The following is a 72,089-nucleotide window of genomic DNA, read 5'->3' on the forward strand; positions in this document are numbered from 1 at the left end:
AATTATATAAATTATATTAATATATTTTTTGTATTTATTTTCAGGTTTTGTGAAGAAATTATTTGGTAGTATATATAATATAGGGGCCCACTTTATTTTGTACTCCCTAAAGAATGACAGTGTAGAAGATTGTATCAATTGCGTTGAATAAACTTGTATAGAATAATATGAGACCCACTTTATTTTGTTAGTCAATCAATCGGCCCCACTTTCTCTTTTGTACTCAGTTAAGAATGCCAGTGTAGAAGATTGTATTAATTCCGTTGAATAAACTTGTATAGAATAACATGGGCTCCATTTTTTTTGTTAGTGAATCATATCAATTATTAATATTTAGCATGGCTCACCACTATAGTCAATCAATTGGGCGGAAAAACATTCAGAATTTCTTATTCTTTTAGTTTAGTGGCGATGAAGTTAAGCTTAATGGATTGAACTAAGAGTTAATTTTAGTTTAATTGAAATAAGGTTAAACTAAGCTAGAAGTATAAGGTTAAAGTTGCTTGGAATTGGGAGAACGGTCCACTTAAGCATGACTCCAACTTATTTGTATATTGAGCCATGAGTAGTTTGAATAATTGTCATTCTATAATAACTACCAAAAACGAATGTTAAAAAAAAAAAAAAAAAGACAAAGCATGTAATGTTAAGTTCAGTTGCATACATCACCTCACTTTTATAAATGGAATAAACTTTTTATTTGTTTCTAAATATTTTATTCTTGTCTCATCTATATTAATTGATCGTTTTAAATATTTGTGTAGCTTAAATTGAGATGTTCTTATTGGACAACAGAGTAACCTAGCCTTCCTAGAAGTTAGTTATAAGAATTAGTTAGGCTAGCTGTCAGATTGTTATAGAAGTTGTTACTATGTTGTTATAAGTCGGTTTATCTGATGTATCTCTCAGTATATAAGGAGAACTTCTCGCATTGTAAAACACACAACATATCATAATACAATTGAATCATTTACTCTCAATCATCTCTCTACAAAGTTTTCTCTCTAATTCTTCATACTCACATACAATCTTCATCTTCTCAACCATAGAAGAATTACAAATTCTTCATGGTATCAGAGCAGGATCTTCTTGATTGTGTTTCTGCATAATATTTTTTTTTGATTTCTTTTCCGTTGCATAATACAAATACAATTAGTTCATTATAATTTTTTTTTTAGTTTACATAAAATCTTGCAAATATAAATCATAAACATGCCTGAAAACGTAGCAGTCAATGCAATTGGTATTGATGATCCACATTACATTCATCCATCAGACATTCCTGGTGTAAAGTTGGTTGGAATCATCTTTTAAGGTTCTGGTTATGGCAACTGGAGGAGGTCTATGCTCATCGCTTTTTCAACAAAGAACAAAACAGGCTTTATCGATGGGTCTATTCCTAAACCAGCAGCAAATTCTTTCCAAGAATTGGCAGCGCTGCAATGACATTGTTTTCTAGTCTTTGCTCCAACCTACTTACAAAATTATGTTTGTCCTTTAAATAAAAACTGTAATGCTACCATTTCTAGTCTTTGCTGTCACACTCTTACATCTCTTTGTGAGGATCAATCTGTTGCTTGTGTTTCTATTGTTACTAATCCCACATCAAGTGTGGGTTTCTCTGTTCCTATCAAGGAACCCAGAAGTTATGAAGAAGCTGCTCAGTTCCTTGAGTGGCAATAAGCTATTCAAGCTGAGTTTAATGCTTTAAGCATTAATAATACTTGGACTGTGATGCCATTACTCTCTGGCAAGAAATCTATTTCCTGTAAATGGGTATTTAAAGTCAAACAAAAATCAGATGGAAGTATTGAAAGGTATAAGGCTCGATTAGTTGTCAAGGGTTATACTCAGAGAGAAGGAATTGATTACACTGAGACATTTTCTCCTGTTGTCAAAATGACAACAATCAGAAGTCTCATTGCTGTTGCCACTAAGAAAGGTTGGGACATGACTCAACTGGATGTTAATAATGCATTCTTATATGGTGAGCTTGATGAAGAGGTATATATATGAAGGTGCCACCTGAGTTAGAAGTTCAAGGCAAGAACATGGTATGTAAGTTAGAGAAATCTTTATATGGATTAAGGCAATGGAATGCCAAGTTATGTACAACACTCAGGTCTAGGGGTTATAAACAGTCTTTGAATGATTACTCCTTGTTCTCCAAGAAGGCATATGGGAAGGTAGTGTTCTTGGCTATATATGTAAATGACATCTTACTCACTGGAGACAATTCAGAAGAAATACAATCCCTCAAGCAGTTCTTAGATTCCTCATTTAGAATCAAAGATATCCTTGGCATGGAATTCATTCATGTTCCCAATGGGATAGTTGTTACCCAAAGAAAGTTTGCAAAAGAACTTTTTACATATTTTGGAGAAGAAAATTGGAAGCCAGTCACATGTCTTCTTGATAACTCCATCAAATTATATTCAGACACTGCAAACCTTATGGACAACCCTGCTCAATACAGGACTTTGGTTGGAAAACTAAATTTTCGGACTAACACCAGGCCAGATATAGCATTTTCTGTCCAACTATTAAGCTAGTTTATGGCATTTCCCAGAACTCATCATTGGGATGCAGCTTTACATGTTTTGAAGTATATTGCAAAGGATCCATCTTTGGGAGTTCTATTGAATAATAACCAATCTTTCATGCTGGAAGGTTATTGTGATGCGGATTTGGCAGCATGCCCAAATACCAGGAGGTCAGTTAGTGGATTTGTTATCTTCTTAGGAGGGAGCCTCATCTCCTGGAAGTCAAATAAACAACAAAATGTTCCTTTATCTTCTGCTGAAGCAGAAAACTGGTCTTTGAGAAGAGTCACTGCTGAGCTTGCTTGGCTTAGCAGGTTGCTTACTAAATAAGGAGTACCTGACATTAATCCAATACCAGTAAAATGTGATAGCCAAGCTGCTATTCACATAGCTAAAAACCCAGTTTTTCACGAACGCACCAAACACATTAATTTGGATTGCCATTTAGTAAGAGAAAAGTTGAAAGATGGTTTGATTACTTTGTCCTACATTCCTACTTTACAACAGCCTGCAGACTTATTTACCAAGTCCCTCAATGGTGCTCAACATCATACATTGCACAGCAAGTTGGGCCTGTTGAAGACAACCTCCAACTTGAGGGGGGATGTTGGACAACAGAGTAACCTAGCCTTCCTAGAAGTTAGTTATTTGAATTAGTTAGGCTAGCTGTCAGGTTGTTATAGAAGTTGTTACTAGGTTGTTATAAGTCGGTTTATCTGATGTATCTCTCAGTATATAAGGAGAACTTCTCTCATTGTAAAACACACAACATATCATAATACAATTGAATCATTTACTCTCAATCATCTCTCTACAAAGTTTTCTCTCTAATTCTTCATACTCACCTACAATCTTCATCTTCTCAACCATGGAAGAATTACAAAGTCTTCAGTTCTAAACAACAAGAGTCGTGTACTCTCTTTGCCTTCTCCAACAAACTATCTTTAGGTTTCATGATTTGGATTTATTTTTATGTTGGCAATTCAATTACTGTTAAGATTATAGAGGGGAGATTGCATAAAGGAATTGTATTGATTGATAATAATGTTGTATCTTACATGAAATATGGTGAGCTATTTATAATAGCTCATATCTTTATTAAACCCTAACCCTAATTAGACAAACCCTAATGTTAGCCGGCCCAAATGGGCCTAATATCCTAATACCCTCCCGCAATCGTAAAGTCAGTACGTAGTACGAACTTTACGATTGGAGAAATACAAGATAATCATAATTAAAAAAAAAAACTCCATCTCTCATAATTAAAAAAACTCCATCTCCTCGTCATAATTCTTCGTTTTTCTTCGTCTTCATCAAACTTCTTCATCTTCGCATCACAAGGTAGGTATGAGAAACGAGTATAAGACTCGCTAGAAATTTTTTGCGAACAAGAACGTTAATTTTTCGGACTTGTCGAAAGTATGAGTTAATTTGCAGGAACCCTAATCGAACCTGACAAATATCAATAAAACGGAAAATTATCCGTCAATTTCAAGATCTGGAGAACGTTAGGCTTTTCGAACTCCAAATAAATCAATTTAGGTACCACCTTGAACAAATTTTGAAGAATTTTAATTAAAATTTCAAAGAATGAAGAATATTTGCTCCATTTTTGTCGTGTTGTTTTGGTTATTTTATTGAGATCCAATGGTCAATCAACAACAAAGCTACAACATGAATTGCAAGCTATGGCTTTGTGATCCATTCAAGCAAATAGCATGTAGCATGCGTAGAGATTGAAGAATGATTTTTTTTGATTGAAAGGTGATTTTAGTAAAGACTATCGTAAAATCCCACCGGTGAGTGCCATGAATTTTCACCCACCAACAAGATTGCGGAAACGATTTTAAGAGTTTTCGCCCACCAACAAGATTGCGGAAACGATTTTAAGAGTCCTCTTAGGAAAGAGGCTCTGATATCATGTTAAGATTATAGAGGGGAGATTGCATAAAGGAATTGTATTAATTGATAATAATGTTGTATCTTACATGAAATATGGTGAGCTATTTATAATAGCTCATATATTTATTAAACCCTAACCCTAATTAGACAAACCTTAATGGTAGCCGGCCCAAATGGGTTTAATATCCTAATAATTACTCTTCTTGCCCCCACAAATATGTTAAGAGTAACTTTATATTATAAGATTGATATTTTATGCTCGACGAAGTGAAACGAGGAACTTAATTGGTTACGAGCTGTGTTCGAGGATGTCATGAGTGTTAATGTTTGAACCTTGAAGGCAAATGGAAGGTCACTGGGGGCTTTCATTTTCCTTTAGTTTGGCATAACATGTGAAATCGTCTCATAAAGAACACATCTATAGGGCCAAATACAATTACGCAAACGAGATCTTATATGAGACGGTTTTAAGACTGAAACTAGTTTTTGTACCCGTGAAAAATCACGGGTGCATTTGAGTTACTTGTGTTAGTTCACATTTTACGTAACCTCATTGCTTGGAACATGTTGACATTTTGGTACCTTTTGTTGCCCGACGGCTGGTGTACATCAGTTCTCATTCATGTACTTTGGTGAATACCCGAACAATATCTTAATACATCTGATTTCAGGTCACATATATATATTAAGATATTTTAAGGGTAAGTAGATGTAGTAACTTCTAACTTGGAACTGCTGAACATTGAGAACTATGATACAAAATTAACCCTATCAATTGAAATAGTTAATACCTTCATCACACATTTTCATCATTGATCTATCTTTTCTTACATAATACATATATTACGAAAATACATGGTTGTATTTTTTTTTTTGGTACGTAAGAGGGGCTAAGCCCCAAAAGAATATTAGTTTGCTATTACACGGGGAATAGCTACCCCAAAAATATCCTCCCGTAGGAGAGGACGTAAGTCATGCGATGGAGAATCTAAGTACGAAATAACAGAACTAGCTCGCACTCCTTTATTTGCTAAGAAGTCCGCAACTCTGTTGGCTTCCCTATATGTGTGCTCCAACTTGACAGTCCAGTGATCTTCTTGAACCAGATCTTTGCATCTTTTGACAATAAATTTTAAGCCGTTACTGACTAGTTGCTCTTCATTGATCATATTAACACAAGGAGAATTGTCCATGTGTATTATCAGTCTCCGGATATTCAATGACTTAGCATGTTCAAGACCGACCAAGAGTGCCAAGAGCTCGGCTTTCATAGAAGAGCAATTACCACAGGAAAAGTAGAAAGCACTTACAAAGTTGCCCGTCTCGTCCCGAATTATCCCTCCTCCTCCGGCATCCCCTGGATTCCCCTTCGAAGCACCATCTGTGTTCAACAAGAACCATCCGTGGGGTGGTGGTAACCATCTGATAAATACCTCTGCCCTCGACGAACGAACAGGTGGAATAAAAATATCGTATCTATCGAAAGCTAACTTGCTAGTCTCGAACTGGGTGAGAAGGAAAGCTTGTGGGTCAATCGGATTGTCCCTATTACGGCCAAATACCACGTTATTCCGCCACCTCCATAGCCACCAACAGGTGATAGCGAAGACAACCGGCCAATTTGTATCATTAATGGTCACCTCATTACTAGCGCTCTTCGAAATCCAATCAACAAAAGGGGAGTTGTAGAATGAGTCATTGGCGGAATCGATACCAACTAAGCTCCAAATCTGTTTCGACACTGGGCACGACCTGAGAAGGTGTTCTGTTGTTTCGTCCGAGGCATCACATCTTGGACAGCTTGGGTCATCACCCATATTTCTTTTGACCCGATTAGCATTCACCATAATTCTTCCATGGGCCGCTAGCCATAAGAACATTTTAATTCGTTGTTGAACTGGTATACGCCAAATGGTTCGCCAAATAATCGGTTCAAGTATTGTGGTTGGATCATTACCTCGTAGGTATCCCAGTGCCGATTTGATAGTAAATTTCCCTGATGAAGTTCCTTGCCAATATAGAGTATCCTCCAAATCCGGATCGTTTATTAAAGATATCGAAGCTATTTTCTGAAGGATGTCTTGTGGTAAGAAATTAGCAAACTCATCCCAATTCCAACCCGTCTCCAGTGACCACATATCACTCACCGTGGCTCCGAGAATAGCCGGTGGAATTGGAGCTAGAACATGGTCACTAAGGCATATCCCGTCAACCCAGCTGTGATCCCAAAAAAGCGTCCTTCGACCGTTCCCCACAGCTGTAGCTGTGCCCCTAACTATGGTTTTGGCTTGAGATGAGATACCGGCCCAAACATTAGACATGTTTGGTTTAGCTTGGAAAATATCAATATCACACCTGTTATTGCAATACTTAGCCCTAAGAACACGGGACCAGAGGCTAGACGGTTCCGATAGAACTCTCCATCCCAGTTTTGTAAGGAAAGCTGCATTTGACTGTCTTGCCGAGGGTATCCCTATCCCTCCTAGGGATTTGGGTTTCTGAATCGTCTCCCAAGCTATCAAATGTATCGACTTTTTATTCTCATCCCCTCCCCATAGGAATCGCCGAGATTTCCGGTCTATCGAATCACACACTGATCTCGGTATCTTGGCGGTTTGCATGCTATAGTTGGCGAGAGTGGAAAGGGTTGATTGAACTAGGGTCGCTCTACCAGCAAGGGAGAGTCTCTTAGTGGACCACCCAACAAGGCGTTTATTAACCTTGTCTTCCAGATGAGAAAACGTGTTTCTCGTAACCCTACCGTCAATAGTCGGCATGCCTAAATAAGTGCCTAGGTCCTCCGTCTCCTCAAAACCGAGGCACTCACAAACTGACTCCCTCTTATCTTGGGCCGTATTTTTGGAAAAGAAGACCCTAGATTTCGCATCACTGATGGCCAATTGGCATCAACGTATTCCTTAAAAGATTCATGTGTTAACCAGCACGCTTGGAATCGAAATGGTCTATTCACTGCATTCAAGGGAGCGAAACCATTGGGTGCAATAAAGATAGGACAGTGATCAGACTGAATAGCTGGTAGGTGTTTGGTCATAGCATCTTCGAATAAGGCTCCCCAATCTGCATTGCAAAGCGCTCTATCTAACCTCGCACTTTTACGTGTCTCAACCGAATTTCCACGAGCCCAAGTATGAGCTGAACCCGAGAAAGCAAGTTCGAGTAGTTCACAATTCTCAATCCAATTATTAAAATTTTCACATCTACGAGCCATATTAGAGTCCCCACCATGTCGTTTATTCAGAGATCTAGTTTCGTTGAAATCTCCAGCCAACATCCATGGACGATTGTTATTGCGTGCAAAGGTCTCCAATTCACTCCACAGATTGCGCCTATTAGAAGGGTCTCGCTAGCGTGAGATAGTGAGAAAAACCATGGCGATTCTCCATGACGCGAAATCTCTATGGTTATGAATTGTTGATGTTCAGTGACAGGGGTCACGGATACTACCTCAGTATTCCAGTAGAGCCAAATTCCTCCACTGAATCCTATAGCATTCACTCTCGATTGTCCCTTATATCCAAGGATCGAACCAAGTTTAATAGCATGATCTTCACCCATATGGGTTTCAACTAAAGCGAGCACAGTAGGTTTATAAGTTCGAACAACTTCTTTTATAGCGTTAATTTTTTCTTTCTTCCCTGTTCCTTGAACATTCCATACCATGAAACTGATATGGGGGAGGTTTGGTGTCAAGCTAGGAATTCGTGTATTCATATGATCAGGTAGATAATTGAGAGATGATAGATAGGCTCTACTTACGAGATTGAGGGTATTATCAATACTCCATGGTATCGATAACTCCATTGTTAGAGTCGAGGGACTGTTCGTCGCTTGCTGGATTTTGACCTCCATCATGGGACTCTCTGCTACCATAATCCCCAGGTATGGCGCAGCCATCTCTGGCCAAGTTGATATTCTCACATCCTGTGTTGGCGGAATTACCTCGATCTGGGGGTGCTGGGGGAGGCAACGCGGTTGGGGTAGGGGGCGGTCGAGATAAGAAAAGTATGGGTGAGGATTCATTAGTCTTCGAAAGAGTGCTGGTGCTAGGCAATAATGGTTGGCTTATCGAAACAGGGGATGATAGATTGGGGTTAGGGGAATTGGGAATTAAAACAGGGGAGGCAGGAATATTTGTGATATCTTTTAAAACGGTGGTGGATTGTTGTTGAATAATATGGTTAGATAAAATATTATTAGGGATTATATTATTGGATGTAGTAGTAGATTTTTTGGTAAATTTGGTAGGATTCTTAGTTGATTTAGCACTAGAAAGGAGTTGATTGGCTTGCTTATTAAAGGACGAGATCCTTTGCTTGATTTTAGGGATTTGAGGGATATTAGGAGTATTATTATTGTTTGGAATAACAGTATTAGGGGAAATATTGGAGGAAATATTGGGATTGATATTTTCCGAATTAGGCTCAAGGATACCAAATCTTGACCCGGAGGATTTCGAAGATTGACCGTAGTTGAATATTGATTTGCCGTTACTTGGAACTGGGTTTGGCTTAGCCACTGCTACTGGGGCTTTACGCCTGGGTGGTTTTTTAACGACCATCCAGTCCCCAAAATCATCTTTTTCCTCTGGACGAAGGCCGGCTTCTAGCGACCCCACTGGTGGAACTGAGTTTCCAGAATGGACACTATCAACCTCTGAAGAAGCATTTTGTTCAACATTCTTTGGACACCCCTCAGTAGAATGCCCTAGTTTACCGCAAGTAAAACAGATCATTTTCAGACCTTCATATTGAATGGGGTAAACCTTGCCATACAAACGAAACTTAGATAATAATGGCTTAGTAATATCCACTTCAACGCTTAACCTTGTGAATTGACCTCTTTGAGCCGTTGCCGTGTTGTTATCAATGCGAATAACATCACCTATCTTAGCTCCTATTTTTCTGAGAAAAGTTGCATTGAAATACTCGACTGGCAGGTTCGGTATCCGAATCCATGCCGTCAACTTAGTAATTTTGTCTTCTGCAGGAACGAAATTAGGTATCCATCGTCTGATTGTCAAATAGTGATCATCAATCATCCACGGACCTTGTGTCATTACAAAATCATAATCCTGCTTCGAGGAGAATCTAGCGACATAATATGATCCTGTGAGGTCAGTGAGTGTTAACTTTCCCTTAATCGACCATTTCGCTTGGAGTTTTCTCATAAGCGATAGGTAACCAATGTTTTTGTCAAACATTTTGATAATAAGGGAGTGTCGCCATGGCTTGCGGATGATTGCTTTCTCCTTCTTAGTGAGACATATTCGGGGGCAGAGCGCTTCATCTTCAGTATCACTCGTCTCGACGTCGTCATCCGATTCAAGATCAATTTCTTCAAGGGAAACATTTTCTATGGACTCTGCGGCTACGTCGAATCCTTGTACCATAGCCCTATAAGAGGAGATTTGTGTGTTAGGTTTTTGATGTGGTTGTGGAGGGTTGACAGAATGAACTGAATCTAAGGACATTGAATTATCAGGAATTTGGGCGTGGAAGGACTCAATGTGCATTGTTAAAATACATGGTTGTATTAACAATGCTTGTGTCACAACTGTAAGACTATGTTTATACTGTATATATTTTAGACGTTACGGTTAATATTCACCTTAATTAACATAATGCATTTATGTAGAATGTAGACATGTAGTAAATATTTCATTTGAGTACACTTTAAAATTTTGAAAAAAAAAAAACCAATAAATCCAATTTTCTAAAATTCTAACGTTAGTATCTATATATTCGATGACCTATATCCGACTTTTTAGATGACATTCTTCTCCCTTAGAGCATCCGTAAAGGTGAGGCTCCCCATATTTTCTCTTTCCTTTTCTTATTCGTCCACCTCATTTTCCACTAACTTTTCCATTTACCCTCCCCATTTCATAACTACATCTTTGTAACAATGGGGTTCCCCAATTCACACACAAAAATTTGGGAACCTCCCAAAAAATAACACAAATTGCCTTATTTTTTTTTTTGAGGACCTCCCCTAAAAACAGTGGAGCCTCAAATGTTGGGGAGCTTGATGCAACAATGAGGAGCCCCATATGAGGAAAGAGAGTGTATATGGGGAGCTCGATTTCCACCTTTGCGGATGCTCTTATACGCAACGGTGTAGCGTCTTTGTGTTTGTTATAATATGGTCTTGAGATCCAACAGATTTTTAGACTAATGGTATCTTCCTCATTAAATATACCAATTTTTTATAAATCTTGATTTTTTTGTTAGACTTGAGTCACGTTGTCAATACTTTTGTACATAAACTATCTATTTTGGGTTTCGTCTACCTTATTCTTAATTCTTTATGAAGCACCACTACATGATACAGTAAGTCTTGCTTTAGATGGTCAGAAATAAGACGGACCAAATGTTCTCATTTTTTTAATAGAATGTAATCATTTAATGACAAAATGTTATAACTAAAGTTATGACTTTTTACTCTGGAAATGATGGGAACATTTTATCAGAAAATAGTAACATTTTATCGTAAAATTGCTAAATTTGGTCCGTGTTATTTTAGACGGAAAATAGCCCGTCTGAAATAATAATTTGTGTACATGGTATTATAAAGTACTGTATATTAGAAACACCTTGTTATACATGCATCTAATGCATTAAAGGCTTTAAGCGCGGTGCTTTTGTTTTGGTGTGAACCATTGATTACCCAAGTATTAGTGAAATCACTAGAAGTGTAATATGAAAAGAAAAGAATATAGCGCATCAGATTAAGATTGATCTATAGCCCATCAACTTAGAATGTATGATCAATACTAATAGCAAACTTTGATTCATTTTTGTATGTGTTGCTATAAAACTGCATAGTCTTACTTCATTGTTGTGCCGATGATGGATAAAGAAGTGAGAAGTAAGAACCGACATGTAGAATTATAAATTAGCAATACAAATCGGTTAAAAAAATCTTAGATCTTTGCCCTATATCTAATTTGTGCTGATGAGCGCAACTACTAGGTACTATTTTCTCGAGTTGCTGAATAGCTTCCGCATCCAATCTTATATTGTCAAGCATGATTCAATATGGTTAAACTTGAAATAATATCTCCACTTAAGTACTTGGTACATTCTATTATATACCATGTTCATTTAACCCTCAAAATAATGATGCCTTAAAATTTCAAAGAGAAACGTATACGTTTTACATATAGGCAAAGCCGGAGGGAAACCATAATCATATCAAAGAGGAACAACATTCCTCACTGAGTTCAACAAAATAATATGGAGTGCTTCATACCCATCAACGTGGCCACATTGGCTTTTACCCATGCAATATTGTCCAGGATTAAATTCTGAAAAAAAAAGATAAACAAATTATTGAGACGAAGAGAGTAACAAATCAAAGATCAAATTCATTAGAGTATAAATATCGAAAATACTATACTTAAGTGGCCATTAATTATCTCTTGTAGTTTAGGTGAAGTAAACCGATCGAATACGTGAAAGGGAGGTCACAAAATAAAAACTCGCAAGATTGATACCGTGTAGTGAGAAACTAAAAACTCGAGTAAAACTTCGAAATAAAAAAGAAAAAAACATTAAAAGCAATAAATAAAAGAAGAATACTATCCTTTGTAGAACAATCAAAAGTTATGAATAAGGTGATGAGGAACTATATATGAAGCATTTGTTTAGTTGAGAAGTATAGTCGTATACAATACACGATAATATTTTTGGTTAGAAATTTAAGGATTTATATATTGGATGGAAAATTCAATCGACGGGGAAAAGTAAACGCTTAACAAAAGCAATTTAATGGATTTGTGAGCTATCAATACATAATTTTATGGCAAGATGAGGAGTTGAAGAGTGATGTAACCGTAAGTTAATAATTAATAGCCTTTTTATATAATTTATTGGTGGAGTAATTATCTGCTTTTTTATTGGCTACACTGAAAAACAAAGCTAGAAGCAACGACAGGCTAGGAAAAGGCTAATATGATAACGCCACGTCAAGCAATTTTAACCGCACGTGGCATTCCTTAATCAAACGTGTCATTTCATAATCCTACGTGGCTTTTCATAATCCTACGCGTGGCATTTATGAGTCATTTTAGCCTAGACTTTTAATAGTATTTTATAGATTTAAGCTTGCGCCTATAGGCACACAATCAAATATGGATTGTAATCGTGCCTTCGAGCACCTTAAACTCAGATTTGTGGTGCTCATTGCTTACAATATAATGATATTGTTTGCATAAAACTGTATCATCTTATAAATCATGCAGTATATGATCTCGGCCGACAGACACAGGTCGAGTTCTGTAAATCTGTAAACACGAAGGATTTCAGCCGACTTCCTAGTCACAGTAGTCCCTAATTAAAGTGCATTTGAAAGTTAAAACATAATCTATAATCCCAAATAATGACTTTCTATATAAATAAATTATCATACTACGATTCTTCTACCAATATCTTTCTCAAATTCAATTGCCAAGTATCCACTGTTGGAATTTGCAGTTGCATCAAACCAGAAATCGACTGAATGCATTCTCGACTGAATTGGGGAAAAGAAAAGTTGAAGAGTTGATTCAGATGCAGAGGCCTCTTTTCTTCAGCCTCATCTTAATATTAAGTCTGTCAAGCAGACTTGAGACCGCACTCCTATTACGCTCCCTACGCCACTGCTTACTGCTACTGAACAGTTTTTGCAGATACTCAAACTAAAACCACAGCTAGTTATGCAGTCAAAACTGAAACAAATTTGCAAGAAAAACAATTAATCTGAGGATCACAAACCTTTTGATGAATAAAAAAATCTCAATACAAAACTGAATATTCGGCCTTAATACAAAACTGTACTTACAATTAATATAGCATTTACAAAAGTGATTCAACAGAAACAAAAACAGCGTGTACTTAGCCACGCCTTTTGCTAAGGCGCCAAGAGTTAGGCTCATTAAACCTGTCATGAAGTGGCTCAATACGTTCTTGACGTTTGCGCTTGCTCATTTTCATCGGATCTGCCACTTTAAAACATCTTGGAGCTAATTCAACAAGCCACTTTGGATCAACAACAGTCACCTCGCGCATATACTCTCTCGTTGTCATCACAAGTTCATGATAGATGACCCACTCTGGTTGTCTATGAAACAATGCACTACTCGGATGAATGTAAACAGACTGATTCTCAATCAAAGTTCGGTATCCCTCTAGTGGGTCCTTCTTAGCTACATGAAAGAAAAACCCTGCACAAATCGCCATCCTTATTTTCGTAAAATTCTTCCCAGCACTCACAACATCCAATCCATACTTCGCCATAATAGTCAGGAGTTGTTTCCTGATATCTTGTGCCTTCTGCAACGACCGATACTGAATAAAATTTTCAAAGCACCATGATTTCGAGAAGTTGGTTGCTTTCCAGGACTTATACACAGTAAGCAACATAAGGTGATCGCCTTCTGGCTGGAAGAATTTGGCCTTCTTTTGGTCAGCCTGTGATTGCTTTTCCCTCGGCCTGTAGAATATATTTCCCGACTGAATCATTGAAATGACGGTCAGAATCTCGTCACTGCATCCAAGGTCGACACTGGCCAAAAGCATTTTTGACAGTGGCGGCTCCAAGGGAAATTCGGCCATCTTCCTACCCAATTTGGTCAAAAGACCCTCTTCATCCAAGGCCCCCAAGCTATACAACTGCTCCATAGCAGAAATAAGGGCTTGTGGTGCAGGTGGGTCCATAAAATCGAACGACAACAGATCATTAATTCCCATAGCCTTCATAGTCAGTGTAGTCATTCCAAGATTAATTCTCTGAATCTCAGGAATTGGGGTGGGGGCCATTTCATTTCGGAAGGCACTCTCAGTAAAAAGGCGATAGCATTTCCCTGGACCAGTACGACCAGCACGGCCTGCACGTTGCTTGGCTGATGCTTGAGAAATCGGAGTTATCACCAGAGAATCAAGACCTAATTTCGGGTTATACACATTTTGCTTAGCAAACCCGGGATCAACTACATAAAATATCCCATCAATTGTTAGGGAAGCTTCAGCAATATTAGTAGCCACAACGACTTTTCGTTTCCCAGGAGGAGCAGGATCAAATATCCTAGATTGCATATCACTAGGAAGCGCGCCGTAAGCAGGAAGAATAATCAGTTCAGGTACTTGATTATTACCAAGGGCTTTCATTTTCTGATAAAGATACTCACATGCATAATCGATTTCCTCTTGTCCGGTTAAAAACAGAAGAATATCACCTTCAGCTTCTAACAAGTGGATTTGCAATACAGTCTTCAAAGCCGCGTCACAGTAATCAGTCTCCGCCTCCTTGACATACAAAATCTCTACAGGAAATGTTCTACCAGGGATCGTAAATATTTGACAATTATAGAAAAATTCAGAAAATTTCTCCGCATTCAACGTGGCAGAAGTCACAATTAAACGAAGATCAGGTCTCCGTCTAACAAGCTGTTTTAAAAGCCCAAACAAGACATCAGTGTGTATAGTCCTCTCATGCGCTTCATCGAGCATTATAACAGAATACTGCGTAAGATTCTCGTCAATAAGAATCTCCCTAAGCAGCATACCATCTGTCATGTACTTAATCACAGTGTCACAACTCGTACAGTCTTCAAAGCGAATAGCATACCCAACTTCCTCACCAACCCGACAACCAAACTCATCTGCCACCCTCTTCGCAACAGACGTAGCAGCAACTCTACGAGGCTGAGTACACCCGATTTTACCCTTGGTAGTATAACCCGCTTCTGCAAGATACTGAGTCATTTGAGTTGTTTTCCCGGAACCAGTCTCACCAATCACAACCAGAACCTGATTATCATGTACAGCCTGCACTAACGATTTCTTCAGTTTATAAATCGGTAAACTTTCTCGCTGTTCTTGGATAGATAACCTCGATTTCTGCCCAAACGTCGGAGCATTACCATACGCTTCTTTCTTCCATTCAGGCATGTCATGTGCAGACAAACCAACGCCTCGCAACTCGTGTGCAAGACGCCTGTCTCCGGTTTCTGGCATTGGATCTTCCCATGGTCGATTAAGATCTTTCGGAATAGAATCAAGAATCGCTCTCTCCTGTTGCTGTCTGATTTCTCGCCTTTCTTTGCTCAAAGCAGGCGCCAACGCAGCAGCGCGACTCAAACAACCCTCGGGATTCTTGGAAATTCTGATAGGAGACATGTCTGCAGCGAAACGAGTTTGGCCTCGAAGAAAGAAAGGTTCCTCGTCATTTAACTCAATCTCAAGTTCTTCTTCAATGTCTTCTTGTTGATAAACCGTTTCGTCAGCTAGTCTTTCGTCGAAACTCGGAAGATCCTTGATACTCAGTACACCAGAAGCAATTAGCTGCTTGATTTCGAACATGTCTGCTGAATTCATACGCTTCAATGGTCTCTCATTATGCCTATATGATCTTACCTGCATCATTGTCATATATTTGTTCGATATACTATACTATTTGATTGAATTTTAACGGAAATTCTTGTGTAAGACCGTCTTATAATTTACGAACTTCGCAATTACTCAGCGTTAAGGTTGATGGTATGATTCTGGTAGACATGTAGGTAATAGGGGGGTATATATAACGGCATTACTCTAATCCGAGTAGAAATAGGAGGAATGAAGTAGATTAGGAAATAATTTAACGCGCCTACTTATTTTAGGAAAGAAACGATTACTTGTTGCCCACGTATTCTTCTTCAAGCTGCATGAATTTAAAAGTTAAATTAAATTGCATTTTTTTTTTTTGAGAACCGTTAAATTAAATTGCATTAGTCACTTTAGTTTATCCAATAATTGCTACGAAGTACAATTTACGGACGATAAAATTTATCTAATCACACCTCAAAAAAAGTTTTGGCCAAACTAATTGAAGTTTTGGGGGTAATTTCAAACTATTTGGGGATAATGGTTTTATACTTTTATATCAGCACTTTTTTTTTTATTTTTCTAAGTTTTAGATAAAGTCGCCACTTGAACCAGCGGCTTTACTCTGTTTCCTATCATCCAAGCAATACATTATATCTACTAGGAGAAGCCGCGACTTTGACCCGCGGCTATATTCCATGTCAACGTCACAAAAGTTTGAAACCAACGGTTCTGACACTGCGGAGGGGGTGAAGTCGCCAGTCAGATTGGCGGCTTTTCCCTTTATCTATTTCTAAAAGTTACCGTTATGTTAAAATTTGGAAATAAGGTAAAGCCGCTCGTTTAATTGATGGACTTTTCTAAAATAAGGAAAAAATAAAAATGTTGACTAGACTCATTGGACCCAAATAGTTTAAAACAAACCCCAAAATCCCAATTATTTTCCCTAAAACCCTCGCTAAGCCAAAGTCAAAACTCAACTTTAAGAGTGACTCCTCTTTGTAAGAGACTAAGAGTCAGTAAATTACTTTTTTTCTTCTTCAAACGAGCACACTATGTCGCGGATAAGAAATAAGAATCGAATCCCCAACTTTACGGTTAAAGTAAAAGAGTCCATATATTACTGTGAGACTATAGTAACAAGATAAATAAAGTCAAGGTTATAAATCTAGACACACAACTAATCCACTCGAACAATTTCAACATCATATTTTTACCAGTTAACAAAAGTCTTTTTTTTATGCGCTGCCCAAGTATAATGTGAAAGGTTCAACTTTTATTGCAAATTATTTTTGAATCAGTCATCACACGGGCAATCATTCTAGTAGATTAAATTTACATTAGGATGGATACAACTTACAAGGTTACAAGCTGTGTTCGAAGATGTAGAGAGCGACTGTTTGAACCTTCAACATTAGTAGAGCAAATGTGCCACTGGGGCTTAAAGGGCATAGAAAAATATATCTGACGAAGACGTAAACTGATTAATTGTACACCGAATGAGAGCTTTGGCTTGGCAAATAAAATTGAGCGGATGAGATTATATATGAGGCGGATTAAAGACTGAAATTTAAGCTTGCGCCTATAATCACACGATCAAACATTATTCATAATCTAAGCTTAGTTCTGGAAGAAATGAAACGTTCAAGAAAAGATAGATATCATCTCAAGTAACTTGAAAATTTCATGAACCAGAAGTCTAAGAGCTGGAATTAGCACTTCGTCACAACAAGGCATTACACCGGACTGGTTGGATGATCTATTTCAGCACATACATTACTCTGACGAATTTGTGAGAACCCACTCCACCAACGTTGATACACCAAATCCTGTTGCCGCGCGCTTCTTTTCATTCCAAACAGGACCCGCCATATCAATATGCATCCATTGAACTTTCTCGTCGACAAACTGCGATAAAGTTCATAAGGTCAAGTTTGGCAGTCAACAGAGATTACTCGACAGCGTAGAAATTGACCACATGAGACAAATTTGACATGCTCAACGTCTCAACTGTCAGAAACCGAGTGCTTCCCCCAACTTTTAGCCTACATATCTTGGTTAAGCAGTAGCAACTAGCAGTTCTTAGAAAAGAATAATACATTATGCAAACTGAAACCATGCCTTTGAACACCTTAAACTCTGATTTCAGGTACTCAACACTGGACTCATGATATAAAGAAATAGTTTGCATAAAACTGTATCGTCTTATGTATAGGAAATGAAATTTGGATTTAGTACAGAGAGTCCCCTCCTATGGTGAAGACTATGTAATGGCTTTCCAATTTCTAGGTCGAGAGGCTGAATAAGAATCATACATATGAAATTGGTGTTTTCATTGATCAAGAACATATGAACAATATAGTATTAGTGTGAAAAGAGTAGCAAATTATCAACATTAAGGGGGCGTTTGGTATATCCTAAATTTTCTTGATTGGTTACTCAAGAAAGGGAATACAATAGCCGCTACCCATTTTCACTACACCACCACGCCACCATCAACCAACACCAAGTTCACACCCACCTTCACCATTCATGACCTCCGGCGACACTGACGACTTCACCCCTGTCTCACAGCACAGCCATTCTAACCAAGCTGAAATCCCACCCCCAACTTCCATGAACACCACCCCAAAAACTTGAAAACCCCTCCATACCCACGAAACCCCCTCTCCCACCCTCGAAAACACCAGCCCCTGGGAAGTAAACACCACCAGCAGTAAGGGACGGTAAGAACATCCAGACTTCCAAAATGATTTACCAAACCATTGACCCACACTTCAACTATTAATGAAAAGACATGAAGATATGAATTTCACCTGTTTCAAAAATAATGCAGCAGTAATGGCACCACCTTGACGACCGCCAGTGTTAACCATATCAGCCACCCCTGATTTCATCGACTCCCAGTAACTATCTTCCATAGGCATCCTCCAAAGTTTCTCCCCGTTTGCTTCAGCGGCAACAGTAACCTCTTTTGCAAGCGCATCGTCGGGAGTGAAGATACCTGATAAAAAGAAGAAACATTAGGTAAGCAGAATGTGATTTGGAATGAACACCAACCATATAGAAATTGAAAAACTAAAAATCCCGCTTTTGTCGCTCTCAGTCTTCCGAATTTGAAAAAAATTGAGAGAAACCAGATATTTCTAATAAATATAACAAAAAGAAAAAGATGATAATTAATTTGCTCATATCATTAGCCCACATCGTGTATAAAAACTTGAATATTTCACTTTGACGTGTATTGTACTACAAGTAATTGTAATATTCTCCTCGAGAGCAAAACAAAAACCATATTCAATTCGGTATCCTCAACAAAAAGCATTAGAATGCAAATTACCAGCTATTGAAGGTCCCAAAGCAACTACACAGGCTCCGGTTAGTGTTGCCAAATCGATTATCTGCCACAGCAGGATCAACATCATTAGTAGAAGTAAGAATTAACTCAATAAAAAGGAATTGATCAGGCAGAAAAGAGTTAAATGACAAACATCATCACATGATGTAGGCCCACAAATTTTTAAGACAATGGCTAAACCCACCTATATACCAGGGAAAAGAAAAAGAAAAAAAGAGCAATTGAGCTATCACTTCTGGTATTGTTCTACAAAAATTTACCTTGTCGACGCCTTGGTTGCAAGCATATACTAAAGCATCTGCTAGAGTAAGTCTTCCTTCTGCATCTGTGTTGTTAACCTGAATTAAAAAAAAAAAAATTGACATCAGGACAGGCGGTAACTTTGAGAAAATGGGCAAAACAGTTTGCATCTATCCCTTCATTTTGTATATGGCGTCTCGTTTATAGTGTCTCTTTGTATATGGGCGTCTCGTTTATAGTGTCCCTTTGTATATGGGTGTCACTTTTACGGTTTATTTTGTATACGGACATCATCCCATGGTATCTTTTTGTAGATGAACACCACCTCTAAAATATTCATTTGTACATGGACTTTCTTGCTAAAACTTTTCTCCCTCTTTCAATTAGGTGAGAAAAACTTTCCATATTCAGAAATGAAAACAGTCAGATTTTTAGGTCTAACAGCATGAGGGGGAAATACAAAGGAAACCTCATTGCCGTCCTTAATTAAAATTAAAATAAACACGGAGGCCTAAGAGCAAAATGGCTTTTGAGATCATAGTTTTACACACAATTGTATTATCACCCTCTGCTTGTCGCCAGATTCTATATACAAAGGGCCCACTAGTCTCTGCTAATCGGAGATGAAACATGTTTATGCAGATTTTTTTAACATTACAAAAGTTGTGGGTTGAAAGTGGGACTACTATGTTGTTCTTATGCCACTATTATAAAGCTTTGTTTAACAATTGGTCCAAAAGCTCTGAACTTAAATGTTTGGAGTAACCATGTACACGACAACAAATACAAAAATTCATAGAACATAAAACTTAAACAACAAGAGACAATTTTATGGTGTAACTAACCAAGTGAGAACACAGAATAGACATCCGGGAGTAACACACCATTTACAAGACAAGGGGATGGCAATAAAGTACTGAAAAGATGATCTTGCTATGATGAGCACATTACCTCAATTGTCTTTCCATTCGAAGCAGTGACTACGTCTCCAGGTCTCATACCAGTCCCACTAATCATGTTTTCACATGCAGCGACAATGAAGTGAACCTGCACATACAGAAAAATTCCCTTTTATGACTCATGAGTGAACAATGCTGAGCTTTAAAATAAAAGATAAGTTGAAATCTCCAATGCAACTTAAGGTAAGAGATTCAGATTTCCCCAAGACCATGTGCAGCAAAATAACTAGAGGCACTACCTCCCTGCAAATATAGTCCATAGGTGAACACTAGACACTTGAGAATAGTCGTTCCCACTTTCCATGTACACCAGAAAATAGCCAAGAAAATACATTCTCAAAGTAACTTCCCATGACTTCTTTTCAAGCTTAAGAATCACATATCAAGAATTGATAATGGAAACCTTTCTTTTCAAGCTTAAGAATCACATATCAAGAATTGATAATGGAAACCTAATAAACCCGACTTCTTATACCAGTTAAACTCTGCCACGTGAGCATAAAACCAGGAGCAGACCTTAATTGAACCGGCCCAGGGGGAGGCTCTTCAGTTTTACGTAGAATATATATATTCACTCTATTTTAAAATATTTTGACTTATCTTCCATAAGACGCACCTTAGGCGCTTCAAGGCGTTTAGGCTAGTGCCTCACTAAGCACTAAGTCTAAACGAGATGACACGTTTTTCTAAACTAAACTGTAGTGTTAGGTAAAATTGTAGAAATATGACACGGCCATTCCTTGCATGATTCAACTCATTTTATCTAATTTAAGTAGAAAGCATGAAACTTGGAAATCATATATTAAAACTTGCCTCTACTCCAGCAGGTTTGATTTGGCCAATGGCTTTTGCTGCACCTAAAACTGCTGCAGAACCACCCATATCAAACTTCATTAGCTCAATAGAGCATCCAGGTCCAGTTTTGATGTTGTAACCTCCACTGCAGACAATTAAAAAGATATGTTAGGGAACATGCAAGATACGCTCAAATCCCAAGTGAACATATAGAGAACACATTGCTCAATATGGAAACACGGAAGCAAATAACCATTAGTAAAAAGAAACTGTTTGATGGATATCAGCAAGGAGAAAGCCAAAGAACTAGAATTCAAAGCATCAAAACTAGAGCTAGTAAACGGTAACCAGGACAAAATATGACACAAACTCCAAACAAAGTTAGCAGGTTTGGTTTAAGACAAATTTTATACAAAATGGTTTGTAGTCAGGTTGGCCTTGAATAAGCTAACCTAACTCGAATACAGATAACACATACTCCCTCCATATCATTCAGTAAGTTCAATTTGCTATTCTAAAGCAAGGAGAATTATGAGAAATGAGGCTAATTGAGCATAATAGAGGGAGTAAAGCTACATAAGCAATTTTGAGCCCAACCAAAACCAAAGGTGGGAAAAAGCAAAAATTACATAACTACACCTCCTTAGAATAAAAGTCAGAATGTTCCCTTTTTGGTGCAATCTCTATTTTTGACTTGGTTAAACATGTTAGATGGTGTCAATGAGTCCAAAAGTTAAGGTTCCCAATGGGTCCAAATGGAGCTGCTTGCAAATTGATTAGATGACAGGTTTTGTTACAAAAACAAAAAAAATGTGTCGCAGACCGCAGTGATTATGATGTCATGGTTTGTTTATGTTATGGGGTTGATGACCCATCTATAGGTTACACGAACCCAACCCTGACAGCCTGACACAAATAGATTTACTCCTCGGACCTAATCATATTAATCAGTTAGTAGTAAAATTAGACCTAACAAAGGTCTAATCAAATTTATTAAGTGTATACAATTGGACCTCACAGTAGATGATTAACGTACCCAAAACAAAATGCAACCTACATTACCTGTCAAATGTAAGGCCTTTTCCAACAAGAGCCAACTTGGCTTTTGCGGGTCCACCAAGAGGCTTATAGCATAGATGGATAAAATGGGGTGGATTTGCGGAAGCAGCAGCCACCGCGAGGTAGGAACCCATTCCTAATTCCTTGCACTCCTCAGCATTCAGAATCTTTGCAGAGAAAACATCACTGAACTGTGACGCAATATTGGAAGCCTCTTCAGCGAGTGCTCCTGAGGAATGAAGAAAACGGAACATGAAGCAGAGAGTTACAAACACTGGGAAATATATTTGCATAACTCATTTTCTTGACAAAGATAAAGGAAGGGAAGAACGGGTTTCCTCACCAGGAGTAAGAACATTGGCAGGTGCATTGACGAGCTCCCTCCCTAATATGATACCAGAACACACATGTTCAGCGTACTTGAGTCTTTTCTCCAATTCAGGCGCAGTCCCAAAACCGATGATATCCAAAGATTTCAGAGATGGCTTCTTTGATTCTGATTTAAACCTCAAGTCCTCATGCAAGCCAAGTATAGTACCTACAACGATAACAACAACGCCTTAGTCCCAAGATGATTTGGAGTTAGCTGGCATGATTTCTCACTCACTTTCTTGAAATATATTCCAAGTGTAGTACTTACATGATCAAATAATTTAAAAGGGCAAGGAAAGAGAAAGGCGGAATATATCATGGATAAAATGGGTTGAAACGGAAAAGGGAGTACCAGATGCAATAGCAGAAACAGTAGTCGACTTAGACTCGGGCAAGGCTGCAAGTACAACAGCAACATTAGATGCTTGAGCAGTCTTAGCAGCAGCGGCAACAGCTTCACCAAAACCACGGTAGGCTGCAATGGAAGGAGACTGACGGCCAAGACCAATCAACCCAATCCTCTTAGAACCAAAACCTGGAAGCCTAAGAATGGTCGACTGTCCAGGTTTGCCAGTGAAATCCTCTTCACTAGAGGCGTCTGCCAACAAACCTCCTAATTTCGAGTCCAGTGAATTCAATATCGCGTTTTCAAACTTCATATCCTTGTCTTTGCTCATGTCTTTCTCTGCTACGCCTACGGCTAGCAGATCACCTTTCCATTCCGACAAATCAACATCTTTCAACCCGAAACTAACCTGTTCAAATTCAATTCTGATCATCACACATTCACATTCGCAGAACATCGAATTCTAATGCTAACATATAAGTCAAAATCACTCATCAGCATTAAAAATTTTGAATTTCATTTTTGTAGTTAAACCTAATTCTACTATTAGTCCACCACTCCATCCCCTGAAAATATCCTTCAATCTAATCATAAATCCTGGTTCCACCAATGCACATTAATACTCATCAGTACTACCTACCTAATATAAAACGGCAGAAAGTTCAGACCTGGAAGATGATCAAACAAGATATGAACAATCAAAACTTGAAACTTCTAATTACATTCTTTCTAACTGTGAATCTAGTTTATTCAATATCGTGCTCTCGAATTTCAAATTTTTGTCCTTGCTCATGTCTTTCTCAAATCAACATCTTTCAACTCGAAACTCACCTGCTCAAATTCAATTCTAATCATCACACATTCACATTTAGTCGCAGGAAATCGAATTCAACTCCAATCATCACACATTCACAATTAATCACAGAACATCGAATTCTAATTCTAACATATAATTCAAAATCACGCATCAGCATTCAACATTTCGATCATAAACCCTGGTTTCGCCACTGTGCATTAAAACCGTACAAAGTGCAGACCTAGAAAATGATCAAACAAGATCTGAACAATCAAAACTTCAAACTTCTAAGATTATTTTTTCCTAATTTAATCTACTATTACTCCCTCCGTCTCAATCATTTATTTCGTTTACTAAGTTTAAATTCTGGATCCGCCACAGAATACAAAAAGAATAGAATAAGAAACCGAACCTTGATTGGGTCGAGAGTAGCGGGGTTAGTGAGACCGAGGTTGAAACCAGTAGAAGAGCGAGCCATAGTAGAAAGTGAGCGAGTAGAAGTAGTTTTAGTGGTGAGTTTGAGAGTAAAGGGAGAGGAAGACAGCACAGAAAGAGTAAGAAAAGGTATAGGACGTAACTTTGATAAGAACAAGGTTGATGACGAGATTGATGCAACTATGGCGGCCATCTCACCCCGCCACGCTTAACCTCTTTATATAAGAGAACGAGTTTAAGTCTTATCTATCCTTGCCTACCTCATGTCATTTCTATTCTATACGTTACTAGTACTGCTCTTGGCACGACTTAGAGCCTTTGTATGGGTAGCCAATCCCCAATCGTAGGGCCGTAATGGGTACCTTACAAGTGTTTATGAATGGGCTAGAGCCTAGAGGTGGAGAGGTGGACTACTGTGCAAGCCAGCCAGCCCGCCCCGCCCATCAGGCCTCACTCGACCTTAGCCTGCTCAACTTGTGTTCTCCCTTGGGCCTAGCTCGGGTTGCGAATGGTGTAGTCCGCCTCGGAAAAACCATATCCCACAACCCTTGCGGCCTCACCCACTTGGCCCACCAACACCCCATGTCTAGTCGGGTATGTTCAGGGCCTTCACACCCCCAGCACGCACACTCTCAGTCCGTGGTGTGGGCTCAGGCTCACTCCCTACCAACCCAGCCCGGCCCGTACCAGCCTCGCCAACTGTCCACCTCTAAACGAGACGACTTATTTAATATTTAAATGGACTTAATAACGTATTTGAACGGGTTATAAATGCTTATTCGACTAAATCGTCCAAAAGACCAAAACCGCTAACCAATGTTGTTAAAATTGTGATTCTACTATGGATCAATGTAGTGGGTAGGATCAAATCGGTAGAATCGAGTCGTAGGATTCAATAAATTTATTAAATACTCGTATTTATTGGAAGATCAAGATATTTATTTAGTATTTTCACAAAATCATTATATAAACATGATTTTATAATTTACTTGGAATTTGGGTTTTATAATGACATTAAAATCTATATATATATATATATATATATATATATATATATATATATAGGAATGAGATCATGTGAGGATACACTATCTTTTTGAGGATTGAGGATTTCGTTACAATATCAGAGGTTCTTCAATACAATATCACATGTTATTCGATAAAATATCACAAAAAAAAACACCTGTGCAAAAAAAAAAAAATTATAATTTTTTTTTTTCTTAAAATTTTTTTTTTTTTGACAAAGATCAGATTTTTCGTGATATTGTATTGAATCACCTGTGATATTGTATTCACTAATCCTCAATCCTCAAATATTTAGGAGTTCTCACTGGATCCCGACTCTATATATATATATATATATATATCGTTGTGGATGCGCCACGTGTCAACCCAGTCATAAATACAAGTATTAATTACAACAGAACATTAAATACAAACATAATAAATGTTGTATAAATCTCAGCAAAATATTAAGGATTATTTCATGGGAATAATCCGTCCTATCGGTGCCCTGCAAATAACACTCCATCCTATCAATAATTCCAATTAAATCCATCCTATGCATCATTCTTCCCATAACAAACTCACTCAAAACGATGACCGGTTACTCTAGGTTAATTATAATTATAATTAACAAAATCAAATAACCTCTTTTAATTCCCCTTTACTGTCATCACCACTCACATAATATCACCACCATAACCTACCCTACACATAACATCCTCCCATCATCATCATCATCGTCATTATGTCAAACCTTTCCTGAAATCAATTGCAAATCAATAACACCTTCAACGACATACTAGCTTTGAACCAATCTCAAACCTTTCAAAATCCCAACCAAACATATAACCCAGAAAAATCAAATCCCAAACCCTAAAAATTCCCCTGAAATCCCAATTCTTTTTGTTAGTAATTGAGCATTAAGTATTGAATTGATGAGATTGGTTTGTTATTGTAGACGCCTTTGCTGACCATCACGATTATTTTGTGAAATTTTGCAACTTACTGTACTTTTATTTGAGGCAATATTCATTCAATAATTGGAGATTATGTCAAGGCATAATAGGGGATTTTGATTTCAAGGATTTTTTTCAGGGTGTTATTGGTATTGACATGTCTAGTGCTTTGTTGATCTTTATGGCTGGATCTATTATATCATGTATTTCTTGAAATCAAATTGGGGTTTTGGTAGTGGTAGTGTTGTAGGTTGTTATTGTCTTTTTGTGCGAGGATTGCAAGAGATTTTGGGCATTTTTTAGGAGGAAATGAATTGATAATTTAGTATTATTATTATTATTATTATTATTATTATTATTATTATTATTATTATTATTATTATTATTATTATTATTATTATTATTATTCAAGGAATATGGGATGAGATGAAGATCAGGGCATGCTTATTGCTTACCTGAAATCAACTCAAGACTTGTACTTTCCTCTTGTTGTAACTGGTGGTATGGCAGACGAAGGGAGATAAAGCAGAGGGAAGTGGTGTTTGGAGATGGTGGAGAGAGGTAGATGGTCAAGGGTGGATAAGCTGTGGTCGACGATTATGGAAGGAATCGAAGATGAGTGGAGATAGTTGTTACACTTGTTAGTGGTGGTTGATTGTTAAGTGCAGATTGTGGAGGTTTATACCAACGTATTTTTCCGGTAGTGAGAGTAGGTTGTTGAGATTTGGCGGCAGAGTGGTGGTTGGGTTGGTGGAGGGTGAAGCGTGAGGGGTAGAACAATTATGGAGGAAGGTGGAGTTAATGGAAATAAGGAATGATAAAGTGCCTTTTTACTTAAAAAATAACAAGGGTGACCTGTTCTTCAGGTTGCCCGTCTACTAAGAGTGTTATAGGAAGAATGGTGGATAGGATGGATTTAATTGGAATTATCGATAGGATGGAGTGTTATTTGCAGGGCACCTATACGATGGATTATTCCCATGAAGAACAGGTCACCCTTGTTATTTGATTCTAAATTTATTACAAAAATATTTTGATAAAAATTCTAAAATGTAAATAATTATGTTCATTGCGAAAAATGCTTCAAATAGAGTATAATTTTCATTATTGTATTTATTGAAAAAAAAATTATTTGTAGAGATGATTAAAGTGAGTGTCTCATAATGTTTTATGTTTACGTACAAAGATATTTTGAAAACGTTATAAAACTTAGACCATTAAATATAAAGAAAAATATATTTGGAAGAGTCGTATTTCTTAAAAACGTAACTTAAAGAAAACTACTAAGAGATAAGATTTTATATGAGAATGAAAAAAAAAATATTGCGAGAAATTGAATACATATGAGATTTTGATAGGTTTAAATAGTGTGATAACGAGTATGTATATACACAGTGATCGCGAATGCATTTGAATAATCAAAACAAAAGTAATTATTATTAAATAATATATACTGTACTATAAACGACATGAAAAAATAGAAAAAACGTTACATTTTACTTTAATATCTTCAATTAAAATATATATACGTCAAGTATAAATATTGATCATGACTAGCTAAATATTACCATTAGGTAAATATTTTATATGTTATCTTTTAAATACTTTGAAGTTAAACCTCAGAGTATTTGAGAAAGTTTAACCTATTTTATTTACAGGTAAACTCTAAAACATCATTTATATATAGTTGTTTTAAAATACAAAAGATGCAATTCTTATAGAATAGATATGTTTGACACATAATACATTAATACATGCAAGACACGCTCAAAACATTTGAATAAGTTGAGTTTGAACTCTATATGTTTGATAGATAAATATCACACATTATACATACAAAATTAAAAATTACATAAAGTTATATTCACATCATTTTGAACAAATATTTGTGGGAAATATCGGTATACTTCCTTTAAGATAATAAGGATTATAACGAAATTATGATTGTGAAACTAGTCATAAAAGAAATTGCCTAAACAAAATAGTATAGGATTAAGAATCAACCTTTGGTCCTAGCAAAATCGGCCTAAGAACAATATCGCAATGATATTCGCCTAATCGTTGCACCCAAGATGCTTCGAGAAATGCCCCTCAAATTGCTAGAATGAGATCCCCAAATTAACTGATTAATTTTAGGTTTTTTGTGTTTTTCTTTGATGAGAGAATGCTAGGTCAAAATTAGGTTAAAAGGATAAGCCATAATGATCTCCCTCTCTCCCTATTATAACCGAAATAGGGAGAGGAAATAAGGGAAGATATTTCTTCCTTTTTCGGTTTTGACCAACCGAAAAATAAGTGGAATTATTCTCTTATTTTCGGTTTTTCCACCTACCAAAATAATGAGATAAAATCTTCTTATTTTGGTAGTTTACAAAATGTATATAAAGTGTATTATTTATAAATTGTCATATATGTTATTCCGTATTAATAAGTCTACATACAACATCTTGCAGTCGATTTATTAATACTAGTCTGTAATAATTTATTATGACAATCTCGTATAATATATACTTTAACTATAAATATCGTATATTTATAATTAGCTAATTAAATATAATTGATTACATTTAATTACGAATTAACATCTTAATTCGTTTAAGCTAACATTATATACATTTATTAAATATAACATATTATATTCAATTTACGAATTGACAGTTAATTCGTCTCAGCACTACTACAAATACAGGCAACTACAACGGCCCTTTAACAACGCTTATTCACGAAAATCATCAAAACACGTTGTATAATTGATGCCGCGAATTTTACCAAACTTAATTACAACGGTTCTGTGTTGTTAACCGTTGTTATTGGTTTTAACAACGGGTCATACTTTCAAAACCGTTGTTAATATAAAAACTAATAACAACGGTTAAAATTTAACCGTTGTTAATAATTTGGTGCAAAATTAGTGAAAAGTAATTACAACGGTTAGTTTAGAACCCGTTGTTAATACTTTTTAACAACGGTAGTAGACTCAATAACCGTTGTTATTAATGTTATGAAAATCTTAAAAACAACAGATTGCTTTATTCTGCTATACGCTACAAAACACAAACACAAGCTAATACTGCTACTATATCATCCTCCATTCCTCCCTGATCGTCTCTCTGTCTTCATCTCCGTCACTGTTGTCACCGTCTTCTCTCCCTCATCGTGTTTATCAATCAGGTATATATATGTTTCTTAGCAACGCTTATAGATATAGGATTTTTTGGGTTATTATCTAATTTGTTGATAATTTAGCTTAATTGCTTTTCTGAATTTCGTTTATTTGTTTGCTTATTATTGTATTTTTTGAATTAGTTGCCTATTATTACGAATGTAGAATAATGACTCGAACTTGGATGATTGATGCAAATATGAGTGACCGCACCTACAAGGATGGCTTAGCTGAATTTTATGAATTCGTTTCGAACAATTTGAAAGGTTCTTCTAGTATTGCATGTCCTTGTGAAAGATGTGGTAATATTAGCTATATGGCTTTTCCGGACGTTAAAATACACCTAGAAAAGTGGAGATTTAGTCGATCCTATACACGTTGGATTTTTCATGGGGAATCATTAGAGGAAGAGAATAACTTTGAAGAAGATGATGTTGAGGTACACGAAAGGCTAATCGATGATCCCGAGTTTGCCGAGTTTTTGAGTTGGAAGAGTTGGAAGTAGAGAAGTTGAATGTTGGGTCTATAGATAATGAAGAGAATGATGATGAGTCGATTGCTTTTGAAGATGTAGGTGATGACACTAGTAATTGGGATGACCTTAACAACATGTATGAGAAGTTGTGTGAGTCTGAAGCACCTCTGTATCCTGGTTGTAAGTTCACAAAAATGTCGGCTGTGGTGAAGTTGTATAATATCAAGGGGGCAAATGGGGTGAGTGACACGTGTTTCACTAGTTTTTTAGCCTTGATAAAGGAGTTGCTTTCTGATGGTAATGTTCTACCTGTTAAGACATATGAGGCGAAAAAACTAATAAGAGGAGTGGGTATGAAATATGAGAAAATACATGCATGTCCAAATGATTGCATATTGTATCGGAAATTATATCAAAACTTAACCAATTGCCCTAAATGTTTGGAGTGGCGTTATAAGGATAAGGAAGGAATCTCGGCTAAGGTGTTGTGGTATTTTCCATTGATACCAAGAGTCATAAGGATTTATGCGAATCCCGATGATTCAAAAATGTTAACTTGACATGAAACAGGAAGAATAAATGATGGAAAGCTAAGACACCCGGCAGATGGTATGCAATGGAAATCGTTCGACGCTAAGTATCCCGAGTTCGGCAATGAACCTAGAAACTTACGTCTAGCGCTGTCCACTGATGGAATGAACCCACACGGAAACATGAGTAGCCAACATAGTACTTGGCCAGTAGTGTTGGCTATTTATAACTTACCTCCATATGTGTGCATGAAAAGAAAGTATTTGATGTTGTCGTTGTTAATTTCCGGCCCTAAACAACCTGGAAATGATATAGATGTATATTTGGAACCTCTTCTAGATGATTTGCGATTGTTGTGGGATAGTGGGATAGAAGTATTTGATGCATATAAGAACGAAACTTTCAATTTGAGAGCGATGTTATTGTGTACAATAACTGACTATCCGCTTATGGCGACCTTTCTGGGCACACAGTTCATGGGAAAGAGGCTTGTCCATTGTGTGGGGAGGATATCGAGTCCGAATACTTGAAGTCTTCTCGTAAGTATGTGTATATGGGAAATAGGAGGTTCTTGTATCATGACCATTGTTATCGCAGGATGCGAAAAGCATTCAATGGAAGACAAGAACTTCGTCAACCTCCTAGAATTTTGAGTGGGCATGAAGTTTATCAGAAAGTAAAGCATATTGAGATAGATTATGGGAAGAAGAGCGGCTCTAAATTGTCTACTCGTGGGTATAAGAAAAGATCCATATTTTTTGATAAACTTCCATATTGGCCGACTGGAGGTCGAGCATTGCCTCGATTTCATGCACATTGAGAAAAATGTCTGTGATAATATTATCAATACCCTTCTGAATGTTCCTCGTAAAACAAAGGATAACGCCGCAGCTAGGGAAGATATGAAAATGATGGGTATTAGGCTAGAGTTGGCACCACAGAAGAGAGGTAATCGTACATTTTTACCGCCAAAGAGACTTATACCCTTTCACGGAATGAGAAAAAAGAGTTTTGTGCATGCTTGAATGGAATTAAAGTGCCACATGGTTATTCGTCGAACATCAAAAGCCTAGTGTCGATGCAAGACCTAAAACTCACCGGGTTAAACTCACATTATTGTCACACTTTGATGCAACAATTACTACCTGTGGCTATTCGTTCCATTTTACCTGAAAAGGTAAGATATGCTATAACTAGATTATGTCTCTTCTTCCAGTCCATATGCGAGAAAGTCATCGATCCCGATGACGCTGATTCATTGCAGGACCTCGTTGTAACCTCTCTTTGTCAGTTGGAAATGTATTTTCCACCCTCTTTCTTCACTATCATGATTCATCTGACCATTCACTTGGTTAGGGAGATTTTGTACCTTGGGCCCGTGTACTTGAGATACCAGTATCCTTTCGAAAGATTGATGAAAGTCTACAAGGACTATACATCTAATCGGTATCGTCCGGAAGGTTGTATTGCTGAACGCGCTATTTTAGACGAAGCTCTTTCATATTGTTACGCTCATCTCTCCCCTGAGGAGTTGATTGGCGTTCATAAGAATCGTCATAGTGACTGGATGACCGGAAAAGGTATTAGGGGCCGGGTTGAAAAAATTGTGACACGTGAAATGTTGCATTTAGCACACATGTATGTGCTAAACAACGAAGATGAGGTGCAACCTTATATTCAACAACACAAAGATGAGCTCAAATACGATCACCCAAACAAGATCGAGAAATGGATTGCGAACGAGCATACGAAGACGTTTGGAGAGTGGTTTAGGAATATTGTCTTAGAGTGTACATATCAAACTGGTGATGACATCTCTCCTAGGTTACTACGTCTTGGTTTAGGTCCAAATGTCAGGGTCACATTTTACAACAGTTTTGCCATTAATGGATATACTTTTTACACCCGCGAGCAAGATGAGTTGAGCACAATGCAAAATAGTGGTGTGAGTTCTGAATTTGAGGCAATGCACTTTGCTACTTCAAAAGATAAAAAGCCTATTTGGGGAAAATGCCTTTATTATGGTGTTATTCAAGAAATATTGGTACTAGATTACATTGATTTCACAATGCCTTTGTTTCGATGTAACTGGGTTGATAACAACATCCATTGTGTCCGAAAGGATAAGATGGGATTTACGTTGGTCAATCTGGGTAAGGTTGGCAATAATAAGGATGATCCTTTCATAATGGCATCCCAAGCTAAACAAGTGTTCTATGTCACCGATCCTATGGATAAGAAGTGGTCATTTGTCTGTCTATAAGGAGTAGAAGGAGTAGTCCATCCGATAATGGTGATGATCGGGATGTCGTTTTTGAGGGAATGGATCACTCTACCACTGTATCTTATTTCGACGATGTTGACACTGATCATGAGGACACTGAAAGCATCTATATGCGTGATGACCATGGTGAAGGTATTTGGGTTAACGAAGAAACTATGACATCCAAGAAACGTCCCCGATCCCGAGATAGTTCATCGGACACGATGATATGGACGACCAACATTTTGAGTCATTTTCGGACCAATAATTTGATGGTTTAATTTATTGGTAAATCAATAATGGTCATTGTTAAATAAAAATTCCCAAATTTGCATGGCATGGTAAATCCTGTAGCTTAGATATGCGGTATGCATGCATCTTTGGTATTGTCTTATTTTCTTGATCTTATTATTAGATGTGGATCTTGGTGTTGAAATTGTTTGAATAATGTTGCAGTATATGGTGCTTCTGCATTACATTACGAGTATGTATTGTTACAGTTTGGACTGTAATGGAATTACAGTAATTTTAAAAAAAAAAAAAGTTCAACAATAACAACGGTTATATTTAAATTACCCGTTGTTAATACTTTCAACAACGGTTGTAGTACCCCTACCCGTTGTCATTGATTTTCTTGACATATTTCATTTTGGCGCAAATTTGGTGACAATATATTACAACGGGTATATTTTAACCGTTGTAATAAAGTTTTGACAACGGTTGACTTTTATTGACCCGTTGTTATTAACATATAACAACGGTTTTGCTTTTAGAACCCGTTGTCAATAGTTTGTCTTAATAAAAAACTAATTTACAAACACATACAACATACCATACACAAACACACACAACACCAGTTCAACCGTTGGTATCCTGAGTTTATTCTTCTCTCTTCCTCGCTTTATACATTCTCGTCGCCGCCGCCGCCCGATTTCGACGCCTTGATTTCCGTTGCCTTCCCTTATCATCCTGCTCGTTCTCTTTATCATCATCAGGTATGTTCACTTTAGTTTTGTGTTTCGTCATTAGGGTTTTAAGACGGTCATCTTTTTTCTTTTTCATGCATCTGTTTGTTTTTCGTCTTCTTTGTTATCTTTATCATCCCGCATCATCTACTTAACTCCTCTTATTAGGGTTTAGGATTTTAGAAGCTCAATCTATTGTTTTAAATTTTCATTCCTATTAGGGTTTAGGGTTTTAGATAATACTCTGCATGTACGTTGTTAAGTTGTTCATTTCCTATATCATTCATATTTGGGTTTTAGGATTATCATGGGTGAAAAACGGAAAAGAAGTCAAAAGAATAATAAGCCTGGGGATAATAAGCCTGGTGAGAGGGGTGCTACGAAGTGCCCGAGAGCCCTTGCAGCTATAGCCGCTAAAGAACCGATGGAAATAACATGGAGCTCGAAGGGTTTCCCTACTGGTCCAAATGCGGGTTTTTTTTATCCAGTTGGATTGGATGTTGCACAAGACAGTTTGTGCCTATCCATTTAGATGATGTTAGAACTTTGAAACCAAAATTGGTGGAGTTATACTTGGCTCGTGTAAAGGAAGGCTTTATTATACCCGATGAAAGCCATGATAAGTATTTAATGCATAAGGCGGGGATGTCCACAAAGCGGTGGAGGTGTGACGTTGCTAGGGATTGGTTGTATGTGGACAAGGCAACGGGGAGATGCGTAAGAGCCCACCGGCAAACAAGTGTCCCACCATCGATCGGAACAATGGGATCTTTTCAAAGAGATGAGAACTACTGAGAAGTTTCAGGTTAAATATCCTCGCCTTTTAACGATTTACCTATCATTTTTTTAATTAATGAGTCCTTTATATAATCTTTTTATATAATTATTTGAAGGCCGTTAGCAGAAGAAATCGTGCTAACATTTCATGCAAGAAGGGGAAATGGTATGGTTCTCGAGGCGGTTACAGAAAGATAGAAGAGAACCTCGTAAGTAGCATGCATTATTCCCCGGCCTGTGAGACTTTATTTTTTTAATCACACTTGGACTTGCATTGATACACATTTACATGTATAAATATTACCATGTTAATGTGTAGGTGGCAAAGGGAGTGACCAACTTGGATCGGCATGTAACTTATAAAGAAGGGCACACGCCTAAAGGATCCCGGTCGTCGCGTGACAAATATGATGAGGAAGTGTTGGCCAACATAGTAAGCATTATTTTATTAAGACGAGTTCATTACTAACTTTATTATTTTAGTCACAAATATAATTTGAAGTTTATTTAATATATTATAGGACAACGTATTAAAAGAGGTAGAAGAAGGGAAATTCACTCCCAGTGGTCGTAATGACGTTCTTGCTAGAGCGATCGGCCGACCCGAACATCCAGGTCGTTTGAGGGGCGTCCCGTTACAGGTTGGAGTAACGAAATATTATGGGACAACTGCCCCGATAAAGAAGAAAAGGAAGACTAAGTCTGAGAAGGCTGACATGGTACCATTTATTCTACTATTTTCATTTAAGTTCAATTCACATGTTATTGTTGGGATAAAAATTGCTGAAACATTACATTCTTGGCACGCACTTGATTAATGGCATCCGTACTACTAAAGTTGAATGCTGGAGGCAAGCTTTCCGAAGAAGAAGTGAAGATGATGGAGGATGTCATTTACAAAGGGGGTAATAAGGTACAACAGATTGGTCAGGATGCCGCTACTACCTTGGCAATACATGAGAAAGAAGTATCGGTCAACGAGATTCAGAAAGATCAGGTACCTAATGCTTCTGAAGCTGTAACAACTAAAGCCGATCAGGTACCACCTAATACTTCCTTATTTTACTTTTCTTTTTTTTTTTTTTGGGGTAAGATCGGGGTGTGTTCCCCGCCACTCTAATGCTATAACTTCTGACATCGTGCCATTGGTTAATTTTATTAGGTAAATAATGGGTCCGAAAAGGAGATGCAACTTGAGAAGACGGTGATGGAAAACAAAGATACATCCCCTTCAAGTCGGTTCCTGTTTTCGATAAGGTATGCATACATGAAGTGTTTAATTAGTTAAATTTATATGAATTCTATTAAATTTTGGGATATAATAATGTATGTGTATATTCTTCAGCCGTAAACAAGAGGGTAGTAGTTATTCTTCCCGACCCTAAATTCGAAAATCCAAATGTGCGTGTTGGCGGGTCTCGTAGAAATGCACACCAAATCGGCAGCGAAATCGTAGTAGTTCATGGCGAAAAACTTTTGCCGAATCATAGAAAAGTAGAGATAACTACGGTCTTTCCAGGCCATGAAAACTTTCAACCGCTGTCCCGATTCGTGACGACATTACCATTCTGGGAGATGCGGTTGGGAGTTTCATCCAATGGTCTGAAACTCACATCTACTTGGCTCGGTCGTCTCCGCCTCGGCGGTAAAGCGATTGGGGTTAGAAGAAATACCTTTATATATATGTTACATTTTTAATTGTTGAATGTTTTTATATGTTAAATTTATATGTTATTTTTTTTTTGTAGGGAACAAAAAAGTCGGCTTTGGCGGATAAGCCTAAATCCCCGGACATGCCAACTACCTCGTCCAGACAACAACTTGATGAGGTATTTAATTAACTTCTCCATTTTTTTAAAAACCTCGCTCCCTTATATTTTGTCTGTATTTCTAAAAAGCATGGAAATTTTTTGTATGTAGGGAACAGAAAAGCCGGCTAAGGCGGATAAGCCTAAGTCCCCGGACATACCAACTACCTCGTCCAGACAACAACTTGATGAGGTATTTAATTAACGTCTCCATTTTTTTAAAAACCTCGCTCCCTTATATTTTGTCTGTATTTCTAAAAAGCATGCATGGTAATTTTGTGTAGGGGACAAAAAGACCGATAAGCCTAAGTCCCCAAATCATACTGCTACTACTACCTCATCATTGAAAGAGCAGGTTGACGAGGTATTTAGTTAAGTACGCTTTTATTTTTATTACTCCAACTAGGATATGTTACCTTTGGATTTTTTATTATTTTAATTATCTACATGTGTAGGCTGGTGGTAGTAGCACAAAATCAAAGAATCATTATTTCCCCGACCTGAAAGAAGTTAGGAGTTTAAACTCCACACAATATACTGGGAAGGATTACATGCAAAAAGTAAGAACGGTGACGATGAGGAAACTGCATGAGGAGGCTTGCCGTCGCATAGCAACCGAGCAATTGATAATTATTCCGCTCGAGGAGGATATTCTAGGGATTGAGCGCGAAGCACTTATGTCATGGGATATGCTAGCCATTTGGGCTGGCCTAGACCAGATTGATGTCCAACACCTATTTGTTTGGATGAAGTAAGTTTCTTAATAAATAATTTCATATTCTAATATTCTGACTACTAGATAGTGTTTTAATTAAATACCGGAATTAATACCGTAATAATGTAGGATATTGAAATTGAGAGTGATCCCCGAGAAGAAGATTCCAGTTGATCAATACGGATTCCTGTGCCCCTATGTTTTATCTTTATTTATTTTGGAATTCTCGTTCGAAGATCGGGTAGATTATATTGCTCAGCAATTGGCGACAACCAAGAAGCTGATTTTTGCCGCTTATAATGAAAAAGGGTAATAAACAAATTAATATTACGTTTCCCCCTACAATTGCATTTTCATAATTAACTAATATATGTACTTGTTAATAATGATGATGTCTTTTGATGTAGGACTCATTGGGTGCTAGCAGCCATCATGCCGACAAAGAAGAAAGTTTTTTGGTTGGACTCTATACATAATCCACCAAGCGAGACTTTTAAGCGCTTGATTAATAAGTAAGTTTATAATACTGATTTATTTATAATAACATTAAGTTTCAATTTTTATTTATAGCAAAAAGCTCATTTTTGCCCCTAAAAAAATGAGTGTCTGCCTCCTTTTTTTTTCTAAAAAAAAAGGGCCTTTGAGAAGAGAAGAGCTAACGAGCAGGATCAACCCACGAAAGATTCTGATGATGGCCCTGATTTTATTACGATAACAGGGGTACGTGCTCAAATACAATACATTAAGTGCAAAAATCTGTGTTTAATACTAATACAATACCTAAAGTTCAAGATTCTGATTTGAGCCTTCTCTCGTCTGTTTGTTTTTATGTAATAATAGGCCCCTCGCCAGCCGGATATCATACAATGTGGATACTACGTTTGTCGGTTCATGTTGGAGATTATTAGGCGAAGATATATCCTTATTCCAGAAAAGGTTAGTAATTTAATAATGTGTTTATTACTTTTTTTTTAAATTAGAGCTGATGTTGTCTTGCTTGCTGCTATACCATGATGTTGCTATGCAGTATTTGATGTTGTTAGAATAATGTCTCGTCTTTGTTTTTTCCGCAGTATGTAATCAACCCGTCACAAGAGATTCAACAGTACTCAAGTGTAGATATAGACGAGGTAAGGGACATGTTGGGCAAATACGTCTTAGAAAATAGAAATGCATGATACTCAGAGTTTAGATCAGCTTATTAGTAAATTTTTTGTTGAAGTTAGGGAATGCTGATTAGTTCATGTAAATTTAACTCCTTGTAAGTATATATATATATATATATATATATATAGCAAAGTTCTTCTAAGTCCCTTTTTTTTTTGAGTCCATAAGTCCCTCCCACAACCCTTGGATCATGCATGGTGGAAGGTTGAGATTGAAAGCAAAAAATACACTTAACACTAATTAATTCACTTCTCTCTCTAGTTTTAATAATACATTCACTAATTCATTATCATACACAATTAACACCATATTTTGTCTTATACTTCAAAGTTTATGAAAATTTTGTTAACATTTTTCCTGTTTCGGTTTTTTTCGTTTTTTTTTTTCGAGACAAGTTTTCGACTGTTTCGTTTTTTTTTTTTCGAGACAAGTTTTCGACAATTTAGGATTTTGCGAGTGTAATTCTAACAGCAAAAAGTGTAATTTTAAGGAATATTTTCGAGAATTTAGCGTTTTACAAGTTTAACTTCAATTTTTTCCGAGTGATTTTAACGAATAATATTTTGAATTTTTGTAATTTTATCACAAGTTATTGTAATTTAGCATTTTACGAGTGTTATTTTAATGACAAAAAGTGTTATTTTAGTCCAAGTAAGTGTAATTTCAGTCCAATGAGATTGTTATTTTTAGTCAAGGAGAATGTAATTTTAGTCCAGAAAAGTGTAATTTTAGTCCAGAAAAGTATAATTTCAGTCCATTGAGAATATAATTTTAGTCCATTGAGAGTGTAACATTATTCCAATGAGAATATGAGAATATGACAAGTCCATGGAGAGTGTAACATTAGTCCAATAGTAGTAAGTGTAATTCTAGCAGAAAAAGTGTAATTTTAGCCGAAAAAAGTGTTATTCTAGCAGGAAAAAAGTGTAATTTTAACAGAAAAAAGTGTAATTTTAGCGGAGAAAAGTGTAATTTTAACAGAAGAAATTGTAATTCTAACAACAACAAAAAGTGTAATTTTAGCAGAAAAAGTGTAATTTAAGCCGAAAAAAGTGTTATTCTAGCAGAAAAAAGTATAATTTTAACAGGAAAAAGTGTAATTTTAATGAAAAAAAGTGTAATTTTAATAGAAAAAAGTGTAATAACAACAAAAAGTGTAATTTTAGCAGAAAAAGTGAAATTTTAGCCGAAAAAAGTGTAATTTTAGCGTTTAAAAAGTGTAATTTTAACCAAAAAAAGTGTAATTTTAACCAAAAAAAGTGTAATTTTAGCGTTTAAAAAGTGTGATTTTAACCAAAAAAAGTGTAATTTTAGCGTTAAAAAAGTGTAATTTTAACAACCATCACAACAACACCAACACAACTTTTACTCGAAAAAAAATAAAAAAAAGTTACAAGACTATAAAAAATTTAGTGAAAAAAGTTAAAAAATGAGATCTCACAACATATAAATAAGATCTAAGAAAAAAATATAAAGGAACTTTGAAAAAATATGTATAACAAGACTAATTTACAAGACATTTGAAGGGTATAAAAACCCAAAATACAAACACCCAAATAAAAAAAAAATGGTAGATCTGAGAAGACATGAAGGAAAAAGAAGAAAAAACAAAAAAATAAGAAAACAAAAGACAACAGCAACAACCACATTCAAAATCTACAATTAAAAAACAAAAAAAAAAAAACAAAACAGAAAAAAACACAAACTCAATGCAAAACCAAAAAACCTTCTTCACCGTGAGATTGAAGAAAGAAGAAAAAAAAAAAGAAAAAAAAAAGACGCGGCAGATCTGGAAAAAAGAGAAGGGGAGGGCGGTGGAAGGTCGTGGTGGAGTAGGAAGGATCGTGGGAAAGGAGGCGGCTGGTGGTCGTCGTGTGGTGGAGTGGAAGAAGGTGAGGCGGTGGAGGAAGGAGGTCGTGGTTGTTTGTGTGTGCGGTGGTGGACGTGTGATGTTGGGGTCGTGGGTCGTCGGTGGTGGTGGTGAGGCAGGGGAGGAGAGGTGCGTGGTGGTGTTGTTGTCGCGGTGGGGTGTGGGGTGTGCGGCTGTGTGGGGAAGGAAGGAGAGGAGGTGAGCGGTGGTGGCTGTGGGGTGTGCGGCGGTGTGGTGGGCTGTGGGGTGTGTGGGGTGTGCGGGCTGTGGTTGTGTGGTGGTGTGGCGGGAGGCGGTGGTACCGGTGGGTTGGGTTGGAGAGAAAAGGGGGGGAAAATTTTTGATTTTTTTGTTTTTGAATTTGTTTGGTTTTTTAGAGAGGAGAGGTTTTTGAGAGATAAAAAATGAGTGAAATTATGAGATATGAGAGAGAAGTGGTGTTTGGAAAAGTATATATATTAAATTAGTAGTTAATTAGGAAGAGTTAGTGATTAATTAGTATAGGTAGTGAGAGAGTGGGTTTAATGAGCTTTAATCCCTCCTTTTTGCTTTCAATCTCAACCCTCCATCTTTCTCATCCAATGGCTCTAAAGGGAACTTATGGACTCAAATGTAAGAGGTGGACTATCTTGATCTTTACACTATATATATATATATATATATATATATATATATATATATATATATATATATATATATATATATATATATATATATATATATATATATATATATATATATATATATATATATATATATATATATATGATCTTTCTTTGTTGTGGTTGAATTAAATCTATTGAGTTACGATGAACCCAAATGTGATTTATCTTTGGTCTTTGGTATATGGTCTTTCTGATATATGCAGGTTTTTGAATGGCATGAAACAAATTTAATTTTTAAAAACATTAGGAGTTCGTAATAAAAACGGTTACTAAAAAAAACCGTTGTGAAGACCTTTAACAACGGTTACTAAAATAAAACCCGTTGTGAATACCTTTCACAAATACCGCGCATAATATTCAACAACAGGTTTTAAACGAAGAACCGTTGTTAAAAGTCTTCACAACCGTTGTTACTACAAATTTCAACAACGGGTATGTAGCATATACCCGTTGTTACTACAAATTTCAATTTTGGAGGGAAAGTTACAACAACGGTTATACATATGACAACCGTTGTTATATTATTCCCACCAAATTTTTGAAACACTTTCCACAACGGCTTACACGCAACAACAACGGCTTTTAACCGTGGTTAATACTTTCGACAACGGTTTAAGTAAATAACCTAACCGTTGTAAATACCTTTTACAACGGCCGCTTTAACAACGTCCGCTTTTTGTTTTTACAACGGTTTTTACCCGTTGTTATAGCCTGTATCTGTAGTAGTGCAGCTAATATTATTTAATTAAATTAAATAATTGTCTCATCAACACATTGACTAACTGTTTAGTCAAATACATGAACTAACCTTTTAGCCATATAAGGCATCAATGTGATTACATCTCCATAATCACATCTCTCAAACACATCCTTTAGGTGTGACTTTTAGGGACCAGTTGATCACCGCCATCAGTATGATAATAACGTCAAACTTTCTAGCAAGCCAACCGTTATTAGGTAATCGTTAATCAACTGATAAAATACGAAGTATACCCTTGTGAACCTATAAGAGATTTATAAATGTTATCACACTAATTGTGGAGGACACAAGCTCCAACAAACTCCCACTTGTCCTCACAAGTGTATGTGCGATAACCGATTCTCATATCCTAAAATTTCTCCCACTCAATGTAAAACAATTTGCAAAATCCGTATTCACAAAGGTCGTATTTTACAAGTGATCAATATCAAGAGTGGTTTCCCCGACTAGAGAGTAACTTAACTGATAAACGAATCATCATTCGAGCATGGCCATGCATTTCAGTTACAACTCCTCGAGTGGCCCTGAGAAATAACGAAACCTGATAAAGGTTGGATATTTTCTTCAACTCGAATCCTGCAGATGTAAGCACAATATGAAATGACCCAGAAAAAATCTACTTAGTCTCCTGTTACGGCAGACCGTGAGAAAGAAACCAAAGTCACCCAAAAACTGCCTTAATCTCAAGAGACAGTCGATAGTCAAAAGAATCGACTCTAGGAACACAATGGACGTCCAATCCACGACCTGGCACCGAATGTTTTTAAACATTTAGGACTCCATTACGTTGTCACAATTTATTGTCCTACTGTATATACCTCATTTCTGCACCTCCCGCAAACCACCCGGTGATGATTGGGCTGCATGTTTGCTACGCGGAACGATTTGTGACAGTTCGTAAGATTATCATCAAGTGATTGCTCAAACATTAATGTCTACCTCTTAGTTGTCATCTACGTGCCGATACGGTCGTTTTGACAGTAATTAGAGTACATTTGGAGTCCGGGCCTAAAACCGTCTTCATTTTCTGATAACCGTTAAATCCCGAGTCAGAATGTTCTGGAATGTTCCGGATATTTCTATTCCATATTTCACAATTTTTATCCTTTGGTAAACAAATCTCCGTAATATTCACATAAGATATTAAGGAAAACCAATTATTTTCGTCCTACCATAACTTAAACACGGAAATCTTTCTTTCGCAGGAGGAAACCACTTGGGAACAGACGCAGCAGGTGCTGCGCCTCTTCCAAGAGACGCAGTGGCTGCTGCGCCTAGAGCTGGACATCGGGCCGGGTTGGTGCGGGCCGGGCCGGGCTGTAGGCGGGCCGAGCTGGTGGAGAGGGAGCCCGAGCCCACACCACGGGCTAAGAGTGTGCGGGGGCGGGCGGGCGGGCCGGCGAGAAACTATGGCCTGAACCGGCCGATTGGGCAAATGGGCTAAAAATGGCGGGCCATGCGGGGTGGTGGTGTGGGTGTGGGGTAGAAGCAAGCCGGGACCGCCCGGTATTGTGGCGGGTTGTGCGGGTTGGGGACCGGGCTTGGCGGGCCGGAATAATTGAGCCCGTTGGTGCGGGCGGCCGGTGCGGGCGGGCCGGCCGACCGTCTTTGAGTCCAGCTCTAGCTGCGCCTCTTCCCAGGCCCTTTTCTGCGTATTTCTCGTATCTTTTTCATATCTTTCCGAGATTCACTTCCAAAGACTCTCCGAAACCTTATTCCTTCACGTGATTAGTATAAATAGGAGCCTTCGCTCCTCATATTTCTCACGCGAGTGTCCGCCCTTCTCTTCTCCCTTTGCATTCTAGACCTTTGTTCTTACTTTTTGGCGTCTACGTGCTTGAACATTCGACCACGTAAGCTCGGATCCTTCGAGTACCAAATTTCTCGTTTGCATGACCGACCAATTTGACCAACTACACAATCAATCAACTTAATTAATCTATTCGTTTTCCTCTTACGAGGGCACTTTCATATTTGCGTTATAGTTCGCGTCGAGCATCACTAATCGATATCTGAGTCCTTCTCGTTTCGTCAAACATGTAAGTCTGAGGGTGTATAATCCTTCTTTATTTATTGTTATTTACTTTTTGTATCATTAATGTAAGGTTTATGTCGAAAATATCATTAAAACCGATTTCTAAAACCGTGCTTTAAAAACCCTTTTTTACGGATTTCCAGAAGACAACCGTCGAGAAAGGACGCAGCAACTGCTGCGCCTCTTGAAGGAGCGCATTCTGCTGCGCCTCTTCGTGAGGGGCCGCCAGCGATTCCTCGCTTCCTTTCTTCTTCCTTCGTCCTCTGTAATTCGTCAACTATTTGTTTTGTTTCGTTTGTTCTTTAATTCTTTGACATCATAGCACAATAATCTCACATGTATATTGTTCATCATCATTAACACGTTTTATTCATCATAAATCCGACTTAAATCCCAAGTAATCAATATTTGCGGGTTTTCGTCATTAAATTCAATTCGGGTTTTAGAGATTCAATTCGTCAATATTGAGTTTAAAATTCATCATTGACATATTTACATCTGTTATTTATCGTCACTATCATATATTCGTCATTAATTTGTCGTTAATTCATCATGTTTAGTCTATTTCATTCATCCATGTCACTAATCCGTCATTCATCCATGTAAATTAATCCGTCTTAAATCCGTCTCATCCATGTTTTATTGTTTTATGACCCTCATTCACATGTAAATAACCTATTAATCACTTTCATCCGAGTAAATAATTTAATCAATCATTAAATTCACCAACGATATTAACAACACGCAATTAAAACTTCACAAACCGGAGAATTCAGTCAGAATGACGCAGCGTCTGCTGCGCCTATTCCAAAGGACGCAGCTCTGCTGCGCCTGTTCCGGGTTGAATTCTGTCCCTGAACTCCGTTTTTGCCTTGACCTAGTTTTATTAGCTTACGAATAATTAACTATTAATCGTATTATCGCCTTCTGATTTGTTCGTTAATTTATTCCTTTATTCGTTTTCTTAAATTATCCGTTTTGAAAGGTATTTTCGACATAAATCGCCTAATCCAATGTAATTATTGTAATTTTCATTATTATAATTTATAATTATTGTATTTCTTTTATTGCTTGAATGTTTTCACATGTAATTGAGCATTAAATCCTACTTCGACATTAATTGTATGCTAACTAATTGTCAACCGACTTAGTCTAATCTTCACATGTTAGGATTAATCTATGGATGTTGCATTGCATGCATATAATCGACGATATATCGAGTACGAATAACTTCCCTAATAATTAGTAGAGGCCGCTATCGAGGCGGGCGGGATTAGGTGTTCGATCAAAAGAGCTTCCTAATACGTACCCCCACCCCTTACTCCAGATCTCCGTGAGCACCCGTGTTCATTGGCATCCACGAGAGTCATTCTAGACATAGAATGCTAAGGGTAACGATTGCTTAGTGTTCATGTCACTACTTTATGTCTTGACATGACATGAGGTATTCGAACGGTTCCAATTTCCCATAAAAATTGGTGGCGACTCCAACAAAAATGCAAACGCTTGTTTATCTTTCCTCCCAAGCGCCCCCGTGGGCGGCCCGCTGTCCACAGTTTGGCGACTCCACTGGGGAAAATACACTTACGTGTAGCTAAGGGTGAAACTTGAACAAGGTTAGGGAATAGTTTGTACAAGGTAATTGTCGGTTTTCATAACTCGGTCTTCCTAGATCGTTTCATTCGGCCTTCCTAGGCCCAACCCAACCAATTCGACCAATCGTCCCGTCTAAACGGTCCTAATTCTTATTTGGGCCTAAGGATGGATAGCGATTGACGTCATCCATACCATGACGCTTACTCTTGTTTGTATCAAGGGCCTTCACTACTTGAGGAAATGGACTAGGAATCGGCCTTACTCTTGTTTGGCACGAGCCTCTCCACAGACTTCGGGTTTGATGGTTCGGTATGGCAACCCACCCTTTAAACCAAAACCCTTTTAAGTGCACTCAGCATCCCGTTATAATGCTTGTATAAATGTTTGTACCTTACGTGATCACCATTTCTAAACAAAACCATGACGATTTTTCAAAAATCAAAACCCCCTTTTCTTAATCAAAATTTCGAAATAGGCCATTTGATTAGCGCAAAATCCGGTCAAAACTCTGTCCGTTTGTCTTGTCAAAATTCGGGCCACAAGCCCATTTCAAAACCTCACTTTGAGCCCACTCCTACAACTACACTATAGTTGACTGGGACACACATTTTCAAAAAACCTGGTCTTTCTTCAAAGCTCACTCAACACAAGTGGCACACACCCACTTCACGAGTCAAAACATTTCTTCTTTTAGCAAATGTGTTAGAATGGTCGATCGTGTTTTGATTCGTCGCCGATATCTTACCCAGTTTTCAAGATGCCTGGATCCAGCGAAACAAACCTCAACCAACTTCAAGATGGTAATGATCGAATCCTAGCCGCGCTAGCCCAAATGCAAGTCACCCAAGACCAAGTCTATGACCGCCTTGAGCTCATCGAAGGCCGTATCTATGCCGTAGAGGGAAGGTTGCCTCCTCATGAAAGTGAAGTATTAGGTAACTCTGATGATGAATCCAAGGATGAAAATCCTCTCATGGGGATGACTGTGGCTGAGAAAAGACTCCAACATCTAGAGGAGCAATTAATGTACCTTAAGAGGAATGACATTTACATGGAGAATAATCGCAAGTATGAGACCGTCAATTCCAAATTGCCAACTAACTTCAATATGACGGATATCCCTAAATTCAAGGGGCACGAAAACCCTTTGAACCACATCCGTGCCTTCAAGGATTACATGTCTATCAAAGGCATCAAACCCGAGATGTTCTTAAGGATCTTTCCTTCATCTCTCGACACCATCCCGAAGCAATGGTTCTACTCTTTAGATCATAAGAAGGTCGCTACTTGGGAAGATGCCGCAATCGAGTTTTCTAAACAATATGCGGATAATGCCGAGATCCAAGTTAACATGCGCACTCTAGAGGTTCTTACCCAAAATGACAAAGAAGGATTCACCGACTTCCTAAGTAGGTGGAGAAAGACTAGTACCCAACTAGTGGAACGCCCGGATGAGGCTACCCTTGTCGAGAAGTTCGTGGATAATCTCAAACCCATCTATGCCAACCATTTGAGATATCAAAACATCAAAAGTTTCAAGGACTTAACCGTACTAGGGACAAGGATTGAAGATGACATCCGTAAAGGACTCTTGTCCAAAACGGTAGGCCGAGGCTATCAAGGTTCAACAAGTCGTTCATACGGCTCTACTAGCAAGACAGACGAAGTTAACCTTCTCGAGCCATCTAAGAAAACTACCCCACCAAGGAAGTTCACAAATCTTGGGGACACTTACTCCAACGCTCTAAAAAGGTTAATGAAGCAAGGCAAACTCCAACCCATTGGGCCTACTCCCGAACCCGAAAGGAAATCCAAATTCTGGGACGAGAACTCGTACTGCGAATACCATAGAGGCAAGGGGCACGACACAGAAAAATGCTACAAGTTGAAAAACGTGCTTCAAGACATGATTGAAGATGGTCGATTGCCAATACCACCGGGAGGTAAACCCAACAACACTCAGAATCCTCTTGGAGTTCTAGTGATTACAAGTGACGAATCTACCTTAGATTGCTCACACCTCATTTCTCCAATCGAAAATGAAATCCATGCAATCGAGAATGAAGGGTTCTACTCTACTATCTCCCCTACCATTTCCGACTTCATCATATGGGCAAGGAGGGTGGATAGACAAGTTTGGGAATTAGAAAATGTGGTGACAACTTTACATGATTCCGATGCAACACCTAAAGAACATGTGCCACTAATCTTCTCTCAAAATGCCACTATGCAAGAAATAATCACTGTGGTTGATAAATTAGTCGACCAAATCATATGACTAGAAGATGATATCCTGAGAATGAGGGAACTAGCCACGATCCATGGAGTTTGGGCCGATGATGATGAGGACGAGTATCTCACTGAAAACTCCCTGGTAAAAGAAATAGTCCAAAATGGTGAAGACCAAGACGTGGACCACCTAACTCGTTCGGGTCGTCCATATCAAAGCACTACTCAAAACGGTCCAACCAACGTTGTCACACCAAATGACAACGAAGATGACTCCACTGACCATTTCATCAAGCAATTATAGAAGACAAAGGCTGATCTTTCAGTCTGGCAATTAGTAGCAAGCTCATTCCCACATCGCCAAGCTTTACTGCAAGCTTTGGCCAAACTAAATATAACACATAACTCCACTCCTGAAGATGTAGTCAACTTGGTCTTCCAAGAATCACCGAGGCTAAGTAATCCTATTACTTTCTCAGACGAAGATTTGCCACCTTTTGGCGCTAGTCACAACCTTGCTCTATACATCACTGTCATTTGTCTAAAGAAGAATGTGCCAATGACCTTGGTAGATGATGGCTCTGCGGTCAACGTCATACCCCTCAAAACGGCATAGAAGCTAGGCATGAAAGAGTCGGATTGGACCCCTACCAATCAAGGTGTGCGCGCATATGATGGTACGCGACGAAAGGTAGTAGGACTTGTTAACCTAACCATAGCCACAGGGCCAATTGAATGAAAGGTTAACTTCCAAATAGTGGACATCGAGGCTTCCTTCAACATACTTCTGGGAAGGCCATGGATTCACGCTTCCAAAGCGATAACATCCACTCTTCATCAAAAGATCAAGATCCCACTAAACGACAAAGTAGTGACGATCACTTCGTCACCCATCAAGGCAATAATCGAAAAACAGTCGAACAATCAAGTCCTTGCAGATCCCGTATACGAACTTGGGGGCTTCAAAAGTGTAAGCGTCATAGAAAGCAAGTTGGCACCCTTATACTATGATCCCTACTCCAACTTGGTGGTCAACCACATACTCAAATCCCAGGGATACTTCCCTGGAATGCCTTTGAACCCCATTCGGAAAAATACCTTCGCACCATATAAGGAAGGCAACTCAAAGAGGATACCACTTGGACTAGGGTACAAACCCACAAAAGAAGAGGTTCTCGAAATGCTTGCTCAAGTCCAAAACCGTAAGTATGTAGGAGTCCAAATGCGACCCTATCTCCCTACTCTAAATGGGTATTTTGTCCAAGAAGGAAGTCTAGAACTCTTTCACCGATTTCTCGAACCTTGGCATTATCTCGAGAGGAAGTTAGCTGGAATCGAGATCTTTCACGATTGCTACTTTATCCCTCCAGAAACGGTTCCTACCGTCAAAACCCGTCAAGCACCTTGCTTAGACGAACAAGCTGTTAGCCTGTTGTTCGGAGAAGATCGATTTGTGAGGGCCGCGCAGGATGAGATCATTACCATGATACTTCAGGACGATCGCTTCAACCCCACCGCGTTAATCACAGAAACCAACGCAAGACAGCAGAAAGGATGGAGAAAATCAATCAAATGGACCGACAATCAAGGAAGACTCTTCAAGCTCACCACTGGAGAAGGAGAGATGTTCAAAGGAGAACCAGAAGACGATGAGTTCGAGTCGGAGTCGGAGTCAGAGTCGGAGTCTAGAGAAGTCATTAGAGAGTCTACTCCCGTCGTCATCCCCACTCCCTTTGTTTCTCCTAGCTTAGCCTCGAGTAGTCACAGTAGTTCGGGAAATGCCCCAACCACTGTCCCTTTGCCGCCACTGACCATGGATCAGTTGGCTTCTTTGTTTCAACTCTACTCAAATTTTAATATGAATAAATCAGGTTCTGCTTACTCTTTGTGTTCTTTTGAGTGCAATTCTGTTTACGATGATACTGAGGATGACCAAGACCCAGACTTGACCGAAATACCTCCCTACGTAGCCAAAGAAATACTACAGGAAGGGGAAGGGGGGCCAGTAATAGAGGACACCGAACCCATCAACGTAGGAACCGAACTAGAACCCCAAGAACTTAGGATAGGGACTACCTTGAGCTTTACCGAAAGGGCCGATTTCATAGACCTCCTAAATGAATTCAAAGACGTTTTCGCTTGGTCCTACAAAGACATGCCAGGGATCGACAGGGATATCGTCGAACATAGGATTCCGATCAAGCCAGGTTTCAAACCTGTGAAACAGAAGCTTCGACGAATGAGGACAGAATGGGCTCTAAAGATTAAGGAAGAAGTTGACAAGCAATTCAAAGCCGGGTTCATCAAAGTTTCCGAGTATTCTGACTGGGTAGCTAACATAGTACCCGTACCCAAAAAGGATGGGAGAATTCGTGTTTGTGTTGATTTTAGAGACTTAAACAAAGCAAGCCCAAAAGATGACTTCCTTCTACCTCACATTGACATATTGGTGGACAATACTGCAGACCACGCGTTACTATCCTTCATGGATGGGTACGCGGGTTATAACCAAATCAAAATGGCCATGGAAGATATGCATAAGACCGCCTTTGTCACCCAATGGGGAAATGATGCACAAAGAAGTTGAGGTATACGTAGACGACATGATTGCCAAATCCAAGGAAAGAGAGGGGCATATTGCAAACCTCCGCAAATTCTTCGCGAGGCTACGAAAGTACAACATGAGGCTCAATCCTCAAAAATGCACATTCGGGGTAACATCTGGCAAACTCCTGGGATACGTCGTTAGTCAAAGAGGCATAGAAATAGATCCTTCTAAAATCAAAGCTCTGATCGAAATGCCACCACCTCAAACAGAAAAAGAAGTCAGGGGATTCCTGGGAAAAGTGCAATACATAAGTCGATTCATATCGAAACTCACCATGATTTGCGAACCTATCTTAAAAAAGCTCAAGAAAACGGACCACACCATGTGGGATGATGATTGCCAAAAAGCGTTCGACCGAATCAAGGAGATATTGGCCAAACCACCAGTGCTCATGCCACCACAACGAGATCAACCTCTTGGTTTGTATCTCACAGTAACCGAAACCGCCATGGGTGCAAGGCTAGCTCAAACTGTAGGAAGTGAAGAAAGGGCTATCTACTACCTTAGTAAGAAGTTCTTGGAGTACGAGTGCAAATATTCACAACTCGAAAAGACATGCCTCGCTCTTGTGTGGGCAACAAAGAAGCTACGGCATTACATGCTTAGCTACTCTATCAAAATATACTCCAAAATAGATCCAGTCAAATACCTCTTCGAGAAACCCGTCCTCAACGGACGCCTGGCAAGATGGACCTTGATGCTCTCAGAATTCGACCTCAAGTACGTACCACTGGAGGTTATAAAAGGGCGCGCCGTCGCCGAGATCTTCGCAGAAAATCCCATCAATGACGCACAAACGATAGACACTTGGTCATTTCCAGACGAGGATATACTCCAAACTGATGTAGATTCCTGGGACCTTTACTTTGATGGAGCGTCAAACTTAAGAGGATTTGGAATAGGAGTGTTGCTCATTTCTCCTGAAGGTGAGCATACACCAATCTCTGTCAAACTCGACTTCGAGGTGACAAACAACGCGGCAGAATATGAGGCTTGTCTCATTGGACTACAAGCGACAGTGAACTTAGGCATTAAAAACCTCCGAGTACACGGAGATTCATCATTGATCATCAATCAAGTTACAGGATCTTGGAAAATTCGAAGCGAAAGCCTTGCACCTTATCAAGCTAGAATAGACCAAGTTGCCCAATTCTTTGATCACGTGACCTACCTACACCTACCACGGGAAGAAAATCAATTTGCAGACGCTCTTGCGAAACTTGCATCTTTGATTAATATACCAGATCATATGGTGGAAATGCCTTTATGCATCGAACGACGGTCAGAGCCAGCTTACGTACACCAAATCACCGATGAAGAGGAAATCGCGCAGGAACCCTGGTTCCAAGCAATCCTGAATTTTAAGCTCAATGGTACCTATCCACCGGATATGGACAAGAGGGGACAACGCGTTATACGCCTACTCGCTTCCCAATACATTCTCATGCAAGGGGAATTATACAAAAGAACACCTCTTGGTGTAGTCTTACGTTGCCTTGATCATTCACAGGCGCGAAAGGTGATGGAAGAAGTCCACGATGGAGAATGCGACCCTCACATGAGTGGGCCCATGATGGAAAAGAAAATCACACGTTTGGGATATTATTGGACCATGATGGAATCCGATTGCATCAAATATGTAAGACATTGCCACAATTGCCAAATCTTCGGGAATGTACAACATGTCCCTCCTTCATTGCTCTATACAATGACATCTCCTTGGCCATTTTCTGCATGGGGAATTGACATAATCGGGAAGATAACCCCAGCCGGAACAGGAGGTCACTGTTTCATTCTAGTAGCAATTGACTATTTCACCAAATGGGTAGAAGCGGCTTCCTACACTAGTCTTACAGCTAAAAACGTGGCAAAGTTCATACAAAACAACATCATCTGTCGATACGGTTGCCCACATGAAATCATTAGTGATAATGGATCACATTTCCAAGCTGAGACTGAGCAATTGCTAGCCAAATACAAGATTAGGCATCACCACTCTTCGCCCTATAGACCACAGACTAACGGCGCAGTAGAGGCGGCAAACAAGAATGTTGTCACAATTCTCAAGAAAATGATTGACAACTATCGAGATTGGCCAAGCAAAATACCCTTTGCTTTGTGGGGATATCGCACATCTGTTAGGACGCCCACTGGGGCTACTCCTTTCTATTTGACATACGGCATGGAAGCTGTACAACCAGTCGAGCTAGAAATACCATCCTTGCGTATTTTACTCGAAAGTCAAATCCCGGAAGCCGATTGGAAGAGGGATAGATATGAAGAACTCATCCTCCTGGATGAACGTAGGCTACGCGCCTTGCATAATGTCCAAACATATCAAGCACGTATCAAACGAGCTTTCAACAAAAGAGTTAGGCCAAGAAACATTAAGGAAGGAGACTTAGTGCTTAAATCGGTTAGAGCTCTTTTACCTGTCGACCCACGGGGAAAATTCAAACCTAATTGGGCCGGACCATTTCTAGTCAAATCCATACTTCCAGGGGGTGCGGTTAGAATCACAGACCTAGACGGGAATGAGTTTTCCAACCCGACAAACCTTGACCAACTGAAACGGTACTATGCCTAGAATAGGAACAAAAACGCGCCTCGCGTAACCCCACGTGTCGCTCTTGTGGCACTAAATAAACGGCCCCTGGCCAAGCTGAAATAAGCTAATGTCATTATGCTCCTGCATCCTGACATATTTGTCATCCTCATATCATCAAATAAACTGATCTGCACCTTCAGAACAAGCAAAATGCTCATGCTTATTTTCTAAGTTCATTACAAGCTCTTGCTTAGAACAATTATTCTTTTACATTTACTCGAACTACGCGCAAGGGTTTGATTTCATTTTTTTAAGTGAATACTTAGGCAATCCTTCACAGGATTCAACCCATTTATTTCTAAAATGTAAATAGAAGGACATCTGCATGGCATTTGAAATTCGACAAGAATAATAAATAGAAAATCACAAATGGTTTCATAACCATTTAACCTTTTTTATTTCATTCATTCTCATAATAAATAGTACGCTACATAATAAAAATAGAATAGGCTAGGATTCTAAAAATCCCACCTTTTTATTACAACAATAATAATAATAATCAAATAATAATAAAGAGACTCGGGCTATTCCTCCATCTTCCCCTTGCCCTTGTCATTCTTGTCATATTTCTTGTCACGACCTCGAGCGGGACGCTCTTGCGCCACTTCAGACCTAATCATCTGTCAGAACCAAGCACCTTGGGAACAGGCGCAGCACCTACTGCGCCTCTTCAAAGGGACGCAGCTCGTGCTGCGCCTCTTCCTCAGCATGACTTCTGTGATTTTCCGCGTTGGATCTTTCCTAATTCCGAGACGAATAATTTCCTATTCTTATGGGTTATTATTTTGGTAAATACACGGGAATTACCATATTCCGTGTTTCCTATTTTCGCGGGCACACATTTCGAGGCGACATCGACATTTCCGCCATTTTACCACACTTGCACTTTTAAGAAATCATTTTCATTTTAATTCTTTTTAGCAAATAATTTTCATTATAATTCAATTCATTTCAAAATGAACATACTTATTTCATTTTCATTTCATTTCTAACTTATAGATTTCTATTTTTTTCTTTTTTTAGAGGTAACCCTCCCTACCGTCCGGTCGTTTCCGGCAAAATTTTCGCATTTTTTTACGTGCTTTTGAATCTTTCATTTTGCGCTAATTCAGGCTATGTATGTACAAATGTATGTTCTACGTGATTTCTATGTAAATTTCGGCAGCATGACGGCGTAAACCGTCATCTACCAAACCTGTTCAAAGCTAACCTGCAGGTACAAACAACGCAACCCAACAACAAAGGCACTCAGGCCATCTAATATACAATCAAAAAGGGAAATGTACAGCAAACTGGGGGCTCTCGCCCCAAACAAAGTCCAAAAATGTTCAAAATGATGGTCCAAATGTACAAATGTGCGAAAAACAAACAAAAGCTACACAAAACTACTGTTGGTCACCCTTTAGCTCTGCAACCCTCGCCGTAAGAGCGGCGATCTCGGCATCTCGAAACTCGAGCTCCCTCATCAAGCGAGCTGTCTCCTCCTGAGACTGGGTCAACTCTTGCTCCAGCTCACGGTCTCCCTATAAACAACAAAATTGGCTCATGTCAATCGTTTCAAGCAATTACAAGAGAAAAGTCAAAATTCAAAATGAAATAGGCACAAGGTTCATACCTGACGACCTCGACCGCCGACAAGTGCCTCGACGGCAGTAGCTCGCAGCCGGTTGGCCACCCTCCACAACGCCACGAACCGAGACGGCGCGATCTGCATTTTCAAAAAGAAGTTCTCAATAATTGAACAAGCTCAATCAAATGTGTTCTTACACCAAAGTTATGCAAAGTTAGGGGTTTACCCTCCGAATCAGATGCTGCCAGTCGTCTAGGCCAGCATCCGTCACAGCTACGTCAAAGTCACGCAACTCAGAGATCGTCGTCCTCCCGGTTGCGCCAGTGTACTCGAGGCTCTCGGGGTACGCTGAGGGCTCGATGCCCGCCGCCTCGACCTCCTGAAAGGTCAAATATCACTCATCAACCGATGATCTTTCATCATAAGTTCTCAAAAGCAAATCAGGAATCAAGAAGAGCAGAAATACTCACCACTACCGGCCAGTACGCCAACCTCCCGTAAAGAAACGCCGAGTAGTCCTCGCCAGGAAGAAGGAGGGCGTCACCACTAGCGCCAGCCAAGTCCGCCTCCCTCTCCGCCTCAGAAGGCTCTCTAAACATCGTCCTCGGAGGGTCGATGGGAACCGTCAACACGTCCCGAGAGCACTGACGAGCCAAGCGCTCGCCTAAGTACCACACAGGACCCATCGACGTCCTCAACAGCAGTCGGCTCGAGCTCCTAGGTCGAAGGACCTCAGCCACAAAAGGAGGCACGTCAGCGTACTCCGCCCAAGGCCTGGGCACCCACTGTGACAAGACAAACAAGGATCATTCCTGTGGTCAATTAAAAGACGATATAAAAGCAAATGAATATAAGTAAGATGCTTACGCTATCCAGCTGAAGGGCGTTCACGTCCCGCCGGTAGACACCGTGAGAAGAACTCTTGCTCTTCGTCCTGCACATCACCCAATACCTCACCACGGGATAGGCCTTCTCCAGCGGCTCCATCCTCTTGGGCGAGAGGCTCAGGAAGTAGGAGTACACCCACGCCTGCGAAGCAAGATAATCAATAACGATCTTTCGAGATTTGATAAAGAAAAGAATTCATTTTAGTCTAAAGGAAGGTTCATACCTCCAACAGTAGTCCAGGTCCGACTGCGCCAGGAGAAGTCCCCTTCTCTATCAGCTCTGGACGAACCATGGCCCTCATGAAGCGGATGAGAACCGCAAAACCAGCAGTGACCCAGTCCCAACGCCCTAGGGAGCTCAGGTCAGAAAGGAAAGGAAGAAGCTTCGTCGACAGCCTCTCTCCCTTGTCTCCGAGGTAAATCGAAGACAGAAACCACCAAAGCCACAGGCGAGCCCTCTGCTCAGCTGTACAGGGAGGAGGAGCCATCTCCCTCCCATCGATCGTCACCAGTGTCGGGATCTTTCCCGCAAAGTAGTCTCGAACGTAGGAGCTGGGTATCAAACCCGGCACTGCAGCAGCCCTCAGCGACAGATTCCAGCCGATCAATCTCCTCGCCTCGGCCGAGTCCACCCTCATGGCAGTCTCCGGCCACTCCACCTCCTCGGTCCCACACGGCAGACCAGAAATTATGTCGTAATCCTCCAGAGTGACTCCCACCTCACCGAAAGGCATGTGAAACGTGGAAGTCGTGTCCCAGAATCGATCCAAGAAAGCGCGGACCAGGCTAAGGTTAGCCCGCAGCTTCCTCTTCGCGATATCCCTCCAGACCTGCACCAAAGGACCGAACGCTCCACGCTCGATCATGGCCCGCTCCTCCGCCGACAGCCGCTCGTAGTGCTCCATCGCTGTCGTATAGCCCGAGAACGACCTGATGTTCCCGGCCTCCTATGGTGATTTGAAACAAAAGCTATCTTTTGTTCTGAATGAAAATTGAAAGAGATTTGAACAAATGAATGAAAAAGGATGAGTAATGAGTAGTGAATTCCTATTTACCAAGCTCTTCACCGTCCTGTAGGACAGGTGACCCTCTGCAGCCCACAACAGGTGCCTGCTCTCCCAAGTCTCAGCCCACGCAGGAGCTCCTCTCAGCTGACGACCTCCTCGCCCGACGTTGGCCCGTCTCGGGGCCTCCTCCTCCTCAACAGCCTCCTCCTCATGGGCCTCGCCCCCAGCAGCCATCACCGCAGCGGTGAAGGCCTGCTCCAAAGCCTCCTCGACAGTAGCAACGTCTATCTCCATGGGAGTCCTCCCAGAAGTAGAAGCCTCATCACCTGCAACATTAAAGCAAATTTAGGCCGCGTCACGTGACGACGAGCCTTGGTTAAGGGATTTTCGAGCCTTCGGAAGCCCTGAAATCGCTCTTTTCTCGCCATCTTTGGCCTCATTATCGCCAACCCGATCACTCATGTGGTAATTTGGGTTAAGTCAAGCCTAATGTGAAGCCTAGTTTCGGGCTCAAGTCGAAAATTCGGCAGCATTTCGTTGTAATGGCGATTATGCCCTAGAAAAGTGTCCTGAAAAAGCTGTCACAAACAGAAATTCCGAGATGATAGGAAGTTTACCCATCATTCAAGGGTCCCAAATATCAAGTTTCATCGCAAATAGGCAATCCTAAGGCTATTTTCGAAGCGATTTACGGTTTAGCTGTGAAACCGTCTCAAATTTCACTCAAAGGCTCAAAACTCAACGAAAATTCAAGACAAATACATGGTTATGTTCCTTATATTACCAATTATCCATTTCTAATGTCAATTTGACGAAGCAAATGCATTTGGGGGAAAAGCCCCAAATTTTTGATCAAATGGGTCATGAACCCTAATTTTTTCGGCCAAAAATTGAGTAAGTATGGACGATTAATGCGAGAATGAGACACATACCTCGAGTAGTCATGATTAATGCAAGCTTTTGGATCAAACCTTGGCGGAAATGGTGAAGATTTGAGAGAGAAATGTGAAATTTATGTTTCGAACAAATGATTTGCAAAGCCTCTGATTATCGCGTTTTTACGCAAAACAAACACTTTGGGGAATAGACGCAGCAGGCGCTGCGCCTCTTCCAAGAGACGCAGCTCTTGCTGCGCCTCTTCCTTGTGTTCCCTCCATACGGATTTTCAAAAATTCGTTATGAGTTCGTTATTTGTGGGCCCATCTTTGGTGCGCCTCTTCCCCGATGCTATTTTATCCTTTTGGTCCGTTTGACGATTTTCTTTCGTTCCGGCCCGCATCTTCTCAGCCAGCAGCAGACTGTTGCGTATTATTTATTTCTTCCAAGACCTATGCTTGTCGCAACGAGCATTTATCCCTTCACAACATTCGATACGCCTTCATTATAAGCGAGAGTAAGCGGATACACTCTCCCTCTCATAACATGAAGAATAATTCCCAATCGTGTCTCCAGCGAGAGTAAGAGGACGTACTGTCCCTCTCAAGACATGAGATTAACATCTACCTAAGCAGATTCCTTCTCAGCAGTTCCCGCCTGTGTCCTGCTACTCGCAATTATTTCTCGAAGACTACCCGAGCAGTTTTCTCCCAGCAGTTCCCGCCTGTATTCTGCTACTCATGATATTTCTTGTTTCCCCGTGGAGTGCGACAAAGGTGTTGTTCTCCAGAAGTTCCCAAACCCAAAGCCTTCTTTCTTAGGTTCATAAACCCGAAATTAGGATTTTTTAACCATAGGATCCCAAATCCTTTTAGGTTCATAAGCCTTTAAGTGTCCAAGCCTTAGTTACCCTTAAGTTAAACTTATCTTTGACCTCCTTCCCGCCGATGCTTTCCTTTAGGGCCCCACACCCTAGCACAAATCCTTATATATCTTTTAGGTCTTACCCTTAGCTCCTACGCTTACCCTTAGCTCCTATGCACCTCCGGAAGCATCTCAGGAAGAAGTCTCAGGTATGGTCTCTTCTTATGGCTGGCGAGCCTCCTTACGTAGTCTAATGGACTTTAAACGACCCTCCCCGATAGTCGACAGAGTCTAAAATGTTCCCGACGACAGGTCCTTGGTTCAGACCCCTTGAGCCGCCTCGCGTCGCCATAGTCGTCAGGTTGTAATCTTCGATTGACCTGATGGCTATACTTTGACTTTCGCCTTGTCCAAGCCTCAGTCAAAGTGGGGGCTCTGTAGATACCTCATTTCCGCACCTCCCGCAAACCACCCGATGATGAGTGGGCCGCATGTTTGCTACGCGGAACGATTTGTGACAGTTCGTAAGATTATCGTCAAGTGATTTCTCAAACATTAATGTCTACCTCTTAGTTGTCATCTACGTGCCGATACGGTCGTTTTGACAGTAATTAGAGTACATTTGGAGTCCGAGCCTAAAACCGTCTTCATTTTCTGATAACCGTTAAATCCCGAGTCAGAATGTTCTGGAATGTTCCGGATATTTCTATTCCATATTTCACAATTTTTATCCTTTGGTAAACAAATCTCCGTAATATTCACATAAGATATTAAGGAAAACCAATTATTTTCGTCCTACCATAACTTAAACACGGAAATCTTTCTTTCGCAGGAGGAAACCACTTGGGAACAGACGCAGCAGGTGCTGCGCCTCTTCCAAGAGACGCAGTGGCTGCTGCGCCTCTTCCCAGGCCCTTTTCTGCGTATTTCTCGTATCTTTTTCATATCTTTCCGAGATTCACTTCCAAAGACTCTCCGAAACCCTATTCCTTCACGTGATTAGTATAAATAGGAGCCTTCGCTCCTCATATTTCTCACGCGAGTGTCCGCCCTTCTCTTCTCCCTTTGCATTCTAGACCTTTGTTCTTACTTTTTGGCGTCTACGTGCTTAAACATTCGACCACGTAAGCTCGGATCCTTCTGAGTACCAGCCGCGTTTGCATGACCGACCAATTTGACCAACTACACAATCAATCAACTTAATTAATCTATTCGTTTTCCTCTTACGAGGGCACTTTCATATTTGCGTTATAGTTCGCGTCGAGCATCACTAATCGATATCTTAGTCCTTCTCGTTTCGTCAAACATGTAAGTCTGAGGGTGTATCATCCTTCTTTATTTATTGTTATTTACTTTTTGTATCATTAATGTAAGGTTTATGTCGAAAATATCATTAAAACCGATTTCTAAAACCGTGCTTTAAAAACCCTTTTTTACGGATTTCCAGAAGACAACCGCCGAGAAAGGACGCAGGAACTGCTGCGCCTCTTCGAAGGAGCGCAGTTCCTGCTGCGCCTCTTCGTGAGGCTGCCGCAGTTCCTGCTTCCTTTCTTCTTCCTTCATCCTCTGTAATTCGTCAACTATTTGTTTTGTTTCGTTTGTTCTTTAATTCTTTGACATCATAGCACAATAATCTAACATGTATATTGTTCATCATCATTAACACGTTTTATTCATCATAAATCCGACTTAAATCCCAAGTAATCAATATTTGCGGGTTTTCGTCATTAAATTCAATTCGGGTTTTAGAGATTCAATTCGTCAATATTGAGTTTCTGGAATTCATCATTGACATATTTACATCTGTTATTTATCGTCACTATCATATATTCGTCATTAATTTGTCGTTAATTCATCATGTTTAGTCTATTTCATTCATCCATGTCACTAATCCGTCATTCATCCATGTAAATTAATCCGTCTTAAATCCGTCTCATCCATGTTTTATTGTTTTATGACCCTCATTCACATGTAAATAACCTATTAATCACTTTCATCCGAGTAAATAATTTAATCAATCATTAAATTCACCAACGATATTAACAACACGCAATTCCGGCTTCACAGCCAGAACTCAGGTCAGGAACAGACGCAGCGTCTGTTGCGCCTATTCCAAAGGACGCAGCTCTGCTGCGCCTGTTCCGGGTTGAATTCTGTCCCTGAACTCCGTTTTTGCCTTGACCTAGTTTTATTAGCTTACGTATAATTAACTATTAATCGTATTATCGCCTTCTGATTTGTTCGTTAATTTATTCCTTTATTCGTTTTCTTAAATTATCCGTTTTGAAAGGTATTTTCGACATAAATCGCCTAATCCAATGTAATTATTGTAATTTTCATTATTGTAATTTATAATTATTGTATTTCTTTTATTGCTTGAATGTTTTCACATGTAATTGAGCATTAAATCCTACTTCGACATTAATTGTATGCTAACTAATTGTCAACCGACTTAGTCTAATCTTCACATGTTAGGATTAATCTATGGATGTTGCATTGCATGCATATAATCGACGATATATCGAGTACGAATAACTTCCCTAATCATTAGTAGAGGCCGCTATCGAGGCGGGCGGGATTAGGTGTTCGATCAAAAGAGCTTCCTAATACGTATCCTCACCCCTTACTCCAGATCTCCGTGAGCACCCGTGTTCATTGGCATCCACGAGAGTCATTCTAGACATAGAATGCTAAGGGTAACGATTGCTTAGTGTTCATGTCACTACTTTATGTCTTGACATGACATGAGGTATTCGAACGGTTCCAATTTCCCATAAACATTGGTGGCGACTCCAACAAAAATGCAAACGCTTGTTTCTCTTTCCTCCCAAGCGCCCCCGTGGGCGGCCCGCTGTCCACAGTTTGGCGACTCCACTGGGGAAAATACACTTACGTGTAGCTAAGGGTGAAACTTGAACAAGGTTAGGGAATAGTTTGTACAAGACAATTGTCGGTTTTCATAACTCGGTCTTCCTAGATCGTTTCATTCGGCCTTCCTAGGCCCAACCCAACCAATTCGACCAATCGTCCCGTCTAAACGGTCCTAATTCTTATTTGGGCCTAAGGATGGATAGCGATTGACGTCATCCATACCATGATGCTTACTCTTGTTTTTATCAAGGGCCTTCACTACTTGAGGAAATGGACTAGGAATCGGCCTTACTCTTGTTTGGCACGAGCCTCTCCACAGACTTCGGGTTTGATGGTTCGGTATGGCAACCCACCCTTAAAACCAAAACCCTTTTAAGTGCACTCAGCATCCCGTTATAATGCTTGTATAAATGTTTGTACCTTACGTGATCACCATTTCTAAACAAAACCATGACGATTTTTCAAAAATCAAAACCCCCTTTTCTTAATCAAAATTTCGAAATAGGCCATTTGATTAGCGCAAAATCCGGTCAAAACTCTGTCCGTTTGTCTTGTCAAAATTCGGGCCACAAGCCCATTTCAAAACCTCACTTTGAGCCCACTCCTACAACTACACTATAGTTGACTGGGACACACATTTTCAAAAAACCCGGTCTTTCTTCAAAGCTCACTCAACACAAGTGGCACACACCCACTTCACGAGTCAAAACATTTCTTCTTTTAGCAAATGTGTTAGAATGGTCGATCGTGTTTTGATTCGTCGCCGATATCTTACCCAGTTTTCAAGATGCCTGGATCCAGCGAAACAAACCTCAACCAACTTCAAGATGGTAATGATCGAATCCTAGCCGCGCTAGCCCAAATGCAAGTCACCCAAGACCAAGTCTATGACCGCCTTGAGCTCATCGAAGGCCGTATCTATGCCGTAGAGGGAAGGTTGCCTCCTCATGAAAGTGAAGTATTAGGTAACTCTGATGATGAATCCAAGGATGAAAATCCTCTCAAGGGGATGACTGTGGCTGAGAAAAGACTCCAACATCTAGAGGAGCAATTGATGTACCTTAAGGGGAATGACATTTACATGGAGAATAATCGCAAGTATGAGACCGTCAATTCCAAATTTCCAACTAACTTCAATATGACGGATATCCCTAAATTCAAGGGGCACGAAAACCCTTTGAACCACATCCGTGCCTTCAAGGATTACATGTCTATCAAAGGCATCAAACCCGAGATGTTCTTAAGTATCTTTCCTTCATCTCTCGACACCATCCCGAAGAAATGGTTCTACTCTTTAGATCATAAGAAGGTCGCTACTTGGGAAGATGCCGCAATCGAGTTTTCTAAACAATATGCGGATAATGCCGAGATCCAAGTTAACATGCGCACTCTAGAGGTTCTTACCCAAAATGACAAAGAAGGATTCACCGACTTCCTAAGTAGGTGGAGAAAGACTAGTACCCAACTAGTGGAACGCCCGGATGAGGCTACCCTTGTGGAGAAGTTTGTGGATAATCTCAAACTCATCTATGCCAACCATTTGAGATATCAAAACATCAAAAGTTTCAAGGACTTAACCGTACTAGGGACAAGGATTGAAGATGACATCCGTGAAGGACTCTTGTCCAAAACGGTAGGCCGAGGCTATCAAGGTTCAACAAGTCGTTCATACGGCTCTACTAGCAAGACAGACGAAATTGACCTTCTCGAGCCATCTAAGAAAACTACCCCACCAAGGAAGTTCACAAATCTTGGGGACACTTACTCCAACGCTCTGAAAAGGTTAATGAAGCAAGGCAAACTCCAACCCATTGGGCCTACTCCCGAACCCGAAAGGAAATCCAAATTCTGGGACGAGAACTCGTACTGCGAATACCATAGAGGCAAGGGGCACGACACAGAAAAATGCTACAAGTTGAAAAACGTGCTTCAAGACATGATTGAAGATGGTCGATTGCCAATACCACCGGGAGGTAAACCCAACAACACTCAGAATCCTCTTGGAGTTCTAGTGATTACAAGTGACGAATCTACCTTAGATTGCTCACACCTCATTTCTCCAATCGAAAATGAAATCCATGCAATCGAGAATGAAGGGTTCTACTCTACTATCTCCCCTACCATTTCCGACTTCATCATATGGGCAAGGAGGGTGGATAGACAAGTTTGGGAATTAGAAAATGTGGTGACAACTTTACATGATTCCGATGCAACACCTAAAGAACATGTGCCACTAATCTTCTCTCAAAATGCCACTATGCAAGAAATAATCACTGTGGTTGATAAATTAGTCGACCAAATCATATGACTAGAAGATGATATCCTGAGAATGAGGGAACTAGCCACGATCCATGGAGTTTGGGCCGATGATGATGAGGACGAGTATCTCACTGAAAACTCCCTGGTCAAAGAAATAGTCCAAAATGGTGAAGACCAAGACGTGGACCACCTAACTCGTTCGGGTCGTCCATATCAAAGCACTACTCAAAACGGTCCAACCAACGTTGTCACACCAAATGACAACGAAGATGACTCCACTGACCATTTGCTCAAGCAATTACAGAAGACAAAGGCTGAGCTTTCAGTCTGGCAATTAGTAGCAAGCTCATTCCCACATCGCCAAGCTTTACTGCAAGCTTTGGCCAAACTAAATATAGCACATAACTCCACTCCTGAAGATGTAGTCAACTTGGTCTTCCAAGAATCACCGAGGCTAAGTAATCCTATTACTTTCTCAGACGAAGATTTGCCACCTTTTGGCGCTAGTCACAACCTTGCTCTATACATCACTGTCATTTGTCTAAAGAAGAATGTGCCAATGACCTTGGTAGATGATGGCTCTGCGGTCAACGTCATACCCCTCAAAACGGCATAGAAGCTAGGCATGAAAGAGTCGGATTGGACCCCTACCAATCAAGGTGTGCGCGCATATGATGGTACGCGACGAAAGGTAGTAGGACTTGTTAACCTAACCATAGCCACAGGGCCAATTGAACGAAAGGTTAACTTCCAAATAGTGGACATCGAGGCTTCCTTCAACATACTTCTGGGAAGGCCATGGATTCACGCTTCCAAAGCGATAACATCCACTCTTCATCAAAAGATCAAGATCCCACTAAACGGCAAAGTAGTGACGATCACTTCGTCACCCATCAAGGCAATAATCGAAAAACAGTCGAACAATCAAGTCCTTGCAGATCCCGTATACGAACTTGGGGGCTTCAAAAGTGTAAGCGTCATAGAAAGCAAGTTGGCACCCTTATACTATGATCCCTACTCCAACTTGGTGGTCAACCACATACTCAAATCCCAGGGATACTTCCCTGGAATGCCTTTGAACCCCATTCGGAAAAATACCTTCGCACCATATAAGGAAGGCAACTCAAAGAGGATACCACTTGGACTAGGGTACAAACCCACAAAAGAAGAGGTTCTCGAAATGCTTGCTCAAGTCCAAAACCGTAAGTATGTAGGAGTCCAAATGCGACCCTATCTCCCTACTCTAAATGGGTATTTTGTCCAAGAAGGAAGTCTAGAACTCTTTCACCGATTTCCCGAACCTTGGCATTATCTCGAGAGGAAGTTAGCTGGAATCGAGATCTTTCACGATTGCTACTTTATCCCTCCAGAAACGGTTCCTACCGTCAAAACCCGTCAAGCACCTTGCTTAGACGAACAAGTCATTAGCCCGTTGTTCGGAGAAGATCGATTTGTGAGGGCCGCGCAGATGAGATCATTACCATGATACTTCAGACGATCGCTTCAACCCCACCGCGTTAATCACGAAACCAACGCAAGACAAAGAAGAGAAGGATGGAGAAAATCAATCAAATGGACCGACAATCAAGGAAGACTCTTCAAGCTCACCACTGGAGAAGGAGAGATGTTCAAAGGAGAACCAGAAGACGATGAGTTCGAGTCGGAGTCGGAGTCAGAGTCGGAGTCTAGAGAAGTCATTAGAGAGTCTACTCCCGTCGTCATCCCCACTCCCTTTGTTTCTCCTAGCTTAGCCTCGAGTAGTCACAGTAGTTCGGGAAATGCCCCAACCACTGTCCCTTTGCCGCCACTGACCATGGATCGGTTGGCTTCTTTGTTTCAACTCTACTCAAATTTTAATATGAATAAATCGGGTTACGCTTACTCTTTGTGTTCTTTTGAGTGCAATTGCTTTACGATGATACCGAGGATGACCAAGACCCAGACTTGACCGAAATACCTCCCTACGTAGCCAAATAAATACTACAGGGAAGGGGAAGGGGGCCAGAATAGAGGACACCGAACCCATCAACGTAGGAACCGAACTAGAACCCCAAGAACTTAGGATAGGGACTACCTTGAGCTCTACCGAAAGGGCCGATTTCATAGACCTCCTAAATGAATTCAAAGACGTTTTCGCTTGGTCCTACAAAGACATGCCAGGGATCGACAGGGATATCGCCGAACATAGGATTCCGATCAAGCCAGGTTTCAAACCTGTGAAACAGAAGCTTTGACGAATGAGGACAGAATGGGCTCTAAAGATTAAGGACGAAGTTGACAAGCAATTCAAAGCAGGGTTCATCAAAGTTTCCGAGTATTCTGACTGGGTAGCTAACATAGTACCCGTACCCAAAAAGGATGGGAGAATCCGTGTTTGTGTTGATTTTAGAGACTTAAACAAAGCAAGCCCAAAAGATGACTTCCTTCTACCTCACATTGACATATTGGTGGACAATACTGCAGACCACGCGTTACTATCCTTCATTGATGGGTACGCGGGTTATAATCAAATCAAAATGGCCATGGAAGATATGCATAAGACCGCCTTTGTCACCCAATGGGGAACCTATTGTTATACGGTCATGCCGTTTGGATTGATCAACGCCGGAGCTACATATCAACGCACTGCAACTACACTCTTACATGACATGATGCACAAAGAAGTTGAGGTATACGTAGACGACATGATTGCCAAATCCAAGGAAAGAGAGGGGCATATTGCAAACCTCCGCAAATTCTTCGCGAGGCTACGAAAGTACAACATGAGGCTCAATCCTCAAAAATGCACATTCGGGGTAACATCTGGCAAACTCCTGGGATACGTCGTTAGTCAAAGAGGCATAGAAATAGATCCTTCTAAAATCAAAGCTCTGATCGAAATGACACAACCTCAAACAGAAAAAGAAGTCAGGGGATTCCTGGGAAAAGTGCAATACATAAGTCGATTCATATCGAAACTCACCATGATTTGCGAACCTATCTTCAAAAAGCTCAAGAAAACGGACCACACCATGTGGGATGATGATTGCCAAAAAGCGTTCGACCGAATCAAGGAGATATTGGCCAAACCACCAGTGCTCATGCCACCACAACGAGATCAACCTCTTGGTTTGTATCTCACAGTAACCGAAACCGCCATGGCTGCAATGCTAGCTCAAACTGTAGGAAGTGAAGAAAGGGCTATCTACTACCTTAGTAAGAAGTTCTTGGAGTACGAGTGCAAATATTCACAACTCGAAAAGACATGCCTCGCTCTTGTGTGGGCAACAAAGAAGCTACGGCATTACATGCTTAGCTACTCTGTCAAAATATACTCCAAAATGGATCCAGTCAAATACCTCTTCGAGAAACCCGTCCTCAACGGACGCTTGGCAAGATGGACCTTGATGCTCTCAGAATTCGACCTCAAGTACGTACCACTGAAGGTTATAAAACGGCGCACCGTCGCCGAGTTCTTCGAAGAAAATCCCATCAATGACGCACAAACGATAGACACTTGGTCATTTCCAGACGAGGATATACTCCAAACTGATGTAGATTCCTGGGACCTTTACTTTGATGGAGCGTCAAACTTAAGAGGATTTGGAATATGAGTGTTGCTCATTTCTCCTGAAGGTGAGCATACACCAATCTCTGTCAAACTCGACTTCGAGGTGACAAACAACGCGGCAGAATATGAGGCTTGTCTCATTGGACTACAAGCGGCAGTGAGCTTAGGCATTAAAAACCTCCGAGTACACGGAGATTCATCATTGATCATCAATCAAGTTACAGGATCTTGGAAAATTCGAAGCGAAAGCCTTGCACCTTATCAAGTTAGAATAGACCAAGTTGCCCAATTCTTTGATCACGTGACCTACCTACACCTACCACGGGAAGAAAATCAATTTGCAGACGCTCTTGCGAAACTTGCATCTTTGATTAATATACCAGATCATATGGTGGAATGCCTTTATGCATCGAACGACGGTCAGAGCCAGCTTACGTACACCAAATCACCGATGAAGAGGAAATCGCGCAGGAACCCTGGTTCCAAGCAATCCTGAATTTTAAGCTCAATGGTACTTATCCACCGGATATGGACAAGAGGGGACAACGCGCTATACGCCTACTCGCTTCCCAATACATTCTCATGCAAGGGGAATTATACAAAAGAACACCTTTTGGTGTAGTCTTACGTTGCCTTGATCATTCACAGGCGCGAAAGGTGATGGAAGAAGTCCACGATGGAAAATGCGGCCCTCACATGAGTGGGCCCATGATGGCAAAGAAAATCACACGTTTGGGATATTATTGGACCATGATGGAATCCGATTGCATCAAATATGTAAGAAATTGCCACAATTGCCAAATCTTCGGGAATGTACAACATGTCCCTCCTTCATTGCACTATACAATGACATCTCCTTGGCCATTTTCTGCATGGGGAATTGACATAATCGGGAAGATAACCCCAGCCGGAACAGGAGGTCACTGTTTCATTCTAGTAGCAATTGACTATTTCACCAAATGGGTAGAAGCGGCTTCCTACACTAGTCTTACAGCTAAAAACGTGGCAAAGTTCATACAAAACAACATCATCTGTCGATACGGTTGCCCACATGAAATCATTAGTGATAATGGATCACATTTCCAAGCTGAGACTGAGCAATTACTAGCCAAATACAAGATTAGGCATCACCACTCTTCGCCCTATAGACCATAGACTAACGGCGCAGTAGAGGTGGCAAACAAGAATGTTGTCACAATTCTCAAGAAAATGATTGACAACTATCGAGATTGGCCAAGCAAGATACCCTTTGCTTTGTGGGGATATCGCACATCTGTTAGGACGCCCACTGGGGCTAATCCTTTCTATTTGACATACGGCATGGAAGCTGTACAACCAGTCGAGCTAGAAATACCATCCTTGCGTATTTTACTCGAAAGTCAAATCCCGGAAGCCGATTGGAAGAGGGATAGATATGAAGAACTCATCCTCCTTGATGAACGTAGGCTACGCGCCTTGCATAATGTCCAAACATATCAAGCACGTATCAAACGAGCTTTCAACAAAAGAGTTAGGCCAAGAAACATCAAGGAAGGAGACTTAGTGCTTAAATCGGTTAGAGCTCTTTTACCTGTCGACCCACGGGGAAAATTCAAACCTAATTAGGCCGGACCATTTCTAGTCAAATCCATACTTCCAGGGGGTGCGGTTAGAATCACAGACCTAGACGGGAATGCGTTTTCCAACCCGACAAACCTTGACCAACTGAAACGGTACTATGCTTAGAATAGGAACAAAAACGCGCCTCGCGTAACCCCACGTGTCGCTCTTGTGGCACTAAATAAACGGCCCCTGGCCAAGCTGAAATAAGCTAATGTCATTATGCTCCTGCATCCTGACATATTTGTCATCCTCATATCATCAAATAAACTGATCTGCACCTTCAGAACAAGCAAAAAGCTCATGCTTATTTTCTAAGTTCATTACAAGCTCTTGCTTAGAACAATTATTCTTTTACATTTACTCGAACTACGCGCAAGGGTTTGATTTCATTTTTTTAAGTGAATACTTAGGCAATCCTTCACAGGATTCAACCCATTTATTTCTAAAATGTAAATAGAAGGACATCTGCATGGCATTTGAAATTCGACAAGAATAATAAATAGAAAATTACAAATGGTTTCATAACCATTTAACCTTTTTTATTTCATTCATTCTCATAATAAATAGTACGCTACATAATAAAAATAGAATAGGCTAGGATTCTAAAAATCCCACCTTTTTATTACAACAATAATAATAATAATAATCAAATAATAATAAAGAGACTCGGGCTATTCCTCCATATTCCCCTTGCCCTTGTCATTCTTGTCATATTTCTTGTCACGACCTCGAGCGGGACGCTCTTGCGCCACTTCAGACCTAATCATCTATCAGAACCAAGCACCTTGGGAACAGGCGCAACACCTACTACGCCTCTTCAAAGGGACGCAGCTCGTGCTGCGCCTCTTCCTTAGCATGACTTCTGTGATTTTCCGCGTTGGATCTTTCCTAATTCCTAGGCGAATAATTTTCTATTCTTATGGGTTATTATTTTGGTAAATACACGGGAATTACCATATTCCGTGTTTCCTATTTTCGCGGGCACGCATTTCGAGGCGACATCGACATTTCCGCCATTTTACCACACTTGCACTTTTAAGAAATTATTTTCATTTTAATTCTTTTTAGGAAATAATTTTCATTATAATTCAATTCATTACAAAATGAACATACTTATTTCATTTTCATTTCATTTCTAACTTATAGATTTCTATTTTTTTCTTTTTTTAGAGGTAACCCTCCCTACCGTCCGGTCGTTTCCGGCAAAATTTTTGCATTTTTTTACGTGCTTTTGAATCTTTCATTTTGCGCTAATTCAGGCTATGTATGTACAAATGTATGTTCTACGTGATTTCTATGTAAATTTCGGCAGCATGACGGCGTAAACCGTCATCTACCAAACCTGTTCAAAGCTAACCTGCAGGTACAAACAACGCAACCCAACAGCAAAGGCACTCAGGCCATCTAATATACAACCAAAAAGGGAAATGTACAGCAAACTGGGGGCTCTCGCCCCAAACAAAGTCCAAAAATGTTCAAAATGATGGTCCAAATGTGCGAAAAACAAACAAAAGCTACACAAAACTACTGCTGGTCACCCTCTAGCTCTGCAACCCTCGCCGTAAGAGCGGCGATCTCGGCATCTCGAAACTCGAGCTCCCTCATCAAGCGAGCTGTCTCCTCCTGAGACTGGGTCAACTCTCGCTCCAGCTCACGGTCTCCCTATAAACAACAAAATTGGCTCATGTCAATCGTTTCAAGCAATTACAAGAGAAAAGTCAAAATTCAAAATGAAATAGGCACAAGGTTCATACCTGACGACCTCGACCGCCGATAAGTGCCTCGACGGCAGTAGCTCGCAGCCGGTTGGCCACCCTCCACAACGCCACGAACCGAGACGGCGCGATCTGCATTTTCAAAAAGAAGTTCTCAATAATTGAACAAGCTCAATCAAATGTGTTCTTACACCAAAGTTATGCAAAGTTAGGGGTTTACCCTCCGAATCAGATGCTGCCAGTCGTCTAGGCCAGCATCCGTCACAGCTACGTCAAAGTCACGCAACTCGGAGATCGTCGTCCTCCCGGTTGCGCCAGTGTACTCGAGGCTCTCGGGGTACGCTGGGGGCTCGATGCCCGCCGCCTCGATCTCCTGAAAGGTCAAATATCACTCATCAACCGATGATCTTTCATCATAAGTTCTCAAAAGCAAATCAGGAATCAAGAAGAGCAGAAATACTCACCACTACCGGCCAGTACGCCAACCTCCCGTAAAGAAACGCCGAGTAGTCCTCGCCAGGAAGAAGGAGGGCGTCACCACTAGCGCCAGCCAAGTCCGCCTCCCTCTCCGCCTCAGAAGGCTCCCTAAACATCGTCCTCGGAGGGTCGATGGGAACCGTCAACACGTCCCGAGAGCACTGACGAGCCAAGCGCTCGCCCAAGTACCACACAGGACCCATCGGCGTCCTCAACAGCAGTCGGCTCGAGCTCCTAGGTCGAAGGACCTCAGCCACAAAAGGAGGCACGTCAGCGTACTCCGCCCAAGGCCTGGGCACCCACTGTGACAAGACAAACAAGGATCATTCCTGTGGTCAATTAAAAGACGATATAAAAGCAAATGAATATAAGTAAGATGCTTACGCTATCCAGCTGAAGGGCGTTCACGTCCCGCCGGTAGACACCGTGAGAAGAACTCTTGCTCTTTGTCCTGCACATCACCCAATACCTCACCACGGGATAGGCCTTCTCCAGCGGCTCCGTCCTCTTGGGCGAGAGGCTCAGGAAGTAGGAGTACACCCACGCCTGCGAAGCAAGATAATCAATAACTATCTTTCGAGATTTGATAAAGAAAAGAATTCATTTTAGTCTAAAGGAAGGTTCATACCTCCAGCAGTAGTCCAGGTCCGACTGCGCTAGGAGAAGTCCCCTTCTCCATCAGCTCCGGACGAACCATGGCCCTCATGAAGCGGATGAGAACCGCAAAACCAGCAGTGACCCAGTCCCAACGCCCTAGGGAGCTCAGGTCAGAAAGGAAGGGAAGAAGCTTCGTCGACAGCCTCTCTCCCTTGTCTCCGAGGTAAATCGAAGACAGAAACCACCAAAGCCACATGCGAGCCCTCTGCTCAGCTGTACAGGGAGGAGGAGCCGTCTCCCTCCCATCGATCGTCACCAGTGCCGGGATCTTTCCTGCAAAGTAGTCTCGAATGTAGGAGCTGGGTATCAAACCCGGCACTGCAGCAGCCCTCGGCGACAGATTCCAGCCGATCAATCTCCTCGCCTCGGCCGAGTTCACCCTCATGGCAGTCTCCGGCCACTCCACCTCCTCGGTCCCACACGGCAGACCAGAAATCATGTTGTAATCCTCTAGAGTGACTCCCACCTCACCGAAAGGCATGTGAAACGTGGAAGTCGTGTCCCAGAATCGATCCAAGAAAGCGCGGACCAGGCTAAGTTTAGCCCGCAGCTTCCTCTTCGCGATATCCTTCTAGACCTGCACCAAAGGACCGAACGCTCCACGCTCGATCATGGCCCGCTCCTCCGCCGACAGCCGCTCGTAGTGCTCCATCGCTGTCGTATAACCCGAGAACGACCTGATGTTCCCGGCCTCCTATGGTGATTTGAAACAAAAGCTATCTTTAGTTTTGAATGAAAATTGAAAGAGATTTGAACAAATGAATGAAAAAGGATGAGTAATGAGTAGTGAATTCCTATTTACCAAGCTCTTCACCGTCCTGGAGGACAGGTGACCCTCTGCAGCCCACAACAGGTGCCTGCTCTCCCAAGTCTCAGCCCACGCAGGAGCTCCTCTCAGCTGACGACCTCCTCGCCCGACGTTGGCCCGTCTCGGGGCCTCCTCCTCCTCAACAGCCTCCTCCTCATGGGCCTCGCCCCCAGCAACCATCACCGCAGCGGTGAAGGCCTGCTCCAAAGCCTCCTCGACAGTAGCAACGTCTATCTCCATGGGAGTCCTCCCAGAAGTAGAATCCCCATCACCTGCAACATTAAAGCAAATTTAGGCCGCGTCACGTGACGACGAGCCTTGGTTAAGGGATTTTCGAGCCTTCGGAAGCCCTGAAATCGCTCTTTTCTCGCCATCTTTGGCCCCATTCTCGCCAACCCGATCACTCATGTGGTAATTTGGGTTAAGTCAAGCCTAATGTGAAGCCTAGTTCCGGGCTCAAGTCGAAAATTCGGCAGCATTTCGTTGTAATGGCGATTATGCCCTAGAAAAGTGTCTTGAAAAAGCTGTCACAAACCAAAATTCCGAGATGATAGGAAGTTTACCCATCATTCAAGGGTCCCA

General features: G+C 40.2%; 4 protein-coding genes across 4 annotated transcripts; 1 reads left to right on the forward strand and 3 right to left on the reverse strand.

Moving 5' to 3' along the window:
- Positions 1 to 7,236: 7,236 nt before the first annotated feature.
- On the reverse strand, positions 7,237 to 8,126 carry LOC141608393 (uncharacterized). The gene is made up of 2 exons (XM_074427751.1): positions 7,911 to 8,126; positions 7,237 to 7,809 (listed from the first exon to the last, which is right to left on the reverse strand). The coding sequence occupies exons 1-2, from the start codon at positions 8,124 to 8,126 to the stop codon at positions 7,237 to 7,239; spliced, it is 789 nt and encodes a 262-aa protein (XP_074283852.1).
- A 5,213-nt stretch (positions 8,127 to 13,339) lies between these two features.
- LOC141606132 (putative pre-mRNA-splicing factor ATP-dependent RNA helicase DEAH5) lies at positions 13,340 to 15,953 on the reverse strand. Its single transcript, XM_074425151.1, has one exon. It carries the CDS (start codon positions 15,872 to 15,874, stop codon positions 13,340 to 13,342), a length of 2,535 nt encoding a protein of 844 aa, XP_074281252.1. The 5' UTR covers positions 15,875 to 15,953.
- A 1,368-nt stretch (positions 15,954 to 17,321) lies between these two features.
- On the reverse strand, positions 17,322 to 24,463 carry LOC141606133 (leucine aminopeptidase 1-like). The gene is made up of 10 exons (XM_074425152.1): positions 24,146 to 24,463; positions 22,944 to 23,346; positions 22,563 to 22,757; positions 22,223 to 22,448; positions 21,179 to 21,305; positions 20,358 to 20,453; positions 19,427 to 19,504; positions 19,149 to 19,209; positions 18,625 to 18,812; positions 17,322 to 17,716 (listed from the first exon to the last, which is right to left on the reverse strand). The coding sequence occupies exons 1-10, from the start codon at positions 24,359 to 24,361 to the stop codon at positions 17,585 to 17,587; spliced, it is 1,722 nt and encodes a 573-aa protein (XP_074281253.1). The 5' UTR covers positions 24,362 to 24,463; the 3' UTR covers positions 17,322 to 17,584.
- A 12,149-nt stretch (positions 24,464 to 36,612) lies between these two features.
- LOC141609269 (uncharacterized) lies at positions 36,613 to 38,048 on the forward strand. Its single transcript, XM_074428387.1, has 6 exons — positions 36,613 to 36,862; positions 36,956 to 37,135; positions 37,234 to 37,338; positions 37,462 to 37,546; positions 37,667 to 37,762; positions 37,900 to 38,048. The coding sequence occupies exons 1-6, from the start codon at positions 36,663 to 36,665 to the stop codon at positions 38,002 to 38,004; spliced, it is 771 nt and encodes a 256-aa protein (XP_074284488.1). The 5' UTR covers positions 36,613 to 36,662; the 3' UTR covers positions 38,005 to 38,048.
- The last annotated feature ends 34,041 nt before the right edge of the window (positions 38,049 to 72,089 follow it).

Source organism: Silene latifolia, chromosome 10 (assembly GCF_048544455.1).
Source record: "Silene latifolia isolate original U9 population chromosome 10, ASM4854445v1, whole genome shotgun sequence".
NCBI classification, from domain to species: Eukaryota; Viridiplantae; Streptophyta; class Magnoliopsida; order Caryophyllales; family Caryophyllaceae; genus Silene; species Silene latifolia.

Excerpts from the sequence above, each read along its gene's own strand:
- LOC141606132 (XM_074425151.1), bottom strand. The coding sequence starts at position 15,874 with ATGACAATGATGCAGGTAAGATCATATAGGCATAATGAGAGACCATTG.
- LOC141609269 (XM_074428387.1), top strand. The coding sequence starts at position 36,663 with ATGCAAAAAGTAAGAACGGTGACGATGAGGAAACTGCATGAGGAGGCT. Across the intron at positions 37,136-37,233 it reads GCCGCTTATAATGAAAAAGG|GACTCATTGGGTGCTAGCAG; the intron begins GTAATAAACAAA and ends CTTTTGATGTAG. Across the intron at positions 37,339-37,461 it reads TTTAAGCGCTTGATTAATAA|GGCCTTTGAGAAGAGAAGAG; the intron begins GTAAGTTTATAA and ends CTAAAAAAAAAG.
- LOC141606133 (XM_074425152.1), bottom strand. The coding sequence starts at position 24,361 with ATGGCCGCCATAGTTGCATCAATCTCGTCATCAACCTTGTTCTTATCA. Across the intron at positions 18,813-19,148 it reads TTTGGGACCTTCAATAGCTG|GTATCTTCACTCCCGACGAT; the intron begins GTAATTTGCATT and ends TCTTTTTATCAG. Across the intron at positions 17,717-18,624 it reads CTGCATTATTTTTGAAACAG|TTTGTCGACGAGAAAGTTCA; the intron begins GTGAAATTCATA and ends ACTTTATCGCAG.
- LOC141608393 (XM_074427751.1), bottom strand. The coding sequence starts at position 8,126 with ATGGTATGGAATGTTCAAGGAACAGGGAAGAAAGAAAAAATTAACGCT. Across the intron at positions 7,810-7,910 it reads GGCTCTACTGGAATACTGAG|CGAGACCCTTCTAATAGGCG; the intron begins GTAGTATCCGTG and ends ATCTCACGCTAG.